Consider the following 72089-nt stretch of genomic DNA (forward strand, 5'->3'; position numbering starts at 1 on the left):
CGATGCTATCGTTATGTCGGGCTACCTACCACTTGTTTATCAAGCCTCCCAAGTTGCCATGAAACAGCCTCTAACCTTTTCCACCATCCTAGCAAACCGTTGTTTGGCTATGTTACCGCTTTGCTCAGCCACTCTTATAGCGTTGCTAGTTGCAGGTGCAGTGCAGGTTGTTCCATGTTGGGACATGGTTATCATGGGATATCACAATATCTCTCATTTAATTAATGCATCTACATACTTGGTAAAGGGTGGAAGGCTCGGCCTTTTGCCTGGTGTTTTGTTCCACTCTTGCCGCCCTAGTTTCCGTTATACCGGTGTTATGTTCCTTGATTTTGCATTCCTAACACCGTCGGGATTTATGCCCCCCCCTTGACAGTTTGCTTTGAATAAAACTCTTCCAGCAAGGCCCGACTTTGATTTTACCATTTTCCTAATAACAACTAAAATTTGCATAGGGACCGGTTAGCATCTGAGGACTCTTAATCAACAACCGGCGCCAGTGCTCCTCATGAGTGTGTTGGTCCAAACCGGGTAGACTGCGGGGCCATCATGGGGAAACTTGAGGATTGGTTGTACTTGTAGGATGTCCCATCCGATCGTGGCTTGGGACAAGATACGCGCGGCTCCTATCGGGATGTCGGCACGTCAGGAGGTCTTGCTGGTTTTGTTCTACCATTGTCGAAATGTCTTGTGCACCGGGATTCCGAGTTTGATCGGGTTGTCCCCAGATGGAAATTTGCCTCCACGGATCATGAGAGTTTGTGATGGACTAAGTTGGGACACCCCTGCAGGGTTTAATCTTTTCGAGAGCCATGCCCGCGGTTATGTGGTAGATGGGAAATTTATAATATCCGGTTGTAGAGAACTTGACACCTAATCCAAATAAAATACACCAACCGCGTGTGTAACCATGACTGTCTCTTCTCGAGCAAGTTCGGGAAGAGAACACGGTGGGGTTATGTTTGACTCGTAAGTAGTTCAGGATCACTTCTTGATCATTACTAGATTGCGAACATTATGCATAGTTTCTCTTCTTATTCTTGTACTCGTAAGTTAGCCACCATACAAATGCTTAGTGTTGCTGCAACCTCACCACTTATCCATTCCATACCCATTATGCTTTGCTAGTCTTCATACCCATGGTAATGGGATTGCTGAGTCCTCGTGGCTCACAGATTACTACTACAACAGTTGCAGGTACAGGTAATGCAATGATCTGATGTGAGAGCGATGCTTGCTTGTTTTGGAGTTCTTCTTCTGCTTCTTCTTCGATCAAGGGATAGGTTCTAGGTCGGGAGCCTGGGATTAGAAGGGTGGATGTCATTCTTCTTTTTCGTTTGATTTCATCCGTGGTCAGATCCTGCTCTTCTGTATGATGATTGCTATGTATTGGTGTACTATTGTATTCATGTTGTACCTTGTGGTGAGTGTAAGCCTTTATCTTGTATTCTCATCTATTTAGTACATGGAATGTTGTAATGATATCCGCCTTGCTATGCGCTCGAAATTTGGTTGTGCCCCAATCATGAGTTCATCACGTGATTGGGATAGAATCACATCTTGCGTGCTACACCCATCTCCTTGAGTAGCAAACACACCTATTTTTTTTGATATTTCGTGTTTCATATCCATAACTAAAGATATAGAACAACTTAGAACAGAATATAAAAACTACTTAGTGATAAAGCAAACAAGCACACACAAGAATATTCACCCCACGCTATTGCTCCCCAGGAACGACGCCAGAAAAAGGCCTTGATAACCCACAAGTATAGGGGATCAATTGTACCCTTCTCAATAAGTAAGAGTGTCGAACCCAACAAGGAGCTAAAGGTAGAATTTATATTCTCTCAAGTTCTATCGACCACCAATACAACTCTACGCACGCTTGACGTTCGCTTTACCTAGAACAAGTATAAAACTAGAAGTACTTTGTAGGTGTAAAGGGATAGGTTTGCAAGATAATAAAGAACACGTAAATAAAATGTATGGGCTGTTTAGATAAAGAAACAATTAAGTTAGTTTTAGTAGAGAACTTTTTGTCACAAGAAAGTTATTTGTCCCTTGGCAATCGATAACTAGACCAGTAATCATTATTGCAATTTTATATGAGGGAGAGGCATAAGCTAACATACTTTCTCTAATTGGATCATATGCACTTATGATTGGAACTCTAGAAAGCATCCGCAACTACTTAATATCATTAAGGTAAAACCCAACCATAGGATTATAAGGTATCAAGTCCTCTTTACTCCCATACACAACAACCCCCTTACTCGGGTTTAAGCTTTTGTCACTCTAGCAACCCACTATAAGCGAATCATGAACATATTGCAACACCCTACAACGGGGATCCCTCATGCTTGCGCGACACAGAGAGCACCATAGGACAACACTAATAATAAAACATACAACTCAAACCAATCATGATCATCAATCAACCCATAGGACAAAATGGATCTACTCAAACATCATAGGATAGCCGCATATCATTGGATAATAATATATAACGTTGGGCACCATGTTTAAGTAGAGATTACAGTGGGGAGAAGAGGTGTTACACCGCTGAATAGAGGGGGAGAGAGTTGGTGATGACGGCGGCGAAGTTGTTGGTGTAGATCGTTGTCACGATGATGGCCCCGGCGGCGTTCCGACGCCACCAGGAGAGAGAGGGCGAGAGCCCCCCTCGTTCTTCATCTTCCTTGGCCTCCCCCCTAGATGGGAGGAGGGATTACCCTCTGCTCCTTGGCCTCCATGGCAGTGGAGGGGCGGGAGCCCCTCCGAGATTGGATCTCTCTCTCTCTCTCTCTCTCTCTCTGTTTCCTTTTGTTTTTGCATTTCTGTTTTCTGGCCTTTCATCGTTTCTTAAATTCCGAGAGATCTGTAACTCCGACTGGGCTGAAATTTTAACATGATTTTTATCTGAATATTATGTTTCTTGCAGCCGAAGAAGGGCACCAACGCCTTACAGGGGTGTCCACAAGCCTCCCAGTCGTGCCCAGGGTAGGGGGCGCGCCCCTAGGGCTTGTGGGCTCCTCGGGCATCGTCTCACATTGATTATTTTTCCCAAAAATCACATATATTCCAAAAAATCTCCGTAAGTTTTTATCGTGTTTGGACTCCATTTGATATGGATATTCTGCGAAACAAGAAACATGCAACAAACAGGAACTCGCACTAGGCACTGGATCAATATGTTAGTCCGAAAAATAATATAAAATGTTGCCAAAAGTATATGAAAGTTGTACAATATTGGTATGAAACAATCAAAAATTATAGATACGACAGAGACGTATCACGGCCCTGGCAGCCGAAGACCAATCCATCGCCAGCGGGTGAAGGTATCAGCCCGCTGTAAAGGCCAGAGATACAATTAAATGGGCTCGAGCCCGATCCCAGTCATGGGAACGCGCTTGTGTACGCCGCAAATAGGGATACGCTCCCCGTGGCATGCCCGCCTTCATCGCGCTCTACGTGCCTCGTTAGCACAACTTCGCGCTCAAGATACCATGGACGGCCGTGGGGGTTATATTAAACACATAACACCATGTGTTCGGCTCAACCAAACTATGGCATCACCGCATCCTCGGATGACAATGGGTGTCGGTGTCAAAACCGGCGGATCTCGGGTAGGGGGTCCCGAACTGTGCGTCTAGGCCGGATGGTAACAGGAGGCAAGGGACACGAAGTTTTACCCAGGTTCGGGCCCTCTCGATGGAGGTAAAACCCTACGTCCTGCTTGATTAATATTGATGATATGGGTAGTACAAGAGTAGATCTACCACGAGATCAGAGAGGCTAAACCCTAGAAGCTAGCCTATGGTATGATTGTTGTTGTGTATGTTGTCCTACGAACTAAAACCCTCCGGTTTATATAGACACCGGAGAGGGTTAGGGTTACACAAAGTCGGTTACAATAGTAGGAGATCTGCATATCTGTATCGCCAAGCTTGCCTTCCACGCCAAGGAAAGTCCCTTCCGGACACGGGACGAAGTCTTCAATCTTGTATCTTCATAGTCCAGGAGTCCGGCTGAAGGTATAGTTCGGCTATCTGAACACCCCCTTATCCAGGACTCCCTCAGTAGCCCCCAAACCAGGCTTCAATGACGATGAGTCCGGCGCGCAGATTGTCTTCGGCATTGCAAGGCGGGTTCTCCCCCAAATTCTGTGTACCTGTTGAATAAAGTCTGGTTTCTTGTAGATGTTGCGCTTCCTTGGCTTCTACGCCCAATAATGGCCGCTTCCCACGTGTCAAACGAATATGAAAAGTCTGAGTGTTTTTACATCCACACCCCTAGCCGCGTAAATGAGCTGCCCTATTTAAGGGGACGAGGATTTAGATCCAAACCACACCTTCCCCCTTCGCGAGTGTTCATCAGAGCGCATCCGACAAAGGTCCATTCCACCATGGCCAGCCGTCGCAACTCCTCCCCTCGCCCTTCCAGCCCTAAGCTTGGATATTGGGAGAGATGCTCCGTCCCGCATAGCGAGCTAGTGACGCTCCAGACCAAGGGATTTCTCCCCCCGGCCTATATGGTCCCGGTTCGAGCCGGTCTTGCCGTCTATAATGGCGGAGAGCAAGCAGAGAGTGCTCCTAATCCCTCCAAAGGAGAGCGGGTGTGCCTCGTCCCTTATTTAATAAGGGGGCTCGGATTTCCAATCCATCCATTTCTCTGGGGGCTGCTAGAGTTCTACGGCCTCCAGCTACATAATCTCACGCCTGCCTCCGTATTGCATATCGCGGGCTTTGTAGCCCTCTATGAGCTATTCTTGGGTGTTGAGGCTCATTTCGGGCTGTGGAAAGAGCTATTCTGCCTCGTGCCCCGTTCCAAGAAGGGGTCAATGTATCAAGTGGGCAGAGCAGAAGTGTGGTGCATCGCCGGGACTGGATATCTGTCCGGAACCCCAAAGAAGGCGTCCGAAGACTGGCCCTCGGAATGGTTTTATATAGAAGACGTCCCGCTGACGAATCCTGTCCGGATCGGCCTCCCTGAATTCGACAATGCTCCCTTAAAGAAACGCCTAAGCTGGCGTCCACGGAGCCCTGAGAGGGAAAGTGGGAGGGACGTTATTTACCTGATGGGCCGGATAAGATTGCTAGCTCATTCCGGACTGATCATGATCGGGGTCATGGCCGCATGCATCATACGAGGGGTGCATCCACTACTGTATAGAGGCCACCCCATGTGGGACTTCAACGGGGAGGACGACACCACCCGCTACGGCCGTAAGGGGCCGGATTCGGCTGCGGCTCTAATAAAGACCTTGTCCGCTTTGTACAAGGGAGAAGAGGAGGATTTTCTCCGCGTCGACACAAAGGGTGGATTTTCCATGTACAATCCTCCAAGCTGGGTGAGTGGTCACATCTCGCCCATCCGTTTTATATCCCCATTGTTAAATATTCAATCTAGCGATTTCAACGCAGGAACTGCGCCAGGCTGTTAAAGAAATAAGCAGCCCTCCTCCACAACCCGAGGACCCAGGACGGTCCCTCGACCCGGACTCTCAAGAGGATCCGGACTTTTCGGTGGAGCTGATTGATGGAGTGTTCCATCAATCGAGCAAGGACAACGCCTTGGTGGCCATTACGGCTGATTACCCAGGGCTAATCCCGGCCTCCCAGAAACGGGAGGCCGATCCTGCGGCGACAAGCCAATGAGGGGCCGCAGGGCCCCGTGGGCAGAAAAGAGGTGCAGTCCGGACCGAGACATCAGTGCAAAGGTATGGCGCGCCCCCTTATCCCAGGTGTTACACCTTCAAGGCACATTAACACTCGTGCTCTCTTTAGGACAAAGAGACCTTGCCGGACTGGATTCGAAGAGGATGCCAACCGCGCCTCCACTAGCCAGGCTCCAAAGCCTGGTCCGGAGGTGGAGGTGAACACAAGCCGCGCACCGAGCGCTCCTCGGACGGAGGATGTGGACAGGTTGTCTGCCACCAACTCTGAGGTGGAGAGTGCCATGAACCACAGGCGTCGCCGGACAATTCTTCGCGACGCTTGTTTCTCCCAAGAGGCATTAAATGCCTTCAAATCGGGAGATGCGTACCTCCGTGCCGCTCAAAATGGTCTAGCTAGAGCCACGGAGCAGTATGTAAAAGACATACGGGTAAGAAAATTTTGGTAATTATATATAGATACCAGTAGCCCCCGAGACTTGAAACAGTTAGAATAACTGATTTAAGGATCATTTGTTATGCAGGTTCTTACAGAAAAGAATTCCCTACTGTCCAAGGAGCTGGAAGAGTGCAAAGCCCAACTTGAGGCCGCACTAGCCGCGGCAGGGGAGCCCAAGGAGACCCCCTCTGGTAATATATACTTCGAAAGATAAGTATTCTGCGAAGCACGGCATGGGTGCGAATCTGACAAATGAAATTGCAGATGGCGCCGGATTGAATCTGGAAAGGCAACACCTCCTACGCCAGCTAAAGGCTGGTGAGAAGGTGCTGACAAAGGTGAGGCGGGAGAAGAACGATCTCCAAGATGCCAACACCAGGCTGGGTGTCAAGCTGAAAGATGTTCGTGCCCAGCTGTCAGACTCCGTTAAGGAGAATCAGCGGCTTTGGCGCGGCATATTTAGTAAGTGCTTGAGCGAACCTTTGAAAGAAAGTTCGGCGGGGAAGTCGACTAACAGAGCAACGTCTATAGGTGTGCTAACAGGTCGTCCTGCGGAGGAGATGCCCGGTTCTACGGGTGACCTTCTTCCCGAGCTCTCGCAACTGCTCGATCGAGTTTGGCAGGCGATGCAAGGCGTCGCCCAGGCCCTGTGGCCATCCGTCTCCATGCCCGAAGGTCTTGGAGAGCTTGCGGAGAAGCTAAAGGGAGCACGGCGGCGCTTCCGATTGTGGAAGCTATCGGCCTGCCGTCAAGGCGCGAGGGAGGCCTGGGCTATGGTGAAGACGCGGTACGCAAAGGCTGACCCCAACCACATGGCCGAGGTCGGTCCTGTAGGGCCCGATGGGAAGGAGATCCCTGTAAGCTTAGTATATGGCCAAGTAGAGTTGGCCGCAAAGTATTCCCAGCAGGACTATAAATTAGACAGCCTGTTATATGGTATTGAGGAGGAATACAATCAGTCAAAATGACTATGTAATTTAATTGACATTTATAATGCCTTCTAGCCAGATTGTAGATCATTTTTCATGGCCGACCTTTTCGCTTCAGCCTCGGTACCTAACGGTCCGGAGTGTGTCCGAATTCCCATGCGGTTATATAGGAACCGGGGAATGCATGGAGACCAGGCGTAGGGGTCATTAGTGCGTGAATAGACAAGTGCCTGACTAGTTATGTTATATTACATGGTTAGTAAGAAACATCTTCCAGGGAGAATAGTTCCGTTAGGGGTTCCTTTCCCTAGGAGGCATGCCCTAAGGTGCATGTCCATGCTGCGAAAAGAAACGCAGGAAAAACATCTGGGGGCGTATAGATAAAAATAAATAAAAAAAAGATCATGTTTAGTTCACCGACCGAATATTTCCCTTAAGAACGCTAGCTTTCGGCTTCACCCAGTCTGAGGTACATGTCCGGCTGACCCGACAGTAACAATCGCAGAGGTGCTCCCTTTACCACCTAGCCGAACAATCGGGAACGTAGGGGTAAGCACAGGAGCCAGGCAAACCAGCTTGGCCAAAACGTAAGTCATATCGATGCATATAATGGTGAATAAAAGGTACATGCGGAAGTGTGACACATGTGTTTGGCATGAAGCCCGTATGAATAAGCTTCTGTTTAAAGAAGCCCCCAGGTTTAATGAGTGCGGATAGCGCGTCACTTTATGAGCCTTTAAAGGCTATAAGAGAGAGAGAGAGAGAGAGAGAGAGAGAGAGGAAGAGAAATGTAAGACAGAAAATATATAAAAAAATGGACAGAGGAAGGAGACGAACACAGAGTCCGGCGCTAGGCATAGAATCTTCGAAGACGGGCTGCATTCCATGGGTTCGGCTCGAGTCGGTTATCCGATGCATCCCGCAGGCGGTACGCTCCACCAGTCAGTACTTGGTCAATTATGAAGGGACCTTCCCACTTGGGCTTGAGTTTGTCCTTTTTCTTGTCTGGTAGTCGTAGAACTAATTCGCCGACATTGTAATTGTTGGCCCGTACTTCTCTACTTTGGTATCTTCGAGCCTGCTGTTGGTAGAATGCGGAACGGGCTTTTGCCATGTCACGCTCCTCCTCCAATGCGTCCAAGCTGTCCTGCCGATCGAGCTCGGCTTCTCTTTCTTCGTACATGCGCACTCGAGGTGAGTCATGAATTATGTCGCAAGGCAAAACTGCCTCTGCGCCGTACACCATAAAGAATGGTGTGTATCCGATGGTGCGATTCGGCATGGTCCGCAGCCCCCAGAGTACGGAGTCGAGCTCCTCTACCCAGTGCGTGTTAGATTCCTTGAGGGACCGCACTAATCTGGGTTTGATGCCGCTCATGATAAGACCATTTGCACGTTCGACCTGGCCGTTAGTTTGTGGGTGATAGACGGAAGCATAATCGAGCTTGATGCCCATGTTTTTGCACCAGAGTTTTACATCATCGGCCTTAAAGTTCGTGTCGTTATCAGTGATGATGCTGTGGGGAACGCCCTAACAGTGTACAACCCCGGATATAAAGTCTATCACCGGTCCGGATTCGGCCGTCTTAACAGGCTTGGCTTCTATCCATTTGGTGAACTTATCCACCATGACCAGTAAGTATTTTTTCTTGTGGGTTCCGCCTTTAAGGGGTCCAACCATGTCAAGCCCCCAGACCGCGAAGGGCCAAGTGATGGGGATAGTTTGGAGGGCGATGGGTGGCATATGGCTTTGGTTTGCAAAAAGCTGTCAACCGACGCATCGTTGGACTAAGTCCTGGGCGTCTGTCCGGGCCGTCGGCCAATAAAAGCCTGTACGGAAGGCCTTGCTTACAAGGGACCGAGCTGCAGCGTGATGATCGCCGAGTCCGGCATGAATTTCAGCCAGGAGGTTCCGCCCTTCCTCTTCGGAGATGCACCTTTGAAGGACTCCGGTAGTGCTTTTCTTATAAAGCTCTCCCTCATGGACTTTATAGGCTTTAGATTGCCGCACTATGCAGCGTGCCTCATTTTGGTCCCCGGGGAGTTCCTGCCTAGTAAGGTAAGCAAGGAATGGTTCTGTCCACGGGGCGATGACGGCCATTATTACATGGGCTGAAGGTGTTATTTCATTGGCAGAGCCTCCAATTATGTCAGAGTGTTCAGTGTCGGGCAGTGCGGTTGGGTCCGGGCTGTTATTGCCGGGTTCCCCTTCCCATACTATGGATGGATTGAACAGCCTTTCCAGGAAGATGTTGGGGGGGACTACATCGCATTTTGCGCCAATGCGTGCCAGGACATCTGCCGTCTGATTATTTTCCCGGGTTATATGGTGAAATTCGAGCCCTTCGAACCGAGCTGACATTTTTAGGACGGCGTTGCGATAAGCTGCCATTTTTGGATCCTTGGCATCAAAGTCTCCATTTATTTGGGATATTGCAAGGTTCGAGTCCCCGCGCACCTCTAGGCGTTGAATGCCCATGGATACTGCCATCCGGAGACCATGTAAAAGGGCCTCATATTAGGCTGCGTTGTTGGAGTCTGTGTACATTATCTGGAGTACGTATTGAACTGTGTCTCCTGTGGGGGACGTCAAAACGATGCCAGCCCCTAGACCGGCCAACATTTTGGAGCCGTCGAAGTGCATGACCCAGTTTGAATATGTGCCGTACTCTTTAGGGAGTTCGGCCTCCGTCCATTCTGCGACGAAGTCGGCCAAGACTTGCGACTTGATGGCTCGCCGTGGCTTATAAGTTATGTCGAACGGGAGGAGCTCAATGGCCCATTTTGCAATCCGGCCCGTTGCGTCACGGTTGTTTATAATGTCATTAAGTGGTACTTCCGTGGCTACTGTTATTGAACACTCTTGAAAGTAGTGTCGTAGCTTCTGGGATGCCATGAATACCGCGTACGCGATCTTTTGATAATGCGGGTACCGTGATTTGCAAGGAGTGAGGACAGTGGACACACAATAGACCGGCTTTTGAAGGGGGAATTTTTGTCCGTCTGCTTCTCGTTCGACGACGAGCACTGCGCTTACAACCTGATGTGTTGCTGCAATGTATAATAGCATTGGTTCGCCAATGTTTGGCGCGGCCGGGACTGGGTTTGTTGCCAGTATGGCTTTTATTTCGTCGAGTCCTGCCGTGGCTACATCCGTCCATTCGAAGTGTTCGGTGCGCCGAAGGAGGCGGTAAAGGGGTCCACATGTTCGGGTGACATCTCAAGGACTCCGGACTCGCTCAGCATCAAGCTATGATGTCAAGGCTACATCTCAAGGTCCCTATTGAAGGCACCCCTTGCCAGTATGCGGTGTTCTACGCAGGTGTCCAATTCACTCCCCCCCCCCACCTCATAGAAGAAAAGGCGCAGACGTGCAGGAGGGCACAGTTGAGGTTTCAACCCACATATCAAGGCCCTGTGTAAACCTTTCTCTATACAATTTTCTTTTCTTAATTATCATAAATGCCTCAGCAGTTTGAATTGTACGGATAGACGTCCAGAGCTTATCGAAAATAAAAACATCCTTTACGGTGTTCGGGCATCCACATTATCTAGACCTCTTTCTTCTCTTTCTCTTTTTCCATGCTCTTCGAACAGCTGGGCATGCACACATTGTGTAACAAATACAAATCGTTTAGTTGACCAAATGCTTGATCTTCCCATCAACTCTATGTACTAAGTCCGGCACCGGTTTTCGTGGAGTGTTCGGCGTCTAGGATATTGCACTATATGCATTAGTTCCGAACTATGACTTGGGTCAATAGTTGGGTTGCCTAGCTCCTATGCTTACCCTCTTACGTTCCACATGTTCGGCTAAGAAGGTAAAAGGGAGAACCCCTGCGATTGTACTTCTGGCTAGTCCAGTCAAGCACCTCAGGGGAGAAAGCTGAAAACTGACCATCATAGTAAGCGAGAACTGGTCAGTGATCCAATGACAATTGTCAAACTAAGAAATCATTGGCGATTTATTCATGTCATGCGTAGGGTTCGTTGTAGCACAAACCATGTGATTACAAAGGCATGCTTCGGATCCCACATACATCACAAAACACGGGGGCTAGTCATTATCTCCCACCGTCAAGCTCCTTGGCTAAGTGAAAGCAATAAAGCCGAATAGTCTGATTGCCTAGTCCCTCTCCCGCACTACCGCCTTCAAGCACCGAGACGTCGGCTAAGGGTAACAGTGTAGAGACGAGACACCCCTTGTACCATTCACTTGGGGGATGAAGCCGATGACTGGTAACTTTTAGAATAATAAACGGCCGCACAGGAGTCAAAATTAAAACACCATAGTATATAAACAGGCCGCATCATAAAGCAAAAGGTCCAGCTGAAAAATTAATACAATCACTCAATGATTACATCCTTGGAACACTGGCCCTCTATCGCCCGAGCACCATCTGTACCATGTGTGAAATACAATTCGGGGTGGCGATGCTCCTTTCAAACCGATGTGGGACCAGTGGCCATGTCCATTGGCTTGATCTTCGGGGCAATGCATCACGCAACTTCTGCACCAAACCAAAGTAGCTGCTCAGAATTGGCTCCAAGGGCCACAGCCGGACACACAGATCCTTCATGGCCAGCCCAACCATCCGATGCAGCTCCATTAGTTGCTTCATCTAGTTGCTGAGGAGGGGAGGATGCTCGGGTGCCTGGAACTGTGCCCAGAAGAGTCGCTAATCAGAGTTCTCCTCTCGCTTGGCGTAGTGCTTCGCCGCACTCTTGGGAAGCTTGGCAAAAATGCCTGCGGAGCGCCATACCCGAGTCAGCAAGGTGAACCATTTGCCACCAGAAACACTTTGCAGTAAGTACAACTTACCATCCGCGATCTTCCTCACTTGCCGGAGTTCTTCGCGGCACCCCGCACTTCGGTCCTTGTCTCCTCGAACTCTTTCTCCACCTTGGATAGCTTAGAGGACTGCTCTTTCTGCTTCTGCTCAAGGGCCTCACATTTCGTGATGGCATCCCTGAGCTCCACCTACACTTCGGACACTCGAGCCTCATGTTTTTCGCTGGCGGTCTTCGCCTTCTCAAGTTCGGACACCGCCTTTTCAGCATCAGCTTTCTTCTTGGCCACCTCGGCCTCGGCCTTTTCCAGCGCTGCCTTGAGGCTCTCAACCTCTGCGGCGGCAGCTACAGTCACCAAACATCACGGGCTCAACAATCTAGAATGTAAGTGTCCGGCGGCATTGACTATGCATTTCGATAGAAGCTTACCTTGTGCCTCATCAAGCCGCTTGTTGACAACGTCAAGCTCTTCATCGGAGAATTTGAGCTTCCGATCCATATCCTCCAAGGCAGTAGCATTAGCAGCTGCAGCCAAGGACGATGCCTGCGATGTCAAATCAATCATTATACTCTAAATACTAGCTTACAAATATTTGACCCTCTGTAAGGTTTTTGCAATCCATACAGAGTCTCGGGGCTGTTATATATATATGTCCTGTTCATACTTTGGCTAAACAAAAAAAGAGTTAAAACCATCTTGCGGGGAAAGAACATTACTTGACTCACCTCAAAGCCTATTAGAAGGCCCTGGACAATATCGTTCAGTCGGGCATGGACGGACCGAACACCTCGAAGAACCGCACCCATAAGGGTGCGGTGCCCGTCAATAATAACTAAGTTGTTTACCAACTCCTCCATCGCGTTCGGCCAATCCGCCACCGCCTGGTTATTGGTGTCTGACGCGGGCGGCGGGACCTCAACCCTTCCCCATCGGAAGGTGGGACCGGCACCTGTGAGGGCCTTGGGGGCTCAGGTGCGGCCGGCTGGGAGGGTCTAGATGGTCTGGACTCTCCTCCCGCATTGGGTAGGAGAGATGCACCCTCCTGGTCTTCGGTGACCGAGGCATCAGCCTCGTCCATGACTGTGTCGCCCCCTCACCCGTGTTCAGGCGGGGAGGGGACCTTTGGGACAAAACCTCCGTGGCCTCTTCGGGGACAAGGGGCCATGCAGAGTGTGGTGCTGATCCGCTAGCCGCCAAGTCGGCGGGCGGAGAGGTCCCCTCCGAGGTTGGCTCGGTAGGGAGGCCGCGCGGTGGGTTGTGATATCACACAATCCATTTCTGTCAGTAAAGAACAAGTAAAAATGAAACAAGGAATGCGGAAGCTCATACCTTGTGGCGGGGGGCTTGATCATGCGGTCCTTCTCTGGGACCTCTTTAGATTCCACGGACTCCTCATCGGAGTCCGAACTGTCGGGCAAGACCAACTTGGGTCTGCACCGCCTCTTCTGGGCCTGAGAAGGTTTCACCTCCTCGATGTCCTTAGACGCCGCCCTCTTCTTGCAATGGGAGGAGGCGCTCTCCTCCTCATCTTCCTCCTCCCCCATCTTGGGCAGACGGGACCGCATTATCTCCGGACTTAGTGTCTGGACGGTCTCTCAAGCGGAGGCCTCCCTTGGTCTCCGAAAAATCCTTCTTCTTCTTTCCCTTCTTCATTGGAGCCTTGTAAGGCGCCTGATACGTTAGGTAGCATTCCACATCAAATTTTTTGTTTTTATCATTTACCTACATGAGGACGAGCATGAATTAAGCTTGGGGATGCTTGATACATCTCCAACGTATCTATAATTTTTGAATGTTCCATGCTATTATATTATCTGTATTGGATGTTTTATATGCATTATTATGCTATTTTATATTATTTTTGGGACTAACCTATTAACCTAGAGCCCAGCGTCAGTTTCTGTTTTTTCCTTGTTTTGAGTTTCACAGAAAAGGAATATCAAACGGAGTCCAAACGGAATAAAACTTTGCACCAGAAGAAACCTTGGACCAGAAGAAAACTGTACGACTTGGAGTCCAAGTCAGAAGACCCACGAGGCAATGACAAGGGTGGAGGGTGCACCCTAGGGGGGCACCCCCTGCCTTGTGGCCCCCTCGGGAGTCCCCTGACCTACATCTTCGTCCTATAAATTCACATATATTACAAAAACCTCAGAGAGAGCCACGAAAATACTTTTCCGTTGTTGCAACCTTCTGTTGCCGTGATATCCCATCTTGGGGCCTTTTCCTGCGATCTGCCGGAGGGGGATTCGTTCACGGAGGGCATCTACATCAACCCTATTGCCCTTCCGATGAAGCGTGATTAGTTTACCTCAGCCTATGGGTCCATATCTAGTAGCTAGATGGCTTCTTCTCTCTCTCTTTGATTCTCAATACCATGTTCTCCTCGATGTTCTTGGAGATCTATCCGATGTAATCTTCTTTTGCGGTGTGTTTGTCGAGATCCGATGAATTGTGGATTTATGATCAAATTATCTATGAATATTATTTGAATCTTCTCTGAATTCTTATATGCATGATTTGATATCTTTGTATTTCTCTTCGAATAATCGGTTTGGTTTGGCCTACTAGATTGGTATTTCTTGCAATGGGAGAGGTGCTTAGTTTTGGGTTCAATCTTGCGGTGTCCTCACCCAGTGACAAAGTAGGGGTAGCGAAGCACGTATTTGTATTATTTCCATCAAGGATAAAAAGATGGGTTTTCATCATATTACTTGAGTTTATCCCTCTACATCATGTCATCTTACTTAAGGCATTACTCCATTCTTTATGAACGTAATACTCTAGATGCATGCTGGATAGCGGTCGGTGTGTGGAGTAATAGTAGTAGATGCAGGCAGGAGTCGGTCTACTTGACACGGATGTGATGCCTATATGCATAATCATTGTCTTGGATATCGTCATAACTTTGCGCTTTTCTATCAATTGCCCGACAGTAATTTGTTCACCCACCGTATTATTTGCCTTCAAGAGAGAAGCCTCTAGTGAAACCTATGGCCCCCGGGTCTATTTTTTCCATTATATATTTTCAGATCTATAAACCAAACATACCAAAAATATCTTGCTGCAATTTATTTACTTTTACTTTGTTTTACATTTTAGCAATCTTCTATACCTATCTCTATCAGATCTCACCTTTGCAATTGATCGTGAAGGGATTGACAACCCCTTTATCGCGTTGGATGCAAGTGTTTGATTGTTTGTGCAGGTGCATAGAGTGGGGACTTGCTTGTACCTCCTACTGGATTGATACCTTGGTTCTCTAACTGATGGAAATACTTATCTCTACTTTGCTACATAACCCTTTCCTCTTCAAGGGAAAAACCAACGCAAGCTCAAGAAGTAGCAGGAAGAATTTCTGGCGCCTTTGCCAGGCAGGTCTACATCAAGCCTATTAAGTACCCATCATAAAATCTCATCTCTTGCATTACATTATTTGCCATTTGCCTCTCATTTTCCTCTCCCCCACTTCTAAAACGTTTTTAGAAAAATACAAAAATATTTGCCTTTTGATTTCGCCTTTTTTGTTTGCCTTTCTCTCATTCGATCTTATGTTTGCTTGTGTTGCCATGTGCCTTCTATTTGCTTGCATCTTCGCTTGCTAAAAATATATTGATATGCACTGGTATGCGTCGGTGCTAAACAAATGGTTTTAACCCCTTTCTGCGATGACATTTGGGACCGTCGCCAAGTGAGTGTGAGCGATAGAGTGTCCTTCCCACACGACCCAGAAACTGTCGGGGATATGGAGCAATGATCCAGAGGCCTTCCAAAATGTAATCGTGTGCGATGCAACACACACTAAATTCTTTTGCGCATGTGGTATCGGTGATTAAACGTTTCTAATAACGCAGTGAAACCATACGGTCTGTCGTAATGAACCATTTGGGAAACAATATGTAAGGCACACGGGCCAACATATGAACTGTGTGCGATTTGTGCCCCATCGCACACGAGTTTTCTGCGTAACCCATCTGCCATACAAGACCCCATCGCACACGTTTCCCAACAATTACCATCTGCGATAATGTTCTATCACAAACGGTTCAGGAGCCTCTTCGCACGCATAAAAGTGCTGCAGACCGTTTGTGATTTGTTGGGTATCACCGACGGTTGCCGGAAGAGTGACGCGTGCTTTTCGTTTGGGATCCCACACATTTGCTAGAAAAATTACGACTGGGATTGTATTTTACACTGGGCACGGTTTACTCCGAGTTCTCATGTGTGATAACGCGATATCACAAATGGTTCTGGAGACCCTACGCACACGTAGAAGCGCTACAAATCATTTGCAATCTGCTGTGTATCACCGACGGTTCTGCTACGATTGACATATGCTTTCCGATGCGGATCGCACACACTCATTTAGTTGAACCGTGTGCAGAGCAATTTCCAGGTTAAAAAAACATATCCCATTTTGAATCGGCAGGCAAAAAGCAAATTCGCCACAATATTCAATTGAACAAATAAACCAAAATACCTCATTTTGAATCGGCACGCAAAAAGCAAATTCGCCACAATATTCAATTGAACAAATAAATAAAAATATCCCATTTCGAATCGGCACGCGAAAAGCAAATTCACCACAATATTCAATTGAACATTTAGTGTCCACAGGAAGAACATTCATCAGATTTTGCAACAATTGCAATTGAACATATGGTAGCTAAATTCCAATGATTTGTCCACACATATATGCATTACATAAGTAATCATATTGTACGAAATACGAAGACCTCATCAGATGGAAAACAATGGATCCATGTGTATATATGTTTAGCGGCTAACTCTTACTCAATGTTGCAGGAGAAGGCATCCTGAAATCTTCATTATCACCAGTGGGATTGATGTAGTGATTCAGGAAGAAGTCACTGATAAATCTCCGAACCATCAGCAATTCACCTGCCGGGAGCGGTTCAGGGGTCCTCGGTTTTAAGATGAGCTGCAGTGTTTTTAAGATCAAAATGTGCCATATGAGTGGAGTAGAAGATATTAATTAAGATAGACTTACTGTTACTAATTCGTGAGGATCGTCACTACTATGAGCATATTTGCAGATGGAGATCGTGTGTCTGCAAACATAGTATCCACAAAGGTTGGTCCCTGCTTCTTGCTGAGGACACTAAATTTTTTTGTATAGAATTAGTCATGTATTTGTCCTGTTAGGAACAACCTAACCGGTATTAGATGTATTATTTTTTCTTTGGACGAAATAGAAAGAGGTTTATTTAGAAGCTTGAACATTTGACTAGCGTAAGAAAATGTATTTGCAGACTATTGGATAAATTATCCGAAAATAACGGATTTCAGTGTGTTACTGGGGAAACGATCTCGTGCTGCAGAGGTAGTTCCCTCTTGAACAGGTTCCCTGGTTTAGTTTTCTACAATGCGAGCACACTGCAAATAAAGATGAATTTTGACAACATCAATTATTGAACCAGATATGAATGCAAATTAATTTCAACATCACATAATTCAACACCTATCGATGAATTGCTGAAGATGCGTCAGATCCTGAGCGTTTGTTGACTCTCTAAGAGAATCGATGTAGTAAACCGTGTTCTTGTTTGGAACAATGAATACCAATATCCAGTGATTGCTACATATTAAGAAAGCCATGAACTTACGAATTATGTCGAAATCTGAAAGACAATCAGTGTATGCATGGTTGTTTACTTGACTTACCGTTCATGATATGGCCAGAGAAATGATTCTGCATGGGACGTGTTTTCGAAGAGACGGACGACCGTGTTAGCAGCCCAGTCCCGTAGGTCCTTACCATGTATTGTTGTGCCATTTGCTCATTCAAGATCTATGAAATACACACTCCATTTTTCTTCTCTGGGCGTTCAATCCCCTGAGAGGAATAAAATGCAGTTAGCTGTTTATTATTTACAGCCTTGTATGGAAAAGTTGATTAGAGTTTGTTAAGTACTTACAAAATCAGGCATCTAACAAGAGTGGCATCGAGCTCGTTGAAGTTTAAGAAGAGATGTAAATCCTCGAAACTCACATTGATGGAACCAGCATCGCGTCAGAAATGATCTCTGTTGTAGTGGACTAGCAAACCATGACGACCTTCTGAGATTAGATCCATGCAATATTCATGTAACTCGCGGCAACTGGAGATGCACTCATCAAAGTATTCTCCAACAAGAAATGGCTGGCCATGGACGTAATAGCGTGCTTGAAGTACATCTGCTTTAATTTTAGCAAGCAAAAACCGTACTTCTTCATCATCCATGGCGCCAGAAATAATATTACTCCTCGATTCGAACAAGCTATTGTTAATTTGGTTCTGGGCGATGAGTGCTTTAAGTAAGAGGCAATCATTCTCTTTCCTCTTCACTTTCCCGCTGCGCTTCCTCGGGGGTGTAGCCTTTTTGGCCACTTCCTTCTTGGTACTTGAAGCATTTCTGGCAGAACGTCTGGTTGCTTGCAAGTTAGACTGCCGACCAGGCGGTGAAGCTTGGACGGACTGCTTAGCAGACAGTTTATCTATGCTGGATCACTGAGTTGGCGGTGCTGCTGTGACGGACTGCTGGGTTGTAGAAGCAGAGGCATCGGACTGCTGACCATGCATTGAAGCTATGTCGGGTTTCTGTGCAGGTGGTGCCAACTTGTCGGTGTGCTGAGGAGGCCATGCCAACGTGTTGGTTTGCTGAGCAGGAAGTGCTGACGCATTGGTATGCTGATCACGCGACTGCGGACCGACGGACTGATGAGCAGTCGGTTATGGACCTACAGACTGCTTCGCAGGCAGTTCTGAAGCATCAGACTGCTTAGCAGTCCGTTCCACCAGGTTGGTCTGCTGAGCATGTACTACAGCTGGGTCTCCCCCCGCTGCTTCAGCGGCCGACATCTGAACCGGTGGTGCATCTTCAGCAGTTGTTGTTGGGGAACATAGTATCTAATTTCAAAAATTTCGATCACACAAGATCTATCTAGGAGATGCATAGCAACGAGACGGGGAGAGTGTGTCCACGTACCCTCGTAGACCAAAAGTGGAAGCATTAGATTAACGCGGTTGATGTAGTCGAACGTCTTTACAATCCAACCGATCCAAGTATCGAACATACGACACCTCTATGTTCAGCACACGTTCATCTCGATGACGTCCCTCGAACCCTTGATCCAGTAGAGTGTCGAGGGAGAGTTCCGTCAGCATGACGGCGTGGCGACGGTGATGGTGATGTGATCCGCGCAGGGCTTCGCCTAAGCACTACAACGCTATGACTGGAGGAGTAAACTATGGAGGGGAGCACCACACACGGCTAAGAGAAATCTTGGTGTGGCTTTGGGGTGCCCCTGCCCACGTATATAAAGGAGGGGGAGAGAGGCCGGCGGCCAGGAGGGGCGCGCCATGGGGGGAGTCCTACTTGGACACCTAGCCCAAGTATGGTCCCCCCCTTTTCCTTCCTCGACTGGAGGGAATAGGAAGGAGAGGGAGAGGGAAAGGGAAGGGGGCACCGCCCCTCCTCCTTGTCCTATTCAGACTCCCTAGGAGGGGGGCGCGCGGCCACCCCCCCCCCCCCCGTGGGCTTCCTTCTCTCTCCCTTAGGCCCATGTTGGCCCAACATTTCCCTGGGGGGGTCCGGTAACCCCTCGGTACTCTCGAAAAATATCCGAATTACTTGGAACCATTCTGATGTCCGAATACTACCTTCCAATATATGAATCTTTACCTCTTGACCATTTCGATACTCCTTGTCATGTCCGTGATCTCATCTGGGACTCCGAACAAACTTCGGTAACCAAAACACATAAATCATAATAGAAATCATCATCGAACGTTAAGCGTGTGGACCCTACGGGTTTGAGAACTATGTAGACATGACCGAGACACATCTCTGGTCAATAACCAATAGCGGAACCTGGATGCTCATATTGGCTCCTACATATTCTTCGAAGATATTTATCGGTCAAACCGCATAGCAACATACGGTATTCCCTTTGTCATCGGTATGTTACTTGCCCGAGATTCGATCGTCGATATCCTCATACCTAGTTCAATCTCGTTACTGGCAAGTCTCTTTACTCGTTCCATAATGCATCATCCCGCAACTAACTCATTAGTCACATTGCTTGTAAGGCTTATAGTGATGTGCATTACCGAGAGGGCCTAGAGATACCTCTCCAATACTTGGAGTGACAAATCCTAATCTTGATTTATGCCAACCCAACAAACACCTTTGGAGACACCCGTAGAGCATCTTAATAATCACCCAGTTACGTTGTGACATTTGATAGCACAGACGGTGTTCCTCCGGTATTTGGGAGTTGCATAATCTCATAGTCAGAGGAATATGTATAAGTCATGAAGAAAGCAATAGCAATAAAACTTAACGATCATTATGCTAAGCTAATGGATGGGTCTTGTCCATCACATCATTCTCTAATGATGTGATCCCGTTCATCAAATGACAACACATGTATAGGGTCAGGAAACTTAACCATCTTTGATTAAGGAGCTAGTCAAGTAGAGGCATACTAGGGACACTCTGTGTCTATGTATTCACACATGCACTAAGTTTCCGGTTTATACAATTCTAGCATGAATAATAAACATTTATGATGATATAAGGAAATATAAATAACAACTTTATTATTGCCTCTGGGGCATATTTGCTTCAGTCTCCCACTTGCACTAGAGTCAATAATCTAGTTCATATCGCCATGTGATTTAACACCAATAGTTTGCATCTTTATGTGATTAACGCCCATAGTTCACATTGCCATGTGACCAACACCCAAAGGGTTTACTAGAGTCAATAATATAGTTCACATTACTATGTGATTAACACCCAAAAAGTACTCAAGTGTGATCATGTTTTTCTTATGAGAGAAGTTTAGTCAACGGGTCTGCCATATTCAGATCCGTATGTATTTTTCATATTTCTAAGTCTACATTGCTCTGCATGGAGCTACTCTAGCTAATTGCTCCCACTTTCAATATGTATCCAGATTGAGACTCAGAGTCATCCGGATCAGTGTAAAATCTTGCATTGACGTACTCCTTACGACAAACTCTTGGTCACCTCCATAACCGAGAAACATTTCCTTAGTCCTTGATACGTCTCCAACGTATCTATAATTTTTTTATTGTTCCATGCTATTATATTATCTGTTTTGGATGTTTAATTGGCTTTACTGAGCACTTTTATATTATTTTTGGGACTAACCTACTAACCCAAGGCCCAGTGCAAATTGTTGTTTTTTTTGCCTATTTCAGTGTTTCGCAGAAAAGGAATATCAAACGGAATCCAAACGGAATGAAACCTTCGGGAGAGTTATTTTTGGAACAAACGTGACCCAGGGGACTTGGAGTGGACGTCAAGAAACAAACGAGGCGGCCACGAGGCAGGGGGCACGCCTACCCCCCTGGGCGCACCATCCACCATCGTGGGCCCCTCGTAGCTCCACCGACCTACTTCTTCCTCCTATATATACCCATATACCCCGAAAAAATCCAGGAGCACCACGAAACCCTATTTCCACCGCCACAACATTCTGTACCCAAGAGATCCCATCTTGGGGCCTTTTCCGGAGCTCTGCCGGAGGGGGAATCAATCACGGAGGGCTTCTACATCAACACCATAGCCTCTCCGATGATGTGTGAGTAGTTTACCTCAGACCTTCGGGTCCATAGTTATTAGCTAGATGGCTTCTTCTCTCTCTTTGGATCTCAATACAAAGTTCTCCTCGATCTTCTTGGAGATCTATTCGATGTAACTCTTTTTGCGGTGTGTTTGTCGAGATCCGATGAATCGTGGGTTTATGATCAAGATTATCTATGAACAATATTTGGTTATTCTCTGAATTCTTATATGTATGATTTAATTGTCTTTGCAAGTCTCTTGGAATTATCAGTTTGGGTTGGCTTACTAGATTGATCTTTCTTGCAACGGGAGAAGTGCTTAGCTTTGGGTTCAATCTTGCGGTGTCCTTTCCCAGTGACAGCAGGGGCAGCAAGGCACATATTGTATTGTTGCCATCGAGGATAAAAAGATGGGGTTTATATCATATTGCTTGAGTTTATCCCTCTACATCTTGTCATCTTGCTTAATGCGTTAGTCTGTTCTTATGAACTTAGTACTCTTGATGCATGCTGGATAGCGGTCGATGTGTGGAGTAATAGTAGTAGATGCAGAATCATTTCGGTCTACTTGTCGCGGACGTGATGCCTATATACATGATCATGCCTAGATATTCTCATAATTATGCACTTTTCTATCAATTGCTCGACAGTAATTTGTTCACCCACCATAATACTTATGCTATCTTGAGAGAAGCCACTAGTGAAACCTATGGCCCCCGGGTCTATATTTTATCATATAAGTTTCCAATCTATTTTATTTCACAATATTTACTTTCAATCTTTATCATAAAAATACCAAAAATATTTATCTTATTACTATTATCTCTACCAGATCTCACTCTCGTAAGTGACCGTGAAGGGATTGACAACCCCTTTATCGCGTTGGTTGCGAGTTTCTTATTTGTTTGTGTAGGTACGAGGGACTTGCGTGTAGTCTCCTACTAGATTGATACCTTGGTTCTCAAAAACCGAGGGAAATACTTACGCTAATTTACTACATCACCCTTTCCTCTTCAAGGGAAAACCAACGCAGTGCTCAAGAGGTAGCAAGAAGGATTTCTGGCGCCGTTGCCGGGGAGATCTACATCAAGTCAAGACATACCAAGTACCCATCATAAACTCTTATCCCTCGCATTACATTATTTGCCATTTGCCTCTCGTTTTCCTCTCCCCCACTTCACCCTTGCCGTTTTATTCGCCCTATCTTTCTGTTTGTCTTTTTTCGCTCGCCTCTTGTGTGCTTGTGTGTTGGATTGTTTGTTGTGATGGCCTTACCAAAAAGTTTTGATCCTCACCTTAGAAGGTTGGAAGAAATTGAAAATAATGTTAGAAGTTTTATGTCCTTGCAGTTTGAGCATAATAATTTCTTTAGAAACGAGGTTAAAGAACAAAGAAGTTTTATGGGGTACATGAATAAAGAGCTCGATGATATGTCTAAAGAATTTTATGGTCTGAAATCTCTGTTCGCTCATCTTGAAAACTTAATAGCCCAAATTTCGGATAAGCAGGCCACCTTAGTTAATAAGATGGCTGCCAAACCGGAAGAACTTCATGATAATAAGGATGAAGATCTAAAAGTGATTGATGTGTCCCCTATTAAATCTTTGTTTTGCAATATGAACCTTGATAATGATGGGACTAGAGATGAGTCAACTTTAGTTAAAAGGCATCCAATGATTCAGAGTTTTTAGATCATAATGCTAAAATTGGTAAAAGTGGGATTGGAGAGGTCAAAACTTTACATAGCAATGAACCCACTATTTTGGATTTCAAGGAATTTAATTATGATAATTGTTCTTTAATAGATTGTATTTCCTTGTTGCAATCTGTGCTAAATTCTCCGCATGTTTATAATCAAAATAAAGCTTTTACTAAACATATCGTTGATGCTTTAATGCAGTCTTATGAAGAAAAGCTTGAATTGGAAGTTTCTATCCCTAGAAAACTTTATGATGAGTGGGAACCCACTATTAAAATTAAAATTAAAGATCATGAATGCTATGCTTTATGTGATTTGGGTGCTAGTGTTTCCATGATTCCAAAAACTTTGTGTGATGTGTTAGGTTTCCGTGAATTTGATGATTGTTATTTAAATTTGCACCTCGCGGATTCCACTATTAAGAAACCTATGGGAAGAATTAATGATGTTCTTATTGTTGAAAATAGAAATTATGTGCCCGTAGATTTCATTGTTCTTGATATAGATTGCAATCCTACATCCCCAAGCTTAGGGTCTTGCCACTCCTTATTCCCTTATCCATCACGATCTCACTCAAAACTTGAAAACTTCAGCACGCAAAACTCAACAGAAAACTCATGAGATCCCTTAGTATAACAAGCAAATCAGAACTTTAGGTACTGTTTGTAAACCCATTTATATTTTATTATTGTGTAATACCTATTGTATTCTAACTTCACCATGACTTATACCCCCCCCCCCCCGATACAATCCATAGATTCATTAAAAGAACCAAACAATGCAACGAAAATAGAATAGATCAAAAATAGAACAGTTTGTAATGATCTGAACAATGACCATACTTCTGTAAATCCAAACATTATGAAAAATTAGGAAAACGTGGGAAATTTGTATATCAATCATGTGTAAACAATTTAGAATTTTATCATGTTCCGGTGAATTTAGAAAATTATGTTACTTGGCACAAAAGTTTCTGTTTTCTCACATAACCAAAGCAACTATCATCCAAATCACCCCAAAGGCTTTACTTGGCACAAACAATAATTTAAACACAAAAACACAACCATAATAGTAGCATAATTGTGTGCACACCGAAAAACAAAAAATATTGGGTTGTCTCCCAACAAGTTCTTTCTTTATAGCCATTAAGATAGGCTTGGGATATTAATGATGCTCACGTAAAAGACAAGAACTAAAGCGCAAAGAGAGCATCATAAAACATGTCACCAACACATTTAAGTCTAACATACTTCATATGCATAGGCATTTTATAGGAAAACAAATTATCAAGACAAGCAATTTCTAGCATATGCAAATAGGAAGAAGGAAGCATTAATAATTTCAACACAAAGAGAGGTAATTTAGTAACATGAAAATTTCTACAACCATATTTTACTCTCTAGCTAACATGTATAAAAAATGATGAACGGTGGCTGAGCCACAAATACTATGTCAGCTATATTACCATGCAAAGCAATATGACAATGATGATATGTGTCATAAAAACCGAACGGTGGAAGTTGCATGGCAATATAACTCAGAATGTCTATGGAAATGCCAAGGTAGGTAGGTATAGTGGCTATTTTGAGGAAGATATGAGGAGGCTTATGTGTGATAGAGCGTATCATATCACGGGGTTTGGATGCACCGCGAAGTTTGTACCAACTCTCGAGGTGAGAAAGGGCAATGCACGGTACCGAAGAGGATAGCAAATTGCGGAAATGTGAGAGTGCGTATAATCCATGGACTAACATTAGTCACAAAAGAACTCATATACTTATTGCGAAAGTTTATTAGCCCTTGAAGCAAAGTACTACTCGCATGCCCCTAGGGGGATAGATTGGTAGGAAAAGACCATCGCTCGTCACCGACCGCCACTCATAAGGAAGACAATCAATAATAAATCATGCTCCAACTTCTTAGCATAACGAGAGACTATATGTGCATGCTTGGGGAATCACAAACCTTAACACCAATATTCTTACTAAACCGCAATCATTCACTAGTACCTCCCACATATTACCATCTTAATTTCACAAAACTACTGGAAGGGGTGAAACTGATCATATTCAGTGATCTACATGAAAGTTTTTATTATATCCCTCTTGAATACCTATGTTATTAGGACCAATTTCATAACCCGTGCATATTGCCATTACTATTTACCAAACTATCAAAATAATATAAGTTGTGCAACTATTTCTTTAAATTATAACCATCGTCGTGCTCTAAAGAATACAAGTGAAGCACTAGAGCAACTGCCTAGCTCAAAAGATATAAGTGAAGCACAAAGAATATTCTAACAAATCATGAATGAGTGCGTGTCCCTCTCAAAAGGTGTGTACAACAAAGATGATTGTGGCAAACTAAAAAACAAACAAAGCAAAGACTCATATAATACACAACTCCAAGCAAAACTCATATTATGTGATGAATAAAAATATAGCTCCAAGTAATTTACCGATGGTTGGTAGAAAAAAGAGGGTTTGCCATCCGGGACATCCCCAAGCTTAAACGCTTGGGTCTCCTTGAATATTACCTTGGCGTTCCTTGGGCATCCCCAACTTTAGGCTCTTGCCACTCTCAATTCCTTCATCTATCGTGATCTCACTCAAAATTTGAGAACTTTAGCACACAAAACTCAACAAAAACCTTCATGACATCCGTTAGTATAACAACCAAATCACAAACTTTAGGTACTGTTATGAACCCATTAATATTTTATTATTGCATAATACCTACTGTATTCCAACTTCTCCATGACTTATACCCCCCGATACAATCTATAGATTCATCAAAACAAGCAAAGTACGCAACGAAAACCTGTCTAAAATAGAATAGTCCATGGTAATTTGAAGAATGATTATACTTATGCAACTCCAAAAATTCTGAAAAAATTGTAAAACATGGGAAATTTGTATATTAATCATGTGTAAAACATTCATAATTTTATCACGTTCCAGTGAATTTAACAATTCTGCTACTAGGCGCAAAAGTTCTTATTTTTTCCAGAATCAAAGCAACTATCAACCAAATCATCCCAAGGGCTCTACTTGGCACAAACACTAATTAAACCACAAAAACAAAACCATAATAATACCAGAATTGTGTGCACACTGCTACTTATGAGCTGCGTTGAGATTTCCCCGAAGAAGAGAGGATGATGCAGTACAGTAGAGATGAGTATTTTCCTCAGTTAAGAACCAAGGTTATCAATCTAGTAAGAGAACCACGCGACACCTCGTTAGCAGTATCTACACACAAAATAACAAATACTTGCACCAAACGCAAACAAGGGGTTGTCAATCCATTGGCGATTAATTGCAAGGATCAAATCTCGTAGTGATAGATAGTTAAACAAAAACATAAAATAAAGTAAAGGTAAATAAATTGCAGCAACGTATTTTTGGATTTTAATATATGATAAAGATAGACTCGGGGGCCATAGTTTTCACTAGAGGCTTCTCTCTTGAGCATAGCATGCGGTGGGTAAACAAACTACTGTTGAGCAATTGATAGAAAAGCGAATAATCATGACGATATCCAAGGCAATGATCATGTATATATGCATCACGTCCGAGACAAGTAGACCGACTCTTGCCTGCATCTACTACTATTATTCCACACATCGACCGCAATCCAGCATGCATCTAGAGTATTAAGTTCATAAAGAACGGAGTAACACCTTAAGCAAGATGACATGATGTAGACAAAGTAAGCTCAATTAATATGAATAAACCCCATCTTTTTATCCTTAATGGCAACGATATAAATACATGTCATGTCCCTTTCTGTCACTGGGATTGAGCACCGCAAGATCAAACCCATCACAAAGCATCTCTCTCATTGCAAGATAAATCAATCTAGTTGGCCAAACCAAACGGATATATCAGAGAGAAATATAAAGTTATAACAATCATGCATAAAAGAGTTTAGAAAAGACTCAAATAATATTAATAAATAATTTGATCATAAACCATAATTCATCGGATCCCAATAAACACACCGCAAAAAAAGATTACATCAAATAAATCTCCAAGAACATCGAGGAAAACATTGTATTGAAGATCAAAGAGAGAGGAGAAGCATCTAGCTACTAGATATGGACCTGTAGGTATGTGGTAAACTACTCACACATCATTAGAAGGTCAACAAGGTTGATGTAGAGACCCTCTGTGATCAATTTCCACTCCGGGGAGTGCCGGAAAAGGCCTCCAGATGGGATCTCGTATGAACAGAGCTTGCGGCGGCGAAAAAAGTATTTTGGGTGGCTCTCTTTTTGTTTTCCGATTTTAGAGAGTTTATAGAGTTGGAATTAGGTCAAACGAAGGAACGAGGGGCCCACAAGGTACATGGGCGCGCCTACCCCTAGGCACGCCCATGTGCCTTGTGGCCTACTCCTTCACCTTCTGGCCTCCTACCGAAGCTTCTAGGGTCTCTTATGTCCAAAAAAATCATCAAAAAGTTTCGTGGCATTTGGACTTCGTTTGGTACAGATTTCCTGAAAAACCAAAAACAGACAAAAAACAACAACTGACACTTGGCACTAAGTTAATAGATTAGTCCCAAAAAATGATATAATATTGCATATAATTGTATACAAAACATCCAAGATTGATACTATAATAGCATGGAACAATAAAAAATTATATATACGTTGGAGACATATCACAATATCACTAAGCACTTGAGCAATAACCTCATCAACAATACCTTATCCCCTTTTAATAGTATTGGCTTTCCTAAGGGACTCAATGTGATCTTGTATCACTAAACCAAAAATGAAGAGTCTTGGAGTAGCCAATTCTTGTCCTTGACATTTTGAGGGATCCACATCCATTAGTCCTTGCCATGCCAATCATTGATTTTTTCTGAAATCTATCATCAATGTTTATTAGCTCAATGACATTTATGTTGTTATTAATTACCAAAACCACCCCGGGATTAGTTGCACTTTCAGTTCCGGACTCGGCAAACCCATTCGACCTCTACTATGGTAATAACTATGTCATCGCATGGTCCAAGGAGCCAAGGTTGGTGGAAATATGCCATGAAGGCAATAATAAATGTATTATTATATTTTCATGTTCATAATTAAGTTTATGTTTTTGTGCTATAATTACATCGGTTCTCGAATGTGATATTCAGAGGAAAATTCCTTTGTATGTGTAAGGTTGGTGGAAATAGGTTGAGTAAGCCACGGTTGTGAATGAACGACTTTCACCTTTACTACATCCTAGTCCAAGGGACACCGATCAGGTTGACGTTGTGGTCGAGAGTCGGTCGTATCTCTGACTTGGACCCAACCAGATGCGTACATGACCAAACGACTACTCCTGAACAGGGGGGTCGCTTGATCTATACATCTAAGTTTCAAGCCACTAGGGGAATACCCCCTAATGTCATGGCGCATAGCATAAACAAATCCCCCAAGTGAGCTACCCCTATGTGCAAGTATAAGTGGTGTGGCGAATGTAGAACCAACTTGTGACTTCTACATAGTATGCAACTACAAGTAATGGTGGAGGGGCCCCATAAAACACCCGCGTATGGTTAGCGCGCTCATTCGTAGAACAAAATAGCAAGATCCCGCTCTAGGGGCTTGAGTGGAACAGAACACCAAGGCATATCATGCATGCGCCTGACTATGTTTGGCTACATGTCGAAGACAACCTTATTGCCTCCCTTTGGCAAACCCCAGATCATGTCAACGCTTGCAGCATCAATTGGAATCTTTCCCCTCTTTGGAATAATAAACCGGGACAACTCTAGGCCATAGCACTTCGTGATAAACTTGACAAGGTCACCTTTCATGGTGCTTGTGCCAATGTCAAGCACACCTCCAAAACTCATGTCTATGATGGCATCCTCAAGAAAAATGTTTAACTTGAATGGCCTTGTTGGTGATGTCTTGTTCCTCAGTGATGATGTACTCCTCCCAACTGGCAACCACAAAAGAAATAAAAAAAGCAACTACTATTTTGGGTTGGGCAACTCCCTCTAACCACAAAAGAAATATGGATACACACATTAACACATATATACATTGCAAAAAAAACTATTATTGTGGGTTGGGCAACTCCCTCTATCTTCTGATGCAACTTATTTTGCTGCTTGTGTCGTTCAGAATATAAAAAATGCCAATGTGCCAAGTTTTTTTTACTGCAATAACGTCTACTAACAAAAAATCATGGGATATATAAGATGGGCCAAGGGTTTCACTATTAGCCACCTAGAAAGGAAAACCATCCACTATTTCAAAAATCCTATTTATTTTGGGTGTGCCTGCAATGACATTCATATTTCCTCTGTTTATTCAACAACTACTGACCTCGATTGACCAAATCCATCTATATTGAGATGAAACTACCTAACCCCCTGCCCCTATTGTTTCTACTTTTAGAATTACCTCATGTTGGCCTTTCTTCGCCCGTTTCGTATGTCTTCCTTCTTCAACTTCATCGACATCATCCGCATCCCATTTTCCTACGCGTACCGCGGTTTGAATTCCATTTCGTGTGCCCACCCTTGTGTCCGACATTGCTGGTCATTGGTGCCACCTAATTATTTAAAAAACGTAAAAAGTAAACAAAACACGTGCTTAATATATGACCCCCCAAAAGAAAAAGAAAATGTAAAAAGAGTACCTCCTGCTTTGCGAGATCCTTTTACTTTTGAGTGTCATTATGTAGAATCAAAAATTGAGAGAAATTTTAGTACCTGCTAAAAAAGAACAACTATTGATGGAGAAAATAAGAGCAACTCTTGCTCCTTCTTTAAGCAATTGTCTCAATTAAATAACCCCGACCCAAAAAAATCCATCAACACACAAGCAGTCGTTGTCATCATGAGAGCAACTACTGTCAGCAACCGCGTTTGTGAAAAAAACTCACCCCAAAACACCCAAAAGCCCAAAACATTCGAGCAACTATTGATGATTTGAGACAAATTCCTGCTCGTATTGCAAGCAAAAACATCGCTGAAAAAACCCGAATAACCTTAATTTCATATATATGTTCAAACCATATTACCATTAAGTTCGCTACTGATATAGAAAAAGAAGGCATGCTCTGGTATACGAAAAATTTGCTGAATTTCTAACCTCCTAAACTCCTATAACTTATACCGGGGGCACATCCAAAAATCATCCAGAGCTCATCTACTCTCCTAGAAGAAGCAACTAAAACTACAAAGATGTTGCATCCAAAAATAATATATTGGTCGCAAAAAATGTTCAGAAAATCAAATTCATATTTCCTGAGCCGTGAAAAGATGGAGCACTGTAAGGTACACGACCTACATCAGAACAAAGCACACGGAAAACGAAAAACATGCTGGTAGAACATGTAGCCCCCCCTAAAAACACGCGAGCGACTAGCAGACGAAAAAAAATGAGCAACTATTGCCCTATTTTTGAGCTACCGTCTTTGTGAAAAAACAACACCCCAAATCCTTAAAATCCCAAACGCGAGCAAATATTGGACAAAAAAGAGCAACTATTGCCATATTCTAAACAACTGCCCATGTGAAATCGAAAACCTCACCCAAAGTACCAACACAAGCAACTACTTATGAAAAAAAATAGCAACTCATGCGCCTATTACAAGCAAAATTTTATCATTGAACAAACAACCTTACCAAAAAAAACCCAAAATCTCAACACGAATTGTACCACCCCGCTCCCTCCTCTCTCGTCTAGTTCATGCCCTTCCACCGTCGGCAAAAACCACCTGACCGCACCTTACCCGACTGGGACGCCCGCTGCACCCCCAGATGAACTAGGTATTCGACCCAAAAATGAACGAGCACGACGTCACCATAGACATAGCTGTCCTTCGCTTCATACACGCGTCGGCGAACCCCCGGCCCACCCCGGCGATGAGCACCACCTAACCCTAGCCCCATCGAACACGCACCCCAGAAACAGATGCGAGTGGATGCAAAAAGAGCATGTAAAGGATGGGGGATTACCTCCGGCTGTCGCCGCCGACGCGCGCCCATGGACGGCCTCACGCGTCGGTGGATCTCCGGCGAACCCACGCCCAAATCGTGTCGTAAACCACTGGGGAAATGGAGGGGTGGAGAAAATAATGCGTGTGTGTGAGAGAGATATAGATAGATAGGAGGAGCAACGCGTCTCTCGAAATTTCAAACCAAAGGAGCGAAGAAGAAAGATGATATCATGTGAAATTACTGTTCGGGCCCACCATCAAGCGTACATAGGGTGCGTCTCTCTGTCGCCACATGTGTCGAGACGCTTAATCGTTCCACTAGACGCGGAACCGTCCATTGACATCGGACGGCTCACGCGTGTGTGCTCAATTACTGCAGCTGCGTTTTCAAGCATCCGGGATTAGGCCTCTTTTGGTTTAGAGGAATTTCATAGGAATTCTAGAGGATAGGATTCTTATAGAATTTTTTCCTTTAGAGCCCTTTGGTTCATAGGAATGGATTCCTATTCCTACATAGGATTGGTTCATATCCTCCACATTTTATAGGAAAATAAAAAAGAGCCTAGACTCAATGGAAAAATTTCTTTGGTGTCAACCAAATGACATCTTGTTTTCTATTTCTACTCATAGAATTTGAGATACACGTCATCTCATTTCCTACAAAATTCCTATTCCTATGATAATCCTATCCTATGAATCAAAAGAGGCCTTAAAGTCTCATGGTCGGCAACGCATATCCAGCCATTTTGACCAGCTCACCATTCCTTTAGACCAAATTACACTCCGCCCATTCCAAAACCACCGCAGAACAGCACAAGCAAGCCAGCCAGCCAGCCAGGCGGCAGCACAGCCGCCCCGGTCGTTGTGTACGCCTGCGAGTGTTGGAGGCGAAGAAAAATCTCGCTTCGTATAAAACAAAGCGAAAAATGGAAGCATGAGCTGCTCCACACCCTCCCCCCTCCGCTGATCCCCCGCAAACCCTAGCCCCGGCCTAGCCACTCCCTCCTCCTCGCCGGCGACCGACCGGCCGCGCGCCCGAGCCCGAGCCCGAGCCCGCCCCTGCGGCCGAGATGCCGCCGCACGGGGATCTGGACCGGCAGATCGCGCACCTGCGCGAGTGCAAGCACCTCCCGGAGGCGGAGGTCAAGGGGCTCTGCGAGCAGGCCAAGGCCATCCTCATGGAGGAGTGGAACGTGCAGCCCGTCCGCTGCCCCGTCACCGTCTGCGGCGACATCCACGGCCAGTTCTACGACCTCATCGAGCTCTTCCGCATCGGCGGCGAGTCGCCCGACACCAACTACCTCTTCATGGGCGACTACGTCGGTACGCCTCGCCTCCTTTCGCCTCTCGCGTGTGTTCGGGTGGCCGCTATCTCTGGGGGTTGCTGCGGCAAAATATGGCTTCTTTATAGTAGATCCTACACGGAATTCAGCCGGGGGTTCTTCTTGTCGGGAGAATTCGTTTCGAGAACTGTTGTGCTGGTTATTAGTATGTACTCTATGTAGCTTCTATTACTTCTCTAGGTTCCCATGGCGGTATCCTGTGCTGGTTACGTGTCTTATGTCTTGTTTGGACCTATAGCTTACAAGGATTTTGTGCGAGTCCTATCTTTAGGTCCTTGTAGATACCGCTATAAGGGCTGTAGGCTTGTAGCTAGAAAGAAGTTAAGAATTCTCATTAAATGATACCAGGTGCTTGAGAACGACCAAAAAAAAGGTTCACACCATCTCTGTTCGGTGTCAAAAATTTCCTCAAGACGTGAAGATTTATAATTTTGTTGGCAATTAAATGTAGTTTTAGAAGCACTTAATGATACCAGGTGCACTCCATCTTTAGTTTTAGATGCACTCCATCTTGTGGCATTCCCAATATGGATAAATCTATAATATTGCTCTTAATGCAGATCGTGGCTACTATTCGGTGGAGACTGTTTCACTGTTAGTGGCTTTGAAAGTTCGCTACAGAGACAGAATTACGATATTGAGAGGAAATCATGAGAGCAGACAAATCACCCAAGTGTGAGTTTATGCCCTTCTAGACCTGGATTGCTGTTTTCAGCTCCTTATTATTGAGTACTTCCCCATATGAAGTAACAACTATCAAGTGATGACATTCGACATGTAATCTTTTGATCGTTTCTAGCCTGTTTAATCCTGAATTAACTTTGTCTAATTGACTAAATCTTGGAGGTGATGTATTTTGCCACATCGAGTATCATCTGATGCACTATGGCTAAGGCAATGCTCGACCTTTAGAATTTACAAAGCAGCTTGTCTTGTTACTGGAACTCAAGTTATTATTGCATAACATTAAAAAGGAGCAGAACCCACCTAAATGTGTTGGTGAATTTATGTATGCATGAGATTGTTTGAAGTTGTCTTCTATGGGTAACAAAGTAGCAAAAAACTTTGAGCATAGTCTTGGTAAAATTTAGTTATGAACTTATGATCTACCTACTTTCTAGACGTATTTACGTGTTGATCACAGCAAAACTTCCAGCTAGATCATAAAATGACTATAGTTTTCACATTTATGCTTTTTGAGTAGTACTAATTTTCATATAGATGTGTTAGTAAAATTTTGGGGAAATTCATGAAGACTATAATTATACTATTCGGCAAAATGTTCACCGGTTGTGCTACAACTTAGTTGTTGACGTTGACTATTTTGCTGCAGATATGGCTTCTATGACGAGTGCTTGCGAAAATATGGGAATGCAAATGTATGGAAGTACTTTACAGACCTGTTTGATTATTTGCCTCTCACGGCTCTTATAGAAAACCAGGTTTGTTATTCAAGTAATTTTGTACGACTAGTGCAGGCGTATTTAATATATATGCCTGACATATGGGAAACACCTATTTGTAGGTGTTCTGCCTTCATGGTGGTCTCTCTCCATCATTAGATACATTAGATAACATTCGTGCTCTTGATCGCATACAAGAGGTAAGCAGCAAAGTTGTCGCTGTCTTTATGAACTACTCCCTCCGTTCCTAAATATTTGTCTTTCTAGAGATTTCAACAAGTGACTGCATACGAAGCAAAATGAGTGAATCTAAACTCTAAAATATGTCTATATACATCCGTATGTGACAGTCCATTTGAAATCTTTAAAAAGACAAATATTTAGGAACGGAGGAAGTAGTACTCTTTTCTTGTTTCCCATTTAGAAGCATGCTTGGGTGGCGATATTTGCTATTTGTATTACCTAGGCACTAGGCAGGTATATGCAATGAAAACTGTTCTGTGATATCATCGATTTTCCTGTTTTTTGATTCACATCATGTGGATGTTAATTCAGATAAAATATCAATCCGGAAAACTTGATTTAGTTCAATGAGGTGGCATTAGGAATTCTCATGGAGTTGTGGTGGTGGATCTATATGATGTCATTTACCATCTTTTTTTATTAGAATACTGAATAAATGAAGTTTTTTCTCTTCTGAGGATTAGAGCTCTACAGTTTGTAATGTTGAGTTGTTGACCATGAAGTGGATGGCTGTATATAATTGTATTTCTAACAGATACCTGTTGTGCTTATGAAGGATATCAATGATATCTGTTAAGTCTCGAGTCGTGACTTGTTTCCATGACTACTGAGGAAGAAACTGGACTTACTGCAAAATGTTTATTCTCAGTTTAATCACATATTTCTCATAATGGTTGCAGGTTCCTCATGAAGGGCCCATGTGTGATCTGTTGTGGTCTGATCCAGATGATCGATGTGGATGGGGGATTTCACCAAGAGGAGCTGGTTATACATTTGGGCAAGATATTGCGCAACAGTTCAACCATACAAATGGCCTCTCTCTTATATCAAGGGCCCATCAACTTGTAATGGAAGGGTTCAATTGGTGCCAGGTTGGTGTTCAGAACACAGCATTGGACAAAATATGATTTGATTATTTTATCTTGCAATTAATTAACCAATTGTAGTCATTCGCGGAAAATACCTACTGAAAAGTCTGAGCACCATCGTTCTGTCAAAGTTGCTTTAATATCTAATGAACAAATTCGAAGTACAATTGTTAACTACTCCCTCGGTTCCTAAATATAAGTCTTTCTAGAGATTCCAATATGGACTACATACGGAGCAAAATGAGTGAATCTACACTCTAAAATACGCCTATATACATCCGTATGTAGTCCATATATAGAAATCTCTAAAAAGACTTATATTTTGGGAACGGAGGTAGTATTTGTTTAGGAGACATGAATCTGGAATTTTCCAGTTCTTTGGTTAAAAGTTAATTAAGGTTACATACCATTGCGCTTATAATTGTGTTAAATTATAAACTGATGCGTTTACATATTCCTCAATATGCACAAAGCCTCCCTGAAAAGATTTTTTTTTACTAAAACGATTTTATCTAAGTTTCTGGAGGGACCAAATCAATCTACTGCTTAATCATATAGTCTATATAGTCTGGTTCTCTGTGTGGGCCAACCGGTGTAGATTACTGAGGTCCATGTTGTGTATGTAAGGGAACACAGACAAAGGTGTACAGTAGAGGGAACATATAAGCCCAATCCTGCATCAAACAGGATCACAAGGCAGATTTTAATTCTCTGTCGACTGCATTTTCCAATGGAATTGAGCAAAGTATCACTCATCCTATTTTAACGTATCATAAAAAGATATCAGGGAACTTGATTAAAATATTGGAAACTGCATCATCCTTTATGTGCAAGCCTTTTGCTTTGGTGCTTACATAAGCAGAAAACCTTCAAATAGCGATTTGCTTTGTTGTATCTTGTAGCATAACCTGTGGTTATTAAATTAACATTCGTGACTGCAAATTTTCATGCATTCTTGCGTCAGGCAAGGTTTTATACTCTTCTGGTGGCATACATAGGAAGGTTAAATAATTACCACGTTCTGATTTGCTCATGCAGGATAAGAATGTTGTAACGGTCTTCAGTGCACCAAACTACTGTTACCGATGTGGTAACATGGCCGCGATTCTTGAGATTGGGGAAAACATGGATCATAACTTCCTCCAGTTTGATCCAGCGCCTCGGCAAATCGAGCCTGACACAACACGCAAGACCCCCGACTACTTTTTGTAATTGTGGTGTTGACCTCTTTAACTACCGGTGCTGATGCTCCTTTCCTCCGCAGCGTCGGAGTCTGTAGATCTTGTGTCCTTAGATACGGGCTCCATGGGGCCCGAGCTGTATGTCAATTCTTTTGTTTGGAGATCCTTTTTTGCTGCTTCTCGATCTTTGCACGAGATGTTAAAGTTGCATGCTCTGATTTTTTTTTCCTGACGTGCTTCCATTTTGTATTGTTGGTACACAATGGAGGGAAGCTGCATTGGGATTTGTTATGTTAGCCTCTGTTATTGTTTTTCCTTTGGGTCCGAGCAGGATGCTTGCCTGAAGGAAGGTCTTCTCTGCATCATCTGGATATAACTGTTTCATTTTCATATGGACGGGGAGGCCCTACTGGCGATACTTGCATTCGCCCCTGTGTATGTTGGTCGGTGTATTATAATGTGTTTGATGTCCTATAAATGGGAAATATATGTTTGTACCTGAGTATTGTATCGGTTGTTTGTCTTATAAATGCTAGATAGGCCTTAATATCCGTTTTGAATTGTGCAAACATCTGATCTATATTCATATCCCAGTAACATTTGCATCCTTTTTCATATCCACATTTTTAAATACACACACACACACACACACACACACACACACACACACACACACACACACACACATACAAGGTGGGAACGCTACCCAATATGCAACCAGTCTGTTTATGACCTTTTTTTCTTGCGAGGAAACGCAAAAGATTTTGTGTTTCATTTCATCGAACAGGAAGGGAATAGTAGGGACACATCATCGCCTTGTCCAGCCTCTAAGACCTTGTACAATGCTAGGTGTTTATGGAGATGTTTAAAAAAATAACTTGGGTTTTTTTTTGAAGCATCGGTGTCTATTTTTACAGGAGAGATGTCTAAGTAAGCGTCTACCCTGGACAAATAAATATCGATGCTTAAGAAACGCCTAGTTTATTTCTCTAAACACCTTTCCTAAGCATCTTGCATTGTACAAGGCCTAACCATGAATGGCGAGGTAGCTAGACTCAGAGCCTCAAGGCTGCGTCACAACCGTTGTCAGTCGGTAGGTAGATGTCAGGACCTAGCAAGAACTAAAGAAGCCATCGTCTTGTACATGTTGGCGCTGACGTACATTACGCCTTAGACGCCCACGTCCTATGCTGCAGCCCACATCACAACAACCGCAATGCTGGCTAGCCTTGTCGGAAAGACCGGGAGGCCACCATCTTCAGCTGCCACAGTGGGGACTTCAAGTGCAACCTAAGCAGCGTCTTCAAGAAGGGAAAGGCGCCGAGACGCTAACGCTACCTTGTCCAGCGAATTGGACCAAGGGTTTCCGCCCCGTGCTTGAGGAGAGGGTCCACTCAGGACCATGACAACGCCTCCATGGAGGTAACGGCACACTCACGTGTCGCCGTTGTCAGCGCAGGGATTTCGCCCAGGCATAGCCGCAGCCTCCGCCCCCAGGATCCGCCGAGGCATAGCCGCAGCCGCACCCCCACAGGGTCGCGCCACGCTGCTCACCTGCTCGCCACGCCAGGTCTAGAGGCCCGACTCTGGATATTGGATCGCCATCACAAGACCCTAGGCCCGGAGAAGCTCTGCTACGCCAGCCTCATCAAGCCGCCACGCTCGAGGAGGAAGCCACCGGGGAGCAAGGTCCAGCCGCCATCGGATCCGCCCAGGCTTTGCCCGGCGGGGGCACTGGCGGCGGCAAGGAAAGGTAAAGGTGAAGGATAGGGGGTGCTCAAGGGGGGTCACGTCGCCCCCCGAGTCGCCCGTAGGAAGGGTGATGCGGGGATTGAAGGGTAAGTGTTCAGGTGTTAGCAACATGACACGTTGTATAATGGACTCGTGAGTCATGACACAAGACAAATAAATACTGCCAGATATCTTTCATGCAAAGAAAGTACTCCGATCTTCTCAAAATGTAAGGCATGCTTGATTTTCATGCAAAGAAAGTACTCCAATCTTCTAAAAAATGTAAGGCATGCTTGATTTTACACGGTATTTGATGCACAACTTTGAACATGAAAGTAGTACATGGTTTGTTTGGATACGAATATATTTACTCTTTTTTAGAGGTAAAGCCTTGCCGATGGTTTATACTTAAGCTAATATAGAAATAAAGCACTAGCGCGGGGTCCTCATGCAAGTGTTGTGGGGACCAACTATGTCCAGCTAAAGTATCTGCAGCCACATTGGATACCTCCCCAGGACAATGCTCAAAGCAAACCCTAGTAAAATCCTCTTTTTAAGTTTGGTCCAGCCATGTCGCTCTATTCCCTGTCTTGATTGGTTCTAAAGTACTTGTCAAAAAATGTCTTACATTATGAGACGGAGGAAATAGTCTTTTCTTTTTCTTTTGAGCTGTCGATCACTGTAGTTAGTGGCCAGCGCTGCAATAGACGGTGCCTGTATCATCTATAAATCCAACACTAGCATCTGTAAATCGGATTGTTCAAAAAAGAAAAATCTGTAAATCGGATGCTTAGGGCTCCTTTGATTCAAAGAAATTCAATAGGATTTTTTAAGGATTGAAATTATTTGGAATTTTTTCTATGTTTGTTCTTTGATTCATAGGATTAAATCTCATAATTTTTTTTCTTTGGAATCTTTTGCACTACATTTTATAAAAAATCTGACATCTACTTCAACCTCTTTGTACAATTCCTTTACTTTTCATATGAAATCAAATACTCCTTACTAATCCTATAGGATTCAAATGGACATGACACTCCAATCATATACCTTTCCTATTGTTGCGTTTTCAAAATCGATCCTGCGAAACAAAGAGGCCCTTAGAGCATCTCTAGCCACGCCCCCAACAGGGCCTCCCCAAGTGTTTATGCCGCGCCGGCGCCCAAAATTCGACCTAGTCGCGTCCCCAGTAGCCCGTTTTTCGCTGGCTTGGGCCGAAACTGGTGGGCAGACCCGAGCCGAACCCGGCGCGCTGGGGCGCGCCTGGGGGCGCCGGCACAAGCGAAAAGGGGCGTGGGGCCGCTCTGTCGGCGAGTCGAGAGCCTCTTCCCGCCGTTTCTTCCCGCCCTCGCCCCCCACTTCCCTCTCATTCTCTCCTTTTCTCCCGCCAATCTCCCTCCCGCTCGCCTCCCAGTCGCCGCCATGCCGCCGAAGAAGTACGTGATCCCCCGCGCTGTGACCACCGCGACCGCCTCCGTCGCCCAGCCGAAGCAGAGGAAGCCGAGGGCGCCGTCGTTCAATCCACCGGGCATGACAAACGCCGAGTGGAGGGCGAAAGTTCAGCGACAGAAGGCTGTCACCGCCGACCATCGGAACAGGGCAATCGCCAAGAAGGCCTGTGACAACGCGGCACGTGCCGCTGCGGCTGCGGTGGACCAAGCCGAGGCCGAGGCGACTCGCTTGGGGATGATGAATCCACCCGGCCGTCACGCCCAGTACGCGCCCTGGAGCCAGCAAAGCGTCGGCTCTCCGTCCGGCTTCTTGTCGTCGCCGCAGCCATGGGGATGCACACCGTCGCTGGGCTACGCCGACGGGAACGCGGACGGTGGGTTCAACCCTAACGTCACCTTCCCCATGGACACCCCGCCCGCGCATGCCCTCGCCCGCCTTCACCGGCGTGCAGTACCCTTCATACAACTACTCGCCGCCGGCTTACGCGTGCTCCCTGACGCCCCCTCTCCGCCGTGGCGCGCTGCCCTTCTCACAAGCTTCCACGTCGCACCTCGGCGACACCGACGAGACCGATGCCGACATGGACGACATCATCGCGGCAGGCTCGGCCGCGGCCGCCGCGTCGCTCGGGTTCGCTACCCCGGACGACACTGTGGATCTCAACGGTGGCATGGACGGCGAGCTCGACTACGGCGAGGAGGAGCCGGAGGAGGAGTAGGAACCGGCGACCGTTCCGGCGAGGAGGCGCAAGAAGAAGAGGGGGGCGGCCAGGACCGGCGAGCCGCGCATCAAGTGGGCGTCCAAGGAGTAGGAATGCCTCACCGAAGCGTAGAAAGTCGTCTGCCTCGACCCGACCACCGGCACGAACCAGAGCATCGAGACGTACTAGGAGCACATTAAGGCCGAGTTCGACGAGCTTCCCTACTTCAAAGACGTCTACATGCAGGGCGGGGCGAAGGCAATGGCGAAACACTGGGGGCTCATCCAAGCGGCGTGCAACAAATGGCATGGGGTCGTCGAGGAGGTCGCGGCTCGCCCGGAGAGCGGCGCCAACGTTGAGGATCAGGTATGGCACGCCGGTCTCCCGCTTCTCTTCGCCGTGTGCACCCGCCAACTGTTTGTTCCTCCGCGCAGCTGGTGCGCATGTTCGCCTTGTACCGCCTAGGCAACCGCGATCAAGAGTTCAAGTACCTCCACGTTTACAAGCGCATTGACAAGCGCGAGAAGTGGGCGGAAGTCCGACGCACCCTCGACAAGGCCAAGGAGACCTACAAGCCGTATGCGTCGACGTCGGGCGCGTCAGAGGGGCGGCCGGACGGCAACGAAGGGGCCAAGAAGGCGAAACACGCCGACGCGGCTACCGCACGCGTGCAGGAGTCCATCTAGCATTGCCTCGCCGACGCACAGGCCCGGGACGTCTTGCATGAAGAGAAGACCGAGGCGCGGTGGTCGGCGTTGATGACGAGCAGCGCCGTCAAGCTCGACCTACTCCGGACCAACGTCGTCGCGAAGAAGAGGAACACCGACCTGGCTTTCCTGCTGGGCGGGGCGGACATGCTCCAGAGCAACGACGAGGAGGTCAAGGCGTGGTACTTGGCGGAGCGTGGTCTCATCCTAAACCAGCTGCCGTCGACGGCGCCGCCAACTCCCACACCCACGCCGCCGCCACCACCAAGCTCGAGCGATGATGCCTCCATGACTCCCCCCAGTACAGAAGCCACGCCAACGCCGCCCAGCACAAAAGAAGCTCCGACCCCGCCAAGCCCGCGCACGCCGACGCCAGAGGCCGACCTCGCCGTCTGATGCGCTGCACGCGCTCCATTTCTTTTTGTACGTCGAAATTTTCATTCGATCGCCGAACTGTGACCGCATGATCGCCGTCTATTTTATGAGCGGGAATGACTACGTTTAAATTTGCCGCGGGTTGGAGGGCGCCTCGGGGCATGGCTGGGAGCTAGATCACCCCCAGGGGCCGATCTAGCACCAGTTCGCCCTCAAGCCGCTCTTTTTTGGCGCCCTGGGGGCTGAACGGCTGGAGATGCTCTTAATGTCCACACACATGTTAATTCAATGCAGATGTGTTTACTTGTCATATTGATGTTTCCTCTGATACAAAGTGCCGGAAATCTCCATATTATGTTTGGTTGCTTTATATTGGGTATATATAATAACTACTCCCTCTATCCCATAATATAAGACGTGTTTTGACACTAGTGTTGTGTCAAAAAACAACTTACATTATGAAACGGAGGGAGTAGCTCCGATGTTTATATCTGGATACAGTTGAGAAGAGGCCAAAGGACTCATCTTCTATATCTTACAGTAGTTCCCAACAGCGTACAAAAGAGCACACCAACCTTTCATTGATCTAACTATTTGTATCTTCGCCGCCACAGCAGCATAGAAAAACATAAGCAAGTCAGCAGAAAGCTTCGCAGCAGGATGCCTGAGATATCGTCGAACCCATTCAGCTTTACCGGCACAGTGTTCAGAGTATCCATTTCGGCGTTACAACATGTCATAAGCCATCTGGTTACCTACCTACAATGTTCAACCTTGAACGGGGTCAAGCCTGCTCGTACCATGTCAGGGAGCTAGCGATTAACAGCCTGCTTGGCAGGTCTCCTGGGCAAGGCGCGATGTACGTCAGCTTCTTCCTGAAATGCATGCAGAATGTTAGGTCCCAGGTGAAACTTCAGGCAGGGCCACAAGTTGGTTTCGTGGTGTTAGTGTACCTTTGGATGTCAACATCTGTGACATGGATGAATCCCGCAACGTTGCTGCACAGAATTTCAATCTAGGTATTAGCAAAAAAGGGGAACACAAACTCAACAGTTTGCCTAGTGGGAATGAAGACTTGAACAGATTTTGGTATGCTATAAATCTGTGGCAGTCAGAAAACGCACACATGACACAAAGTAAAAAGTTCTAATCTATAGTATATTAATGTCAAACAACAAAAACAACTGTGCCCCTACCACCTTCTCCTAGGACAGTAACAGTTGCCAGTTTGCCACTGATTGAACTACTTGAAAAGCTCGCATGAGAATCAAATGAGTCACTAGATGAATAAATAATTACACTATCCTCTATAACTATGAAACTGAAAATATCATAGCGCTTAGAAACTTGTAAGACAAGCAAATGAACAATTTGCTGCCAGGCTTAGGTTGAGTAGTGTTTGACACTTGTGATCTACTTCTAGTCGGGGCTACGTTTGCATTAGTCCTTGCTTGTATAGTTATAGCCCTAGTCCATAGCCACCATGGCTAAAATATGGGTAGCTTTCAATTTTTATCGCCAATGGTAGCAAGACCTATGGGTAACCCGATTAGGAATGGACCGGGTATGCGTATAAATTTTTGGGAAAACTTTGTTTTTGCCACTCTAGGTTTTGCCAATTTTGCTTATGCCACTCTAGAATTTGACATTTCACTCTTGCCACTCTTAGCTTTTGACAATATATCACTTTTGCCATTCCATGGCAAAAGCAAAATTTTCAGAGTGGCAATTGTGATACATTGTCAAAAGCTAAGAGTGACAAAAGTGAAATGAGAAATTATTGTTTTTGCCACGGAATGGCATTTGTGATGTATTATCAAAAGCTAAGAGTGGCAAAAGTGAGATGTCAAATTCTAGAGTGGCATCAGCAAAATTGGCAAAAGGTAGAGTGGCAAAAACAAAGTTTTCCCATTTTTTTTTGTCCAAAGGTCACCCAATTAATGTTACTACCTGTGTAAAGAAATATAAGAGCGTTTAGATCACTACTTTAGTGATCTAAACACTCTTACTAATTAAAAAGTGAATTTATTCCATATGACATGTGCCTTCAGAGATGTCAGTTTGTGAGAGAAACTGTAAACTTGTATACTTGAATTGCTGAGTTCATTTCTTATTTCCCATGATATTATTTGTTTATTGTGATTATTTGCTGTGTTCCAATGTTACTCATCGGGTTTAGACTTCGGCATGATTTTCCGCCCATATGGGATTTTCATGGGTGGGCGGCGGGCAGCATCTTGAGTTCAGGCATGTGTCTCACGTAGCTTGGCCCATGAAGAACCCAGCCCTTGCCACCTTTACGTGGCTGTAACACTTAACCACTATCTTGGAGAACGACAGTTGGTATTACCTCGAAATTATTTCATCAGGTTCCTTCGCATAAGAAACAGCAAGCACTGTGTGGACCATATCAGTGCTGATGTTGACAGCAACAAGCCGAGTAGGATCTGCCACAGGCTCTGCACCAATTGGTAAAGCTGACCGTGGAGCTTGATGTCCACTACCAATTCTGAAAACAGAAACGTCACTGAAGTTGACTACATTTGAATGTGGTGCCAGATCGTTTGCAATCCCGTAAAAGTACTCCTGCAGACAGGAATAGGATTTAGCCTGAGACGGATTAAGAGAAAAATGCCAACTACGACTGCAAGATCAAAATCATAATTGGGCATAAAGGAGAGTGGCATAGCGCAAGGATGGATAAACTCAATTTTCTATAGAATTAATTTGATGCTAAGCCTTGCAGTGAAAAAAAAGGTTATTAACCAAACAAATACTAAAGTGAAATGTATCTTTTAAGCACTAGAGATCCTTACGAACACCAAAATCAGAACACTGCCCAGACACACAAAAATTACCTTGATACGAAAGCTCCTAGTCTTTTGACGATATTTTGAATTCCTTAGGACAACACCCTCCGATTTATGAAGTTTTACGACATCGATATTGGGCTTACTTTGTACTGCATCTTTTAACATCTTCCATAACTTCTCCTGCAGCAGACAAGTCAGATCATTCCAAGCTTCAGGATCATTTGATCTCATGTTTATCCATGAATCCACATTTCAAGGCAAACATGACAACAAAGACAACGTCAAGCACACTGTATGAAAGCTAATCCTAACAAACGGCTGGTTCATCTTTTATGGTATCAGCAGTTTTGCATCCATGTGGCTTTGTGTTTATAAAACAAATTTTGCAGACTCTGTCCGTTAGCATAGACTCAAGCAAGCACCTCTTCGAGCTGTATTTGCCAGAATTAGGAGTTGGAATGATAATCTTCAGTATTTCTCAGCTGTTGAGCTTTCTTATCGACCTATATTCTCTTTGTTCAAATTAAATATGTAATGAACTTCAGTGAGGATGGTTTTATGCACTAACATATTTGTGCTACATACTGATGTTGATGATCGTTTAGACCAGAGGGCAGATTAACTGCTCTTGCCAGTTACCACTGCCGATATTTCTACTATATGTCACAGTTTACTAGGGATGATTTGCCCCATGAATGTCTCAATGGGGGCAGATTAACTGAACCCAAGAGGGGTGCCGGGGGGGGGGGGGGGGGGGGGGGGGATTATTAAATGGTGAAGTAAAAAAGTGTGGGTTATGATCTAATTTATCTGCGGTGTTAAACAAATGTCTTATTCTTACAGGCTTAAGATCTCTAATTACCATCAGTTGGATGCTCTGACACATTATTAGCACAAAAATGGAACATAATACAGAGTGATAGAAAGAGTTGACGAGTATGAAATAAATGTTGAGTCGTCTACACTAGATAAACTAGTAACATTCAGACTGAACATAGCAGTGTAGCACTTGCCTGTCCCAATACCAGCACTACATTAGCCTTGAAGATTTCAATTGCATTAAGAAGTAACTGCACATCATTTAACCTGTGTTAGCACGCACTATTAGCGATTAACATGCTTATTCAAATAGCTAATTATGCTTATAAGCAAATAATACCTCATAGCCAAGGCCTTCAACCCACCCCATTGTGTTAATAACCATACCAGCCGCCCTAGATTCAGCATTCCCAGAGAACTGTGTCTCTAATGTTTGAGCTAGCTCTCTCATGAGTGCTTTGTAAACATCTGGATTAATACTGTCAGCAACATAAAGAAAAGTAGAAAACTGAGGCACCGAATCAGCAGAACAGAAAAGGAGCCACACAGAGCAGTGGGTAGAACCACCAAGAGGGTAAACTGGAAAGTTACCTTGGATTTGGATGGCCATAAAAGTATGCAAGCGGCATCTCCAAAGGAATCCCATCAACTATATCGATAGGCTTCTCAATTGGTGTAGCAGAAATACATCCAGGTATGGTTATCGAACCCTGGCCAATATCTAAATCCACATATGTAGGCTTCCATCCCAGTTTGGCAGCCCAGCTAAGGAGCATTTTGCACAGAGTGCTTTTTCCAGAATCAGTTGGCCCCACAACAATCACTCTAGGTCCCTAGACAACCAAGAGTTGACAAGTTCACTGATTCAGTCCAAAGCATAACAACTCGTTACAGCCATCTTCACAATGTTCCACGATGAATGAAACAGAGAGTAGTCACCTGTGAGGCCTCCAAGTCGCCTCCCTGCGCTGCCCTCGCCCTCGCCCTCCGTGCGTCGAGAATCGCATGTGTGTTCACATAAATCACCATCGGCGTCTGCAATTGAAAGCAGAATCACCTCACCACTACAGCACATTCAGGAACGGACAGAGCACAACGAAAACGAGGATGTTTTGGCAGAGGAAGGAAACCGAACGCCGCCCCACCTCGTCGGACGTGTACTCGCTCTCGCTGACCCCGTCCAGCTCCACCGTCGCGCCGTGCCACGTGAAAATCTAATCGTGGGAACATAAACAGCAGGTCAGAACTGTGTGCCGGCGGTGGCGGCAAGCTGGGCAAGGCGGGTTTAGGCGGGGGACGGGGAAAGCGCGCGTACGGCGATCTTGGAGCGGGGCGGGATGGTGAGCCAGCCCTCGGGGGGGAGCTCGGTGCCGAAGATCTCCGCCGTGCCGGAGACGAGGCGCACGCGGAGGGTCGCGTCCGGGAGCACCTCCACGCGGAGCTCGCTCTGCGGGTCGAGCTTGAACTGCCGCAGCGGCTGCACGGCCGCGGGCGCGGGCGCGGCAGCGCCGGTGGCGGCCATAGGGGGGGTTCTGGAGAGCGGGCGAGGGTTTGGCGTCGCCGAGACTGGCGTGTTGGTGCGGCAGTGGGGAGGGGGAACAGCGGGAACGCCAAGGAGTTTCGCGTAAACGGGATCGGATCGGATTGGTACTGAAATGAATGTGACTTGAACCAAAGAATTTTACGCTGCGTTTGGATGTACTCCTATGTATTGGAGGCATTCGTATTGAATTGGTTTCAATATCAATTTGGTGAAGAAACTGTAATAAACATTTTTTTTGCGGAAAGAAACTGTAGTAAACATGAATATGAATTCGCTTGTTTGTATGCTCACGGAATTGGTTGATGTTTCAATACCAAATCTTATTTAGACAACAGATTATGGCATAATGTTTTGTTCTATATACATCTCAAAATTTATACAATGTGTGACTATAATCTAATGGTCGTATAGCAATTTTTTTTATAATGCCCATCTGTCCTTGAATAAAATTCAGCAATAACATAAATCTACAGTCCCCTAAAGAATATCTTTCTCTCAATAATATCCTCACGTGCCTCATGTTGTTGCAGCTACCTTCTATCTGGTTTCTCTCTTCGCTCGGACACAGGATATAAACAACCACGAGAGAATTTGGTGTTGCGTACAACTAATGCAGCATTTTCTTCTCTATTTATTTGTAGACTGTTACAACAACTACACATCCTAGTCCAGCCATGATTTGAGCTAACGGTCGTGCCATCAACAACCACTCTCACGCAAGCGATGGCGAGATGGTGAGGGCCAGGCCGTGGTGGCCATGGCCAGAGGAGATGCGGCGGGGACGAGGAGGAGATATGTCTGAGGAGATAATAAGGACCAACAACGTGGAAGAGAAGAAGGGCCGACAAGGAGTGGAAGCGCCGGCGGGTGCTTCCTGGACGTTGCCTCCTCTCATCGCGCAGGGTGAGGGAATGGCAGCTTCGGTCGAGCGTGGGGAGAAGAAGATTGGGCTCGAATCGTTTTCTTTTCCGGGGTCGTTCAATTCATGCCAAATTGGAGGTGTTGGGCTCCGTATTGTGTGAGGCCTCGGCTAGTGGGATCGAGTTTGTCATTGTATTGACTGATTTCAGACCGTTGTTTCCGTGTGCATGCCAAGCGCTCGATTTGGTGAATTGGGAATACCAAATCCAATTTGTAACCCTAATACAGACATCCACTTAACAAAGTCCAAGAAAAAAAAGGAATTTAAAAAAAATGAAATTTCACCGGAAACTACCAGTCTTTTCTTTCTTTTTCTGTAAATAGCGTGTGATTTTAATTTTTTTTCTTGCTTCATAAAGAGCACATATTACACATATTGGATACTAAGAAGATCATATTTGGCCATCTTTGTCTGAATTGCTTTCAATGCCTTGTGGTACACTAGTTGTTCTGATATATGGCAGGTGTGCTACTAATGCCGAAACACATGATAGAGAAGAAAATTCATGAAATAATCAATCTTTATCGATTTTTAAATTGACCGAATTATAATTTTAATTTGATAAAGTGACATTTGTTGCACTTTAGACCATACTAGCACAGTGCCCGTGCGTTGCTACGGAGTTATTAAAAAAAAGAGATGCTAGGCCACTGACTTAGAAGATGATCAAAAGATTTTAGTACCTTGCAGGAGTCATGATAAAAATGAGAGCAAAAATACATTAAAACGGATGAGGTAGGCGTCCAAAAATTTGATGTGACCGTAGTAGGTCCTTCGAAAGATTTATAGTGAGACAATATTTTGAATTTGAAAACATGGGAGAATGGGCATTGCAATTTGTTCACTCTCCTATGGCATGATATAAAACTTGAAAATCTTGTTGGGAAGAGATAATCAAAATTGTGATTTTGAGTTGGATTCGTATTTTGATTACGCTCAATCTTTAACGGAACAAACCCATGCAAAATCGGGAGCTTTTTGATTTCCACTATAACATTCCTATGTCCATAGGCGGAGCGGTCGAGCGACTCATCTGTCAACGCATCAATAGCAATGGAGCTATCGGGCTGTATCATTATAGGAAGCTCCGACCATTGTATGATACCCTGCACATTGTTGTGGGAATAGTTTGCTACTTCCTTCAATCCATATTAATTGTTGCCGCTTTAATAAAACTTATATATTTAGATGAAATTGAAATATTAATATTTGATTATTGTATAGATGTAAGCTATTTATGGAATACAAGTATCGTAGTATTCCCTCTGTCTCCAATTATAAGTTGTTTTAACTTTTTTAATCGAATGTATATAGATGCGTTTAGTTTTTTCGCTCATTTTAATTTATATGTAGTTTATATTAAAATATCAAACAATGTCCTGATTAGCAGCACACCCGCAGTCCATGAGGCGAGCAGAAATGAGTTTGGTGCTGGAGCTCCATAAAGCCCGTTTTTCCGGAAAAACAAAAAAATGTTTTACTTTTTTTAAGAAAATACACATTGTCATACATATGCACTGTATATTGTATGTGTGCAAGAGAAAACACAATGACATGTGAGCCAAAAAATGATAAATTGGTGATTTTGAAAATAGTGAACAATTTGGGCGACATAAAATCATTTTTCTCACTTTTTTTGTGTGTATTGTATGTGTGCAAATTTCGATGAGAAAACACATTGACACGTGAGCTACAGAGGAGTGACAAGAAAATACAGTAGTAAACAGTATGTTCACTGTTCATTAGTTATAAACAATGATTTTCACTTTTTTGTGTAGCTCGTGAATCAATGTATTTTCTCCTGAAAACTACACACGTGCAGTACACATCAATATGTCAGCGTGGTTTTTCTTTTCTTTTACGATTTCTGTGGAACTTTGAAATGCGATTTTTGAGTGTTTTCAATGTGATTTTGGGAACTTGCATTGGACACTAAACCGCCGCGCTCCGGGAGGGAGGCGCTATGTCACCTGATCGGTTGATCACACCCCCCGATCCGTTCGGCATTCTGACCTTCCCCGCCGGACCACCACCCTACCCGCCGCCGCCGCCGCAGTCGAACCCTCCATCGGGCGAAAAATGGGCGAACCTCGCGGCGATCCGACGGTGGATTCGCCGCCGACGCACCAGACGTCGAGTACAATCACTTCCGACCCCATGTCTCTCACAATCAACGAGGAGCTCCCCGAGAGGCTGCGGCTGTCCTGCTTCCACGACGCCGGCGGCGAGGGGCAGGCGTCGATCCGCGCCGAGTTGGGGCGGCCGATGCAGATGGACATAATGCGCTTCTACGAGGAGGCGCTGGGAAGGCTCCCCATCGCCGACATGCCGGAGGTTCTGCCGTGCGTGGAGCGCGGCGGCCACTGCATCGGCCTCCTCGATCCGGTGTCCAACATCATTCTCAACGCCCTCAACCTCCTGTGCCGTCGCAGGTGCAGCGGGAACGTCAAGGGGAAGCGACCTTCCGCGGCGCAGGCCGGCGGCAAGAGGAAGGAGGAGGGGGAGGCGCCGCCCACCCAGCCCCAGCCCCCGGTTTTTCTAGCTTTTCGTTCCTACGACGGCCTCCTTGCGTTCATGCGGATCTACTTCCGGTATCTGTCCGAGGGGCAGGCCATGCGCTACCTCCGCCTGGGCGGCGCCGACCTCGCCGTCGCCGTCCAGCTCGGCGAGAACCAGCAGTTCGGCCCCGAGGACCGTCACACCACCGGCGCCCCCGACCTCCGCTGCGGCAGGACCCAGTTCGCCCTCAAGGTCGCCGCGGCCGTGGCAGGGCACCCCGTGCCGGACGACCTGGTGCGGCTCGCAAAGCTGCTCGTCCCCTTGAGAGACCACGATCGCACGCCTCTCGCTGCTGTGCTCTAGAAGGGCCGGCCCCTCAGCGTCGGCGACGTCGACGGCATCCTCAGTTTCCTTCGGCTGCAGCACCACGCGGCCTCCCCTGCCGTCAAAGTCGCCTTCCGGCGCAGCCCTCATCCGGCTGACATGGAGATCGGGAGGAGCTTGTTTGGACTAGAAGCAGCAGGAGGGCAGGCGCTAGAAGCTGGTGAGCGACCTGCCCGCTTCTTCTGCCCCGTCGGCGAAAACCACGTCGCCGAGGTAGTCGTCTCGCGCCGCCGTGATGGACATGTGTCTAGCATCTGCGACCTGCGGACTCCGGACGAGATGAAGCAGATGTTGCTCGACTGTCTGGATGCTGCTGCCACCACCATTGGCAAGCACAGCCCTCCACCCATGGGAAGGGAACCTTCCACCACTGCATGCCAGTGTGACTGAGCGCACACCAGGTATCTGAAGGTGTGCCTCGCCGACACCATCCACGCTCTCTACATCAGGGCGGTGTCGCTGCTGCCGCAGGACGCGCTCCACCGGCATCTCCGCGGCATCCTGGTTGCCGGGCATTGCTATGGCCCCATGGACCCCGTGTCCAACATAATTCTCAATGCCATATGGTATGACAGTGCATGCCCTCTGCTGGAGATAGATGCTGTGGCTGAGCCGGACATTCTTGACACCCAATCTATGCTTCGCATGGTGGCCCGCTCCCTCGACAGCCTTGTTGCCATGGTCTGCACAGCCACCGGTTTTTCGGACCACATGGCCGTGGAATACCTTTGCCACAAGCAATGTGACCTATCTAAGGTTTTACAGACGGCAACGAAGGAGGTGTGCTATAATGCCTATGTTTCTGCTGGTCAAGCTGGAAGGCACCCCAAACATTTGGAGCTTGCAACATTTCTTATGTCCATGGCTGATAATGTCCCTAAAGACAGCCTGCTGACCCACGAAGCAATGGGGAAAGGCCATGTCATTTCTGATGCAGCTCTGGAGCAAGTGTACAAAATAATGGAGGATCAAAGCTCATCCACTGCACCATCAGATGATCACCCTAGGCTATGCCCATCGGCCTGGATGACCCTGGCATCAAGGAAGGGAGAATACGTGCAGAAGCAGAACTTCCTTGGTCAAGCCTTGGAACAATTGCTGCTTGATTACTCGAATCAGCATCCTTGGGTAATTATAGCTCAACTCTCTATTGCTTCTTGTAGTAGCTTGGACAAATTCTATTGTTACCGGGGGAGGGGGTGTTCTTTCAGAAATGTATGTCATCTGAATTAAGTTTCGACAGGGTTTATTCTTAGAAAAACTTCTAGAATTGCTTGTTGGGCTATATATTCCATCCCAATTAAGCTTGGACAGTCTATTCTTAGAAAAAGTGTGATTGGACTTTTAATTTCATCTGGATTAAGCTCAGACAAATCTATTCATAGAAAAAGCTTTGAATTGCTTCTTGCAGGAACATATTTCATCTCCATTCGTCTAACTATCACAGGTCCTTGTTCAAATATCCTTTTTAGAAGAAAAAAAGTCGCAACAAAGTGCTTGCTTTAAGAGCACATGCCATCTCTTGATTGTTTATCTGGATTCTACAAACTACTCCCTCCGTCCCATAATATAAGAGCGTTTTCTATACTACACTAGGGTAAAAAACGCTCTTATATCATGGAACGGAGGGAGTATAACCTTGCTATGCTCCACTTACCTCAAATTGATTGCTGTAGGAACCTGTTCCGAGGCTAGATGTCATATGTGGTGTGAAGAAACAGGACCGCGGGCATCCAAAGTTCTATCATGCCAATTTCTTGGTGCATTATGACGATGTTTCTTCAGCGCGTGTGCTCTTCTTCGCTGAAGTGTGGCAGTCGAGCTTTCGGGCCAAACAAATTAGATCGAAACCTAACACATCTGTGAATCTGGTTACTCGACCGTGCACTAGATACAGTCGCCGAGTTGAATCTAGTGCACAATTCATCAAGGTTTACAGTAAATCTAGTCGGAAGGAAGCGAAAACATCATTTTGTTGTCCGCTGCCTTATTACAGTCCGGACCATCCATACCTTGGTAAATGCATTCTATGAACTTACCGGAATGTAATATTTAGATTGATTTCCTTTAACGAATCGATTATAACAGATTTGAGGTCATTGCTAGGCCTGCTTCATGCATGTCCTAATCTCCTTTTATCAATATGCAGGACGTTGCTCTATCTGTGAACCTATTTTGAGCAAAATTGTGCATCCACCATCCGGGAATCATATTGGGGCAGATAGCAGCCAACTTGGGGAACTCTTGGAATATTTGAATATCCGGGATTATAATCCTTCTGCTGCTGATAGCATAACGGAGTCAGATTTTGTATACTTTGATTGCCATAGGGATGCCAAGTTTGCAGAAGTTCTCAATGAGAGACGCTCTTCGGAGGAGAAGAAGCCGATCATCCGCTGGTCCTAATTATGACAAGTTTCCAGAAGTTGCAACAGGAGAGGTATCTATAGCACAATGCTCTGATTCCGACTTTCCCTCGAATCCTCGTGCTTCAGTGATGGGTGCCAGTGTTCTCAAAGGCAGTCAGCAAGAGTCAGAGATCATTAGCATTTGCAAGCAGATTAATAATGAGACTCTACAGATAACAAGCTGCTAGTTTGCAAATTCATATCCAGAAAGAAATTCGACTTCATAAAAACTTACATCATATAGATCTCCACCCAGCTTATGACAAGAAAGGAGATGTTTTAGGGCCTTGCAAAGATTAACAGGATGACCCTCTTTCACAATTAAAATATGATAAATGCACTACCCAGCTTATTTGGCTGAATTTCTTCGGTGTACCTTTGTCAAGAGCAGGAACTGAAACACCATGAGGAATGCACATAGCTACTCTGTGTTAGCTAACTGTGATCTCCACAGATAGGTTCAGTGGATCATTCTTTTTAGAAACTTTATGCAAGGGCAGGGGTTCCTGCATTTCATTAAGAAGAGAGCTGGTCCAGTTCATAAGAAAAACCGGACCAAAAAACCCAACATTCTCGGTTAATCAGGGAAAACCAAAGGAAAATCCAAAAAAAGGGAAAAGAAGGCACTAGAGCTTGGGGATAGGGACAAGATAAATGCAGTATCAAGGGACATCGTCAGAACCAAACACCAGAGCGCCTAGGCCCAATGCAGTTAGGCGAGGCTCAAGTGCAACCAAACTGACCACCACTCGCTGAAGAGTCCAAATCATACGACTCTTCTCTCTCGGCCTCAGAGTATCATATGCTAATATTATTGTGTGGAGAACATCCTCAAGGTCCAACTTTAAATTGTGGATCATGAAAGCAATAACGTTTGTTATGTTGACATACTACTACATGTTATTCAAAGAGCCAGAAACCAATATCAGACCACCATGCAAGATGAAAAATAGTTTCCTGCCGCATACCTTTTCCTTTTGGATGAATGGTCCTGCTGCATGCCTTGAATAGTAGTTGTATCATTTTCAAGGTGAAAATTTACAACGGGATTCATGCAAAAAATAGTTTTTTAATCTTTCTTACATGTTATGTCGCTCGATTGAGACTTGATTATGTCTTATCGACTGAGACTCAGAGTAACGCCCAAAATGCGGCTATATCTCCCACGTGTCGGGACATGACTTAGAAGCATAACTGCATTTTGGTTTTGTCGCAAGAAGGGTCATCTTCACACAACCCCATGTAATGAATAAGGAAAGGATAAATAGTTGGCTTACAATCGCCACGTCACACAATGATCAAATAATTCATACATCATTCAGAGTACACACATAGTCCGACTACAGACAAATCCAAATGAAAAGAAGATAACCCCAAATGCTAGATCCCCGATAGTCCCAACCGGGTGCCACTACTGATCATCAGGAAACGAAACATAGTAATGACCAAGGTCCTCGTCGAACTTCCACTTGAGTTCGGTAGCATCACCTGCACTGGTATCATCGACACCTGCAACTGTTTTGATAGTATCTGTGAGTCACGAGGACTCAGCAATCTCGAAACCCGCAAGATCAAGACTATTTAAGCTTATGGGTAGGATGTGTTTATGAGGTGGAGATGCAGCAAGCGCTAAGCGAATATGGTGGCTAACATACGAGTACAAGAGTAAGAAGAGAAACTACTCAACGGTCGCGAAACTAGAAGTGATCAAGAAGTGATCCTGAACTACTTACGTTCATACATAACCCCACCGTGTTCACTTCCCGAACCTCATCGGAAAGAGACCATCACGATTACACACGCGGTTGGTGTCTTTTAATTAAGTCAAGTGTCAAGTTTTCTACAATCGGATATTAGCAAATTCCCATCTGCCACATAACCGCGGGCACGGCTCTCGAAAGTTTAAAACCCTGCAGGGGTGTCCCAACTTAGCCCATGACAAGCTCACGATCGGCGGAGACAATCCTCCATCGCGGGACACCCCGAGTATTCTCGGAATCCCGGTGCACAAGCTCTTCGAAGAAAGGAAAACTATCCCAATGTGACGCCCCAAGACCGGTGCTCCAGATGCCTTCCAGGGATTTCGAGTTTCGTCATGTGTTTTGTTTGGTTCGTTGCATTCATCTTTGCATCATTTGCATTGCATCATGTCTTCATACCATCATTTTCTCAAACTAACAAAAACTCAACTAAATAAATTGCATGGATCTTCGGTCCATTTAAACCAAGGGAATTCACATGATGATTCTCTTTATAACATAGCCTCCTAATAATTATGGAGCTATTATAAATATTCCATTCTTTTGGAATTAACCATAACACACATGCAAAAACAATTCCCATGCCTATTCCACTTCGAGTTTGACCTTCAAATCTTGTCCACAATTCTTATCACTTTTATCGAGGTTCCTCCAAAAATCCTCATCATTTTTGGCACTTCAAAACCCTAGTCCTAGTTCAAACCATTCGATTAAATTCAAATGAGTTTGAATTTAAACTTTGTAATACTGGCCATTCCTATTTTCTCGGAGCAAGCACATTTTAGTGAGTCCGGGAAAATAATCCGCGTGCCCAAATCCTTCCTCTAATCCTTTCTTTTCTCTTCTTTCTTTCTTTGCGGTTTTCTGATTTCTAAAAAGGTTTTTTAAAAAGACTTAAGAGAGAGAGGAGTTCAGCCGAGCAGGCCTCCTGGCCTTTTTCCCCTCCCCACCTAATTGGCCCAAGGCCCAGCCGCCGGCCTCCCTAGCCCTCTAGGCCCAGTCGGGCTCCCGAACCCTAGCCTCAACCACCCCGATCCCCATCTCCCTCGATCTCTCCCTCCCGCTCGCCGCCTTTCCTTCCCTCGTCCTTCTACCGACGACATCACGCCAGGAGCCCGTGCCTCGCTCCGCTGCATAGCGCAGCCGCCGCTGCCTCCCCATGCCCTTGCAGCCCCACGCCGTCCTGCCGCCGTCGGCGACCACTACCTTGACCCGCCGAGCGCCTCTCCCACCTGCACCTCGTCGCGCCTCTGCTGCCGCCTCGCCGCCACCCGGGCTCCTCCTGCACCTCAAGCCCGACGCCCGATCCCGCGACCTCCGCCACCTCGACATCCCATGGCGCCTCGCCGGCCGATCTGGCCCCGTCGTCCGAACTCCTCCATCGCCGCCCTCGCCGGAGAAGCAAGCCAGGCCGGAGCCCCGTTGGTCGCCCCTCGCCTTGCCGCCGTCGAGCTGCGCCGCAGCGTCGACCAGCGCCGGCCTCGCCCTCTCCCTCACGCGCTGTCAAGTTCCTGGACCTGTTGCTGCTCCGTGCATCGCCCCGCGCTCGCTGGTGCCTTCAGCCACCCGAGGAGTCCGTCCATGGCGCCGCCCCTTCCCCGCGCCCGATCTGCTCCAGTCGCCGCCGGCTTCTTCGCTGCTGCTGCTGTTTTGCTTCTGCTGCTGCATCTCCGGCCATCCCCGTCGTCCGCAGGCAACCGCGCCCGTTGACTGCGATGCCTGCTGCTGCCGCTGTTTTCCCCCTATCAAACGAACGAGTAGCGCCTTCCGGGGTTTTGGCCAAGTTCCCGCTCCGATGAACGTTTTGGAATTGCCAAGTCAAACTACAACGCGAAGACCATGTACAACTACTGATCCTGTGGATGTTAGGAAGTACCTTTACCGACAACCTGAACATCTACGTAACGTGTACCACCACCTTCGTCTTCGAAATCGCTAAGAACGACAAGTACCTTGACGCCCGATGCATAGAACAACTACCATCGCCGACGACCCGGGTAGCAGAAATGCCAAATACCCCTTCAAGCTGACGAGACCGGCAAGTTCGAAGACCCCAAGTACCTCTTCGAAACGACCGAGTACCACTACCGTCGACCCTCGAAGACCCCATGGACGTCAAGTTCCTTGTTGTGACCCCGAACACATACGGAGTGTGTACAACTATGAACATGAATGACTACCGTCGCCACGAGAACGACTACTTCCCACAACGACCCGTGAACGACTATTTCCCTCGATGAACTCGATACGCTTTGAAAACGCACGCTTCGAAGGTATAACCCCGAGACGACCGTCCGATAACGATTGCTTGTGTTGTATGAGGTGCACCCTTTGTTTGCACCGTGTCTGTAGTGTCTCTCGCTTCCATGCCATCGACTCGTGGGAACCCGGAATCCGGGATCACCCCACCGTTCATCGCATGACACGCTCCTGTCACACTTTCTTTTGCACCGACATCTCAATCGAGTTACCGGAACCGGAATGTTGCCGTGGCACCATTTCCGTTGTCGTTGCCGTGGCACCCCTTTCGTTTCCGTCACGATGATAAATGCTTCATATCATGTTCATGTCAACCTTTTCATAAATTTGCATAACTTTCACATGTCATCCGCATCATGATAATAACACCAAGAATGTTTTAAATTGTTGTTTGCATTAAATTGCTAAATGCACATGGGGATTTACCGGAATTGTTGTTTGATATTTCTGGCCTCATTTAAAATGCCTAACTGTGTTTTTTTACTCATGCTTCACCCTCTTGCCATGTTTAAACAACATTTAATATTGTTGAGTACGTAACGAGAGAGAACTAAACAAATGTATGTGGTGTTTCGTCAATATGCAACTCGTTGCATATTGAGCTCCACTTAATTTGTAGTATTGTTTGTGCACTTTGCCATGCCATGCCTCTTTAAACTGGACATGCATCATTCTTGTTTGTGCATCATGCCATGTTTATGCTTGTTGGTTTACTATGTTGATTGCTTCTTTTCGTTTTGCTTCTCTCATTAGCTTTAGTTTTGTTCCAGAGTTGTGAGGATTCGTTCGACTACGTCCGTTTGTCTTCATGGACTCGTTCTTCTTCCTTGCGGGATCTCAGGCAAGATGACCATACCCTCGAAATCACTTCTATCTTTGCTTGCTAGTTGTTCGCTCTATCGCTATGTCACGCTACCTACCACTTGTTATATCATGCTTCCCATATTGCCATGTCAAGCCTCTAACCCACCTTCCTAGCAAACCATTGTTTGGCTATGTTACCGCTTTTGCTCAGCCCCTCTTATAGCGTTGTTAGTTGCAGGTGAAGATGAAGTTTGTTCCATGTTGGAACATGGATATTGTTGGGATATCATATTACCTCTTATTTAATTAATGCATCTATATACTTGGTAAAGGGTGGAAGGCTCGGCCGTATGCTTGGTGTTTTGTTCCACTCTTGCCGCCCCTAGTTTTCCGTCATACCGGTGTTATGTTCCTTGATTTTGCGTTCCTTACGCAGTTGGGTGTTATGGCAACCCCTTGACAGTTCGCCTTGAATAAAACTCCTCGGCAAGGCCCAACCTTGGTTTTAACATTTGCCACCTAAGCCTTTTTCCCTTGGGTTCTGCAGACTCAAGGGTCATCTTTATTTTAAACCCCCGGGCCAGTGCTCCTCTGAGTGTTGGTCCAACCTGTCAACCGCCGGTGGCTACCAGGGGCAACTCTGGACTGGCCTACCGAAAGTTTGGGCAGTCCTGTGTGCCCTGAGAACGAGATATGTGCAGCTCCTATCGGAATTTGTCGGCACATTCGGGCGGCTTTGCTGGTCTTGTTTTACCATTGTCGAAATGTCTTATAACCGGGATTCCGAGACTGATCGGGTCTTCCTGGGAGAAGGAATATCCTCCGTTGACCATGAGAGCTTGTGATGGGTTAAGTTGGGACACCCCTGCAGGGTTTAAACTTTCGAAAGCCGTGCCCGTGGTTATGTGGCAGATGGGAATTTGTTAATGTCCGGTTGTAGAGAACTTGATACTTGACTTAATTAAAATGAATCAACCGCGTGTGTAGCCATGATGGTCTCTTTTCGGCGGAGTCCGGAAAGTGAACACAGTCTTGTGTTATGCTTGAACGTAAGTAGTTTCAGGATCACTTCTTGATCACTTCTAGCTTCACGACCGTTGCATTGCTTCTCTTCTCGCTCTTATTTGCGTATGTTAGTCACTATATATGCTTAGTGCTTGCTGCAGCTCCACCTCACTACCTTATCCTACCCATAATATTAAATAGTCTTGATCTCGCAGGTGTGAGATTGCCGAGTCCTCATGACTCACAGATACTTCCAAACAGTTGCAGGTGCCGATGATACCAGTGCAGGTGACGCAACCGAGCTCAAGCGGGAGCTCAATGAAGATCTTGGTCATTGTTTTTTTTTGTTTCCTTTTGATCAGTAGCGGAGCCCTTTTGGGATGATCGGGGATCTAGCATTTGGGGTTGTCTTCCTTTATTTTGGTTCCGTAGTCGGACCTTTGATTGTACTTTGGATGATGTATGAATTATTTATGTATTGTGTGAAGTCGCGATTGTAAGCCAACTCTTTATCCCTTTCTTATTTAGTACATGACATGTGTGAAGATTACCCCTCTTGCGACAAGCCTACCATGCGACTATGCCTCTAAGTCGTTCCCCGACACGTGGGAGATATAGCTGCATTGTAGATGTTACACCCAAGGAGATCTCCCAGTGAGTTAGATCCGTGTCTAGAGCTGTGCGCTCTCTATCTACGGACTCATCCGTCTATGCGAAGTGGACGATAGCCAAAGAGCGGCACCGCCGACTGCTAGGTAGGTGGACCAACACTCATGTCGAGCACTGGACCGAGGGTTGATTAAGAGTCCACGGGTTAATTACTCCCTATGCACAATTTTAGTTGTTATTAGGCAAATGGTAAAACCAATGTTGGATCTCCTCGGGAAAGCTTTACTTTAGGCGAACATACAAGGGGGGCTCATAACACCCTGATCGTGTTAGGAACGTAAAATTCAAGGAACATAACACCGGTATGATGGAAACTAAGGCGGCAAGAGTGGAACAAAACACCAAGCAAAAGGCCAAGCCTTCCACCCTTTACCAAGTATATAGATGCATTAATTAAATAAAAGATATTGTGATATCTTAACATATCCATGTTCCAACATGGAACAACCTGCACTGCACCTGTTGGGGAACGCAGTAATTTCAAAAAAAAATCCTACACACATGCAAGATCTATCATGGTGATGCATAGCAACGAGAGGGAAGAGTGTTGTCCACGTACCCTCGTAGACCGTAAGCGAAGGCGTTATGACAACGCGGTTGATGTAGTCGGACGTGAAAGTGCAACTATCCCTGGGTGGTTTTGGTAATTCCTAACAACATATAGCTCATTCAGCTAATACTATTTCAAGATAAATATTTCAGGAAAGCTCAATGATTGGCATGGCATGGATTAGAAATGTGGACCCCTCAAAATGCTAAGGACAAAAGATTGGCTCAAGCTCTAAAGCTCAAGACTCTACATTTTACCTTTTAGTGATCCAAGATCACATTGAGTCCATAGGAAAAACCAATACTATTAAAAGGGGATGAGGTGTTGCTTAATGGGTTACTTGCTCAAAATGCTTAGTGATATGCTCCAAAACCCTCAACCACTTTCTCATATCCACATATGTCCCAAACCAAAAGTCAAACTCGGCCCCACTGAAACTTTCTATCCGGCGCCACCGAGTTCAGTTGACATAGCCACTGCCACAAAACCCTAGTCTTTTCGGTCTCACCGAGATGGGATTGTAAACTCTCTGTTCCCCTTCGTAACATTTCGGTCCAACCGAAATGAGCGATCGGTCCCACCGAGTTCGCAATGCAAACTCTCGGTTTCCCCTTCGTAATGTTTTGGTCTCACCGAGATGAGCAAATCGGTCCCACCAAGTTTGCCTGACCAACTCTCTGGTTAGCTTATTACCAAAGTCGGTCTCATTGAGTCTGTGTAATCGGTCTCACCGAGATTACGTTATGCCCTAACCCTGATGAAATCGGTCTCACCGAGTTGACATGCCGGTCCCACCAAAAATCCTAACATTCACATTTTGAACTAAATCGGTCCAACCAAGTTTCATTATTCGGTCCCACCGAGTTTGGTGATTTGTGTGTAACGATTAGATTTTGTGTGGAGGCTATAAATACCCCTCCACCCACTCTTTATTCGTGAGGAGAGCCATCAGAACATGCCTACACTTCCATCATACATTTTTTTGAGAGAGAACCACCTACTCATGTGTTGAGGTCAAGATATTCCATTCCTACCATATGAATCTTGATCTCTAGCCTTCTCCAAGTTGCTTTCCACTCAAATCATATTTTCACCAAATCCAAATCCGCGCGAGAGAGATTTGAGTGTTGGGGAGACTATCATTTGAAGCACAAGAGCAAGGAGTTCATCATCAACACACCATCTATTACCTTTTGGAGAGTGGTGTCTCCTAGATTGGTTAGGTGTCACTTGGGAGCCTCCGTCAAGATTGTGGAGTTGAACCAAGAAGTTTGCACGGGCAAGGAGATCACCTACTTCGTGAAGATCTACCCTAGTGAGGCAAGTCCTTCGTGGGCGATGGCCATGGTGGGATAGACAAGGTTACTTCTTCGTGGACCCTTCATGGGTGGAGCCCTCCGTGGACTCGCGCAACCGTTACCCTTCGTGCGTTGAAGTCTCCATCAACGTGGATGTACGATAGCACCACCTATCAGAACCACGCCAAAAATCTCCGTGTCTACATTGCGTTTGCTTCCTCCAAACTCCTCCCTTTACCTTCATGTGCAATGTTTTACATTCTGCTGCTATACTCTTAGACTTGCATGTGTAGGTTGATTGCTTGACTAGTGCTAAGTTGCTAGAATCTGCCAAGACCTAAAATTGGGAAAAGGCTAGATTTTTATTTGGTCAAGTAGTCTAATAACCCCCCCTCTAGACATAGTTTTGGTCTCCATTTACCTTGATTTCCATAGCTTTTGGTGATCATAGCCTTGGTTTCACAACCTAGGAGAGTATGGTGTCTAGCGATGGAAATTACCACCATAGAGGTCCTTACTTTGATGGTACTAATTTTGCTAGTTGGAAGCATAAGATGAAAAATGCATATTCTTGGACATAACCCCGCCGTTTGGGCTATTGTGTGTATTGGCTTGCAAGGTGAATTCTTTGATGGGAGAGAACCAAACTGTGAAGCTACCGTGGAAGAGTTGAAGATGCTGCAATACAATGCTCAAACTTGTGATATTATCTTCAACGGATTGTGCCCCGAAGAATTCAACAAAATCAACTGTCTTGAGAATGCAAAGCAAATTTGGGATACTTTGATTGATACGCACGAAGGTACCGACTCCGTCAAGGAATCCAAATTGTATGTGCTTCAAAGTCAACTTGACAAGTTCAAAATGAAGGATGGTGAAGGTGTCGCTGAAATGTACTCTAGTCTTGCTCTCATCACAAATGAGATTACCGGCTTAGGAAGTGAAGAGATGACCGATAGATTCATCATCAAGAAGATCCTAAGAGCCCTGGATGGAAAATATGATACCGTGTGCACGTTGATCCAAATGATGCCCAATTACAAAGATCTCAAGCCAACGAAAGTCATTGGAAGAATTGTTGCTCATGAGATGTCACTTAAGGATAAGGAAGAGCTTCACAACAAGTCAAGTGGTGCTTACAAAGCCTCATGTGATGCTCCCACATCATCAAGTGAGAAACAAGCCTTCAATGAAGAATTGAGCCTAATGGTGAAGAACTTCAACAAGTTCTACAAGAGTAGAAGCAAGGAGAGAAGTTCCAAGTCAAGGTCCTACAATGACAAAAGATCTTCGAGTCGTGAACGTAATTGCTACAATTATGGAAGACCCGGGCACTACTCCAATGAGTGTATGGCTCCCTACAAAAGAAGAGAAGATTCTCCCAAAAGAAGAAGTAGAAGAGAAGAATCACCACCAAGAGAGAGAAGAAGTAGAGATGATCGTTATGAACGAAGAACATCACAGAGAAGCAAGGATTTGGAAAGGAAGGACAAATCATCAAGGATCTACACAAAACGAAGACATCAAGCTCATGTTGGTGAATGGGTATCCAGCTCCGACTCCAACAATCATTCCGAGAGAAGTTATCACTCCGACTCCGAATATACTCAAGATGAAGGTGTTGCCGGTCTAGCAGTTGTGTCAACCAACTCCTACGACATATTTGAGTCACCAAATGAAGGAATTGGAAGATGCTTCATGGCTAAAGGCCCAAAGGTATCACACCCTGAGTATGTTGATTTCAATAGTGATGAAGATGATTTGCTAGGTGATGATGATTTACTTGTTGACAATTCTAGTGATGAAAACTATGATGAACTTGCTATTAATCATGCTAATCAAGATAAAACGAATGACGATGATACGAAGGAGATTGAGCATCTAACTAAAGAACTAAACACTCTAAAGTTACCTCATGAAACTACCTTGGAAAATCATCGAGAGCTTTTAAAGACTCATGAAAAGTTACGTTTTGAAAAGCTCAATCTTGAGCAAGAGCATGGGTTCTTAAAAGCGATCAATGATGATCTTCGCAACAAAAGTTCTTCTTACATTGCCAAGCATTTACTCTTGTCTACTTACATGCCACAAGTTAAATCTAGCAACAAGAGTAAGAAAGATTCTTCTTCTATAGTAACAATGATCATGCTAAATCCAATGTTGTTGCTTCTAGTAGTTCTATTGATTCCACTAATGATTCTCTTAGCCAAGTTACACTTGAGCAAGAAAATAGCTTATTGAAGGGAATTATAGAGAAATGTGTTTACAAGAGCCTTGCCGGAAGTAAGCAATTTGAGGAAATTGTACGCAAGCAAGGAAGACACCGGAAGAATCAAGGAATTGGTTTTGAACGAAGGTTCAATGCCAATGGAGTTGAGTGGGAAGAAGATCAATACCTCAAGACGAAGTTTGTTCCTCAACAAGAGAAGTATGATCCTACTTCTTTCTAAGGAACACAAGCTCAAGATGATCTTCCATCACAAGACCACAAGCAAAAAGGCAAGGACAAGCTTCAAGAGGAGATTGATGCATTTGAAGAAGCTCCCAAGGCCTTGGTCAAGTGGGTTCCCAAGACTACATCAATTTCCACTTCATCAAGTACGACTACAACTCCAAGGATTCCCATCAAAATGGTGTGGATCCTGAAGAAAAAAACTAGAGAGTTCTTGAGGGTGACTCCGCCAACATACTTCACTCATATCTTTTGGCAAGGACATGTGCAAACAACTTCCATATCTTGCACTAGTTCAAGGAGTCACAAACCCTCTTGTTAGTAAGACAAGGGACAAAGTAACCTAATGCTTTCATGGACATCATCTTATGTGAAAATCACTCTATGTCTATGGATATCCTTGTTTGTTCCTTGTGGGACTAACCCATGTAGGTATTGAAAGTGCAACTCACTCCAATGGATTGCTCCAAATGACCTACATCAACATTGAGCATCTACATCTTCAACACCTACATGAAGTCGTCATCGACAAAACCCAAGGTTAGTTCATCCCTCTTAGGGGGGATATCACATCTAGGGGGAGCTTTACTCTAATCAATTGAGCTAAAGCAACTCTAATGGTGTGAACACAATAATGCTTTATGTAAAAGTGGCAACCCCACTTGTGCTTAAACGATGAGTATGACCTACGATCAAATGTTCTCATTTGACTCCTCAGTCAATATACTCATATATAGATGACCTAGTTATCGCCAATTGCTTGATAGATGCTAGAGTGTTTTTGCATGCTTTGCCACACATTTCATTTGCCATTTTATTGTGTGAGCATGTTGGTTGCATATTTTACTCATTCGAGGACATCCACTTGTTGTTTTGATTGTTTGGCGTTTTTCTCTTTTGCCAAGTGGATGGACAAGTGTTGGGGATATTACCACCGGGCGTAAACCGGGTAGGAGAGGCCGGATTATCCAATGATGGTTGCTTTATTCAAAGGCCCATGAAGACAAGGATGGTGGCGCTTCAGGAAGACCCAAGGCCCAAAGGCCGGTTAAGGCCTGTAGACATGAACCGGCATGAATATGTAACTTGTATTGTAAGTTAGAAGGAATAGAGACCGAGCGGGACACGTTTATGATCCGGCCTCGGGACTCTGTAAACCAGCGGGCGTCAACCTATGTATATAAAGGGACGACCCGGCGGCGGTTTAGGGACAACAGACAACAACTCGAGAGCCAGGCAAAGCGGATTCGCTCCCTGGTCATCGAAACCCCTGCAATTCCACCACAACTAGACGCAGGCTTTTACCTTCATCGAAGGGGCCGAACTAGTATAAAAACTATCATGTCCCTTGTCCGGTTTAACCCCTTTAAGCTAACCCGTAGCGATGGCTCCATGACTAAGTCCTTTCACGAGGACATCTGCCGTGACAAAACCACGACAACAAGAATGCCTAAGAACCCCCTCTAGCTATCTATGCTTTCCTTGTCTCAGACTCTATTCATGCTACATCACAAAGTTTGATCAAGTCAGATTCGAACCACTCCGTGTGAGGAGCACTCAGAGTCCCTGATTCGTCATAGACTTAAACTTCCAAAATCTCTTTGTGCATTTCGGTATGACCGAGTCATCCACTTCGGTCACACCGAGTTCACTAAGTTCATCTAGGTTTTCCATCTCGGTGCAACCAATTTGAACCTTTCGGTCACACCGATTTGCAGTAACCGCTTGCGATTCTGCATCTCGGTGCCACTGAGTTGTTCCACTCGGTCACACCGACAGGGTCGGGATATATATACCCACGGGTGAGATTTTGGAAATTTCTTCAAACTCCTCAGCCCGCGTGTCTGTCCTGCTCTGCCTCCTCAGGTCTCCGAATCATCTCCCCGCCGCCAGCGACCTCCCGCCGCTGGTTTCCATCACCGTCAATGGAAATCTGCTCCGCCGTTGCCGCTGTAGCGAACCTCTGCCGAACTAGGGTATGGGTTCGACTCCATGTGCTAATTCCTTAACTCTGATTCATAGCACATTGCTTTGCCATGATCATGACCACGTATGCAAACAATCCATCCACTGAAAACTTCCTTTAGGTTAGATTGGATTTGAAAATTTAGGGTTAGGTCTCCGCCGAACTCATCTCGGACTGACCGAGTTGTAGAAATCGGTCTCACCAATTTGGCTTAGGCCATAGCACATGCATTTTCGGTCTGACCGAGAATTGCAAATCGGTGTGACCGAGTTCGATTCTCTGTAATCCTAGCAGTCTCGGTGCCACCAAACTGTGACTCGGTCTGACCGAGTTCACTAGTTTAGGTTCCAAAAGCTGCTTCAGTATCACCGAGTTTATCAAATCGGTAGCTCCAAAATGCTTTATGTGGAGAACTAAAACTAAGTTTTCGACTTATCTATTTTGAAAAAACTCTACACTTTGTGATGATCATCCACTTTACCTCATCTAAATCTATTCACAGGGTTTTCTGTCAGTGATTGCCAAGATGTCTGACCAGAGTGACAGTCAGAACAGATCTGAAGAACATGTGCAATTGAGTGAGGGTTCAGATCCCTCAAGCAACTATGACGAGGGCAGTAGAAGCACACCTAGTAACTTGCCCAAGGCAGCCACTAGAGCAAGGAAGAAGAGAACCTCGGACTCTGAGGATGAAGATTATGTGGCTGTTGAGGATGAGGCCACCTCAAAGAAGAAAGTCTTGAAGAAGGAATATGGGTCAGCTGCTACAACAAAGCTAGGCTTGAACAAGAAGGCACTAGCAAAAAGGATCCCTATGTCTAAGGCCAGAGCCTCCACTCAAGAAATTATGGAGTTCACTCTTGAACCCAAAGAGGCTAGAGAAGGCAAGAAGAGAAAGGAGAGGGTCAAGAAGACCACTACCAGAGTCCTAGGGAGATCATCCATGTTTAAGGATGCCGCAGAAGAAGAGGAAGAGGAAGAGGATGCTCCAACACCCAAAGCTGAGAAGCTTATGGGAGATGCAATCAAGTCAGGGGCTGCAACATCAAAGCCCTAGTCTGCTCCCAAAGCTCAAGCTCAGAAGTCAAAGCCCAAGAGAAAAACTAGAAGTATTCCTGCAGAAGAGAAGAACAAGGCCCCAGTGCCTCAAGCTGAAGAAGAGGATGATGCGTCTCTTGTTTTGAGGAAATTGAAACCCAAGATCCTCTACCACAATGATGCTCATCCAGTGGCTGAAGACATGCACATCAGAAAAGATGCTGGACTGAGATTGTGGAGACAGTCTGATCCCTATGCTGTGAGGAGAAGGACTGCAGTTGATTACAGATTTCATACCAAAGAACAGCAAGACTTCTATGAGACAATTTTTGAGACAATTTTGCTTGACAAGAAGCCCATTGTTTGTGACATGAGATGGGTTGATTGGGAATACATCAAGGAGAATGAAGATCACTTCCCAGGAGTATATGACAGCTTCAAAGCATGTGGAGTAGATGAGTTTGTTGGAAAAAAGCTTACAAAATGAAATGATGAGCTGATCATGCAGTTTTACTCCACTACTCACTTTTACCCAGATGGGAAGATAGTTTGAATGTCTGAAGGTACTAGGTACCAATCCACCGTTGAAGAATGGGCCAAGCTGATCAATGCCCCAGAGGAACATGAGGATGACTTGGATGTTTATGCCAAGAAGAAGAAAGACCACAACTCCATGGCAAACATGTACAAAGAGATCCCTGATAAAGCTTTGGAGACTCACAAGCTTGGATCTGTACATTACTTGTTGTCTGGTCTGCCTACCATCAACACCATCCTAAGGCACACATTGCTACCCAAATCAGGAGATCCCAAGATGATCATAGGACATTCCATCAACTTGCTGCAAATCTTTGATGTCCCTTAAAAGTTTAAAGTCATGAGCCTGATTGTAGAGACAATCAAGAGGACAGCTGCTGATCAAAAGAGAAGCTATGGGTATGCTCCACATATCCAGGAGCTCATCAACTCAAAGATGGGCACAGGAACATACTTGTTGGACAAAGAGCACTTACCCTTGCTTCCAGAGTTTGAAGATAATGAAGTCGTAATGAATGAGGATGAACCATCATCAACTCAAGCACAAGAGAAGAGAGCCAAAGCTAAGGCAGAGAAAGCTGCAAGGATGCCAAGTGCAGAAGAAGCATCTCAGGTATACCTCAAGTCAAAACAAGATCAATTGGGCTATCTGATTCAAGCTACACTGAGAATTGAGAAGGGCTTGGCCACCCTGATTCAGAATCAGGAGAGCCTGGAGAGGATTGTTGAATCAAAGTTTTATGATCTTGACCTCAAGGTAACTGAGATACGAACTACAGTTGAGCAGCTCCAGGAGGAAGCAGAAGAGAGGAGAGGGAAGGAAACTACTGATGCTTTTCAGCGAGTACCAAGGAGTCAGAGGTCTGCTGCAGTGCCTGTACCTGATTCTAGAGCTACATCATCTACACCAGCAGCTACAACATCAGTGCCACCTCCAGCAGCCACTCCAGCATCTCCAACTACATCGACAGATGCCTTCGTCCTTGGAGTTATCTCTACACCACCTCCCGAAGACCAAGCCTGAGAGACGCATAGCACGATGCATTTTCAAACTTTTTGGTAACTTGTTGCCAAAGAGGGAGAAATATGTATAGATCATAGGCTTCGAGAGAGAGTGTTTTGCCTTTTATCTCTCTTGTTTTTGGTTGAACCTTTTTTATGCGCTTGGTTGATACACTATGTCTTTGTCTGTGTGAGATACTTGTTTGATCATGTGATTGATCATATGATACCTTAATGCTTTCTTGGATGCTATTATCTATTATATCCCATATATGATCATTCACTTTGCTTGGTGATGAGTGCATGCTTTTAATTTCCATCATTTTGAGTGCTCCACCAAGATGTATGTGACATGTAAGAGTGACCCATGATCCTAATCAATTGTGCATTTGCATTCAAAATCAAATTTTAAATAATACACAAATTTAGGGGGAGCTCTTGCTTATCACATACTTCTCAAAGCGACGATGTATTTCAATCTTATAATCATTTGTCGAAGCTTTGATCCATATGTTGTCATCAATTACCAAAAAGGGGGAGATTGAAAGTGCAACTATCCCTGGGTGGTTTTGGTAATTCCTAACAACATATAGCTTATTGAGCTAATACTATTTCAAGATAAATATTTCAGGAAAGCTCAATGATTGGCATGGCATGGATTAGAAATGTGGACCCCTCAAAATGCTAAGGACAAAAGATTGGCTCAAGATCTAAAGCTCAAGACTCTACATTTTACATTTTAGTGGTCCAAGATCACATTGAGCCCATAGGAAAAGCCAATACTATTAAAAGGGGATGAGGTGTTGCTTAATGGGTTACTTGCTCAAAATGCTTAGTGATATGCTCCAAAACCCTCAACCACTTTCTCATATCCACATATGTCCCAAACCAAAAGTCAAACTCGGTCCCACCGAAACTTTCTATCTGGCGCCACCGAGTTCAGTTGACATAGCCACTGCCACAAAACCCTAGTCTTTTCGGTCTCACCGATAGGGATCTCGGTCTCACCAAGATGGAATTGTAATCTCTCTGTCTCCCTTCATAACATTTCGGTCCAACCGAAATGAGCGATCGGTCCCACCGAGTTCTCAATGCAAACTCTCTGTTTCCCCTTCGTAACATTTCGGTCTCACCGAGATGAGCGAATCGGTCCCACCGAGTTTGCCTGACCAACTCTCTGGTTAGCTTATTACCAAAGTCGGTCTCACTGAGTCTGTGTAATCGGTCTCACCGAGATTATGTTATGCCCTAACCCTAATGAAATCGGTCTCACTGAGTTGACATGTCGGTCCCACCGAAAATCCTAACGTTCATATTTTGAACTAAATCGGTCCAACCGAGTTTCATAATTCGGTCCCACCGAGTTTGGTGATTTGTGTGCAACGGTTAGATTTTGTGTGGAGGCTATAAATACCCCTCCACCCACTCTTCATTCATGAGGAGAGCCATCAGAATATGCCTACACTTCCATCATACATTTTCTGAGAGAGAACCACCTACTCATGTGTTGAGGTCAAGATATTCCATTCCTACCATATGAATCTTGATCTCTAGCCTTCTCCAAGTTGCTTTCCACTCAAATCATCTTTCCACCAAATCCAAATCTGTGAGAGAGAGAGTTGAGTGTTGGGGAGACTATCATTTGAAGCACAAGAGCAAGGAGTTCATCATCAACACACCATCTATTACCTTTTGGAGAGTGGTGTCTCCTAGATTGGTTAGGTGTCACTTGGGAGCCTCCGTCAAGATTGTGGAGTTGAACCAAGAAGTTTGTACGGGCAAGGAGATCGCCTAGTTCATGAAGATCTACCCTAGTGAGGCAAGTCCTTCGTGGGCGATGGCCATGGTGGGATAGACAAGGTTGCTTCTTCGTGGACCCTTCATGGGTGGAGCCCTCCGTGGACTCGCGCAACCGTTGCCCTTCATGGGTTGAAGTCTCCATCAATGTGGATGTACGATAGCACCACCTATCAGAACCATGCCAAAAATCTCCCTGTCTACATTGCGTTTGCTCCCTCCAAATTCCTCCCTTTACCTTCATGTGCAATGTTTTACATTCCGCTGCTATACTCATAGACTTGCATGTGTAAGTTGATTGCTTGACTAGTGCTAAGTTGCTAGAATCTGCCAAGACCTAAAATTGGGAAAAGTCTAGATTTTTATTTGGTCAAGTAGTCTAATGACCCCCCCTCTAGACATACTTTCGATCCTACAGAACGTCTTCACGATCCAACCGATCCTAGCACTGAAAGTACGACATCTCCGCGATTTGCACACGTTCAGCTCGTTGACGTCCCGCGAACTCTTGATCCAGCTGTGTGTCGAGGGAGAGCTTCGTCAGCATGACAGCGTGATGATGGTCATGATGAAGCTACCGGCGCTGGGCTTCACCTAAGCACTACGACGATATGACCGAGGTGGATTATGGTGGAGGGGGCACCGCACACGGCTGAAAGAAATCTACTTGTGTGTTCTAGGGTGCCCCCTGCCCTCGTATATAAAGGAGCAAGGGGGAGGCTGGCCGACCCTAGGGGCGCGCCAAGGGAGGAGGAATCCTCCTCCTAGTAGGAGTAGGATTCCTCCTTTCCTAGTCCTACTAGGAGGAGAAGGGGAAAGAGGGAAAGGAGAGGAAGAGGAGAAGGAAAGGGGAGTCACGCCCCCCTCGCTAGTCCAATTTGGACTCCCTATAGGGAGGGGTAGCGACTGCCCCTTGTGGGCTGCCTCCCCTCTTCCCTATGGCCCATGTAGGCCCAATCTTTCCCTGGGGGGGTGTCGGTGTCAAAACCGGCGGATCTTGGGTAGGGGGTCCCGAACTGTGCGTCTAAGGTCGATGGTAACATGAGATAGGGGACACGATGTTTGCGCAGGTTCGTGCCCTCTCTATGGAGGTAATACCCTACGTCCTGCTTGATTGATATTGATGAATATGAGTATTACGAGAGTTGATCTACCTCGAGATCGTAATGGCTAAACCCTAGATGCCTAGCTTGTATGGCTATGGTAATGAATATCTCCTCTCTGGACTAAGTCCTCCGGTTTATATAGACACCGGGAGGATCTAGGGTTACACAAGGTCGGTTACAAAGAAAGGAATCTACATGTTTGATCTCCAAGCTTGCCCTCCACGCCAAGGAGAGTCCCATCCGGACATGGGGTAGCCTTCGGTCTTCATGTTCTTCACAGCCCATCAGTCCGGCCCATGGCTAATAGGCCGGACGCCCGAGGACCCCTTAGTCCAGGACTCCCTCAGTAGCCCCTGAACCTGGCTTCAATGACAAGGTATCCGGCGCGTAGATCTGTCTTCGGCATTGCAAGGCGGGTTCCTCCTTCCGAACTCCAAGATAGTCTTCGGACGTATTGATCATGTCCGGACCTGTAACACACACATGACACGCAACCGCAGAGAGAATATAATAATCCACGTGTCCAATCTGCTGACAACTTTTTACAGCATGACATCACGTCTGCCCGGTCATAATTTCGAACCTTTCTTCGTATGCCGCTCCAAGTTTCGAGATGCGGTTGCCATTGCTACGTCTTGTCGAAGCAGAGATCGTGTTCCCTTATTGCGGGATTTTCATCAATGCGGGCGTGGGTAACACAACCGTCCCGTCTACACAACCCTTGGGAGTAGGCGAGTTTTGAGGCGAGTGGGGAGGCGTTCAATATTCAATGCCCTTATAATGAGATAAGAATCCCCTTTCTTCTCCCACGCCTTCTCTCTCCCTCAGCCCTTCCACTCTTGAGCTCCAGCACCCAAGTTCTCATATTTTTCCCACTCGAGCAAGCACTCAACCATGTCCGGATCCGGAGGTCAAGGCAAGTGGATAGCCTCCTCCGTCAAGGAGGAGGACATCGCCGAGCTTCGGGCGGCCGGCTACCTGGCGAAGGAAAGCGCCCACCGTCTTCCAGCCCAGGGGCAAATCGTCCCCACACCAAGGCCCAGCGAGAGGGTAGTATTCATCCCTCATTTCTTCCGCGGGCTAGGGTTTCCACTCCACCTCTTCGTCCGCGGGCTTATGTTCTATTACGGGCTAGATTTCCATGATCTATCCCCGAACTCCTTCCTCAACATCTCGGCGTTCATCGTCGTGTGTGAGGCCTTCCTCCGCATCCAACCCCACTTCGGGTTGTGGCTCAAGGTCTTCAACGTAAGCCGAAGGTGGTGGATGGCCAGCACGCGGAGTGCGGAGGCGCCATAGTGAGCAAGCTGGCCAATGTCTCCTAGCCAAAAGGCACTTTCGTGTAGACTATAAAAGAATGGCAGAAAC

The 72089-nt window shown here is 45.6% G+C and overlaps 2 protein-coding genes and 1 pseudogene across 3 annotated transcripts; 2 read left to right on the forward strand and 1 right to left on the reverse strand.

The window, feature by feature from the left end:
• The first annotated feature begins 31895 nt into the window (after positions 1 to 31895).
• LOC125512454 (serine/threonine-protein phosphatase PP2A-3 catalytic subunit) lies at positions 31896 to 36630 on the forward strand. The gene is made up of 6 exons (XM_048677546.2): positions 31896 to 32409; positions 32990 to 33104; positions 33763 to 33871; positions 33955 to 34032; positions 34756 to 34947; positions 35983 to 36630. The coding sequence occupies exons 1-6, from the start codon at positions 32157 to 32159 to the stop codon at positions 36154 to 36156; spliced, it is 921 nt and encodes a 306-aa protein (XP_048533503.1). The 5' UTR covers positions 31896 to 32156; the 3' UTR covers positions 36157 to 36630.
• A 4961-nt stretch (positions 36631 to 41591) lies between these two features.
• Positions 41592 to 46363, reverse strand: CLPS3 (CLP-similar protein 3). Its single transcript, XM_048677548.2, has 10 exons — positions 46038 to 46363; positions 45868 to 45936; positions 45662 to 45757; positions 45314 to 45555; positions 45063 to 45201; positions 44917 to 44973; positions 43949 to 44083; positions 43441 to 43676; positions 42044 to 42088; positions 41592 to 41965 (listed from the first exon to the last, which is right to left on the reverse strand). The coding sequence occupies exons 1-10, from the start codon at positions 46242 to 46244 to the stop codon at positions 41875 to 41877; spliced, it is 1317 nt and encodes a 438-aa protein (XP_048533505.1). The 5' UTR covers positions 46245 to 46363; the 3' UTR covers positions 41592 to 41874.
• Positions 46364 to 49167: 2804 nt separating this feature from the next.
• On the forward strand, positions 49168 to 53425 carry LOC147964806 (uncharacterized; annotated as a pseudogene). Its single transcript, XR_015607958.1, has 3 exons — positions 49168 to 51198; positions 51747 to 52086; positions 52220 to 53425. The product of XR_015607958.1 is annotated as an uncharacterized LOC147964806 (transcript).
• The last annotated feature ends 18664 nt before the right edge of the window (positions 53426 to 72089 follow it).

This window comes from Triticum urartu, chromosome 6A (assembly GCF_056163025.1).
Source record: "Triticum urartu cultivar PI428250 chromosome 6A, HENAU_Tu73, whole genome shotgun sequence".
NCBI lineage: Eukaryota > Viridiplantae > Streptophyta > Magnoliopsida > Poales > Poaceae > Triticum > Triticum urartu.

Excerpts from the sequence above, each read along its gene's own strand:
- CLPS3 (XM_048677548.2), bottom strand. The coding sequence starts at position 46,244 with ATGGCCGCCACCGGCGCTGCCGCGCCCGCGCCCGCGGCCGTGCAGCCG. Across the intron at positions 45,202-45,313 it reads TATGGCCATCCAAATCCAAG|TATTAATCCAGATGTTTACA; the intron begins GTAACTTTCCAG and ends TGTTGCTGACAG. Across the intron at positions 41,966-42,043 it reads ACAGATGTTGACATCCAAAG|GAAGAAGCTGACGTACATCG; the intron begins GTACACTAACAC and ends CATGCATTTCAG.
- LOC125512454 (XM_048677546.2), top strand. The coding sequence starts at position 32,157 with ATGCCGCCGCACGGGGATCTGGACCGGCAGATCGCGCACCTGCGCGAG. Across the intron at positions 32,410-32,989 it reads CTTCATGGGCGACTACGTCG|ATCGTGGCTACTATTCGGTG; the intron begins GTACGCCTCGCC and ends CTCTTAATGCAG. Across the intron at positions 33,872-33,954 it reads CGGCTCTTATAGAAAACCAG|GTGTTCTGCCTTCATGGTGG; the intron begins GTTTGTTATTCA and ends ACCTATTTGTAG.